At 35.8% G+C, this 72,089-nt stretch overlaps 1 protein-coding gene and 3 pseudogenes across 1 annotated transcript; all 4 read left to right on the forward strand.

Moving 5' to 3' along the window:
- The first annotated feature begins 871 nt into the window (after positions 1-871).
- Positions 872-1,840, forward strand: LOC113178008 (olfactory receptor 12D3-like; annotated as a pseudogene).
- Positions 1,841-16,433: 14,593 nt separating this feature from the next.
- On the forward strand, positions 16,434-17,359 carry LOC144256474 (olfactory receptor 12D3-like; annotated as a pseudogene).
- A 13,970-nt stretch (positions 17,360-31,329) lies between these two features.
- Positions 31,330-31,491, forward strand: LOC113178113 (U2 spliceosomal RNA; annotated as a pseudogene).
- Positions 31,492-40,881: 9,390 nt separating this feature from the next.
- On the forward strand, positions 40,882-41,829 carry LOC113200084 (olfactory receptor 5V1). Its single transcript, XM_026413376.2, has one exon. It carries the CDS (start codon positions 40,882-40,884, stop codon positions 41,827-41,829), a length of 948 nt encoding a protein of 315 aa, XP_026269161.2.
- The last annotated feature ends 30,260 nt before the right edge of the window (positions 41,830-72,089 follow it).

Genomic DNA, 72,089 nt, shown 5'->3' on the forward strand with positions numbered 1-72,089 from the left:
GTTTCCATGGAACATTCTATCCCCAAAAGGGCAAAGGGGTAATATCACAAAGGAACAAATGAGCATAGCTCAACCCATAAGGTGACACGCCTACATCTGAAGAGGTTTCCTCAATCTCCAGGACCAGGACAATGTCCAGGTCACTACAAGATGTAGTGACAGTCAGAACCTCTCTGCTCAAGGAAGGAGGATGCAAATGATTCAGACTGGTTCTCCATAGCTAATGATGCAAATTCTGATGTGTTTTTTTTACCCCCTCTGTTTATACAATATTTGAATTTTGTGGGCTTTTCTATCTCTTAGTTTCACTGAAGGTTTAGGTTGTCAGGAAGGCTGTGTCTATCTCCTGTGAAATTTTTGCACCTTAGAAGTGGAGAAATTCCTACTGAATTACATCTATATTACTGCTAGAATCTGTAATCACAAATTGAATAGCTATTTCCTTTGTATGTTTAAAACTTATCTAAACTCTAATTCTAATACTATACATGAGGTTATGGTCAGGTCCTACATATATAAAAAGTTCCCTTTACCCATATCTGATCTATTCATAATATGCTGCTTTTACTAGTCTAATGTCATTTTATTGATGTACTAGGTATGCTGACCTTCCTTAATTTTGTTGTTTGTAAACCAGCTTTACTATTTTTTTCCAGTGCTGGGAATGAAACTCTAGCATGCTTGGCAAGTGCTCTAGCACTGAGCTATATTCCCATCCCTTTGCTATTCTTAAACATTACTGATACTGTAGTTCACCCCTAGATTAATCCAAATAGTAAACTTGCTTAACTTAAGCCCCACAGTTTAAAATTAAGCATTAGAAAAAATAACTAATTAGTTTTTTATTTGCTACTAAATTACTTCTAGAGTGATGGAGAATGTCACTACAGTGGATGAGTTTCTTTTACTCAGCCTGACCAGTGTTCAGAAGCTGCAGCCAGTCTTCTTTGTGAGGTTCTTAATTATTTACCTGATCAACTTGGTTGGAAATGGAGTGATATTAATGATTGTTATTTTGGATCTCAAACTCCATTTTCCTATGTATTTCTTTTTGGGAAAAGTTTCTTGTCTGGATATTTGTTATTCTTTTGTGACACTGCCCAAGGTGCTTATGAGCCTGCTCTCCACGTGCACAGCCATATTTTTCCTAGGCTGTATCACTCAGCTACACTTCTTCCACTTTCTGGGAAGTACTGAAGTACTGAGGCCATCTTGCTGACTGTTTTGTGGCCATCTGCAACCCACTTCCCTACACTGTCATCATGAACCCCCAGCTGTGTGTTCTGCTGGCAGCTGTGGCCTGGCTCATTAGCTTCTTCAATGCTCTGATGCATTCCGTCATGACTGCACACCTGGACTTTTGCCATTCTCTGAAACTCAACCACTTCTTGTGTGATGTGAAACCCCTCCTGAACTGGCCTGCAGTAACACAGAACTCAACCAGTGGCTTCTTTCTGTTTTCACAGGGAGCACATCCATGGGAGCTTTCTTCCTCACTCTCCTCTCCTACTTCTGCATTATTGGCTTCCTTGTATTGAAGAACAGGTCCTACAGGATACTCCATAAGGCTCTGTCCTCTTGTGCCTCCCATTTTATGGTGGTGTGTCTCTTTTATGGACCTGTGGGTTTTACATATATTCGTCCTGCTTCAGCCACATCCATGAGTGAGGACCAGACAGTGGCTGTCATATACAGTGCAGTCACCCCAGTGCTGAATCCACTGATATACAACCTTGGGAATAAAGGAGTGATGTTGGCTCTGAAGAAAATCTCTGGGAGGAAGCTCTTTAAAGACTGCATTATGAGGGGACTAATGAGACTTATATCTGTTTTACATTAAGACTTTCATGACTTCATTATAATAAATAAATTTTTATTTGATTTCCTACTTTTCTCTCAGGAATGTTGAACATGCATTATATCATGGAGTTTAACAAACATATGAATGAACAAACCAAATTCCACAATCTCATAAAAGTTACCTTTTAATGTAGTGGGGGAATATAATAAACAAACCCATAAGTACCCCTTATCAGGGTAATTAAGACCTATGGAGAACTAAGAGAGTAGGATGAAAAGGGAAGGATGGGAGTAGGTACTTGTTGTATAATAAATAACTTGTCTGGTCTTTGTCCTGGGTTCTTGGTATAGAGCTTTTAAAACCCTAGGAATTTTCCAAGTGGCAGAAGTGTCTTTGTTATTCATGAACCACCTGGATCATACTTGTTTATCCTCATGTCATGTTTTGTGGTAGGCCCCAGGATAGCTTAGGATGTGGGCTGATCATACCCAAATGATTATCCATGTCATTGGAGATTTGGGGCTTTGAATCATGGTGATAGTACCCTGACCTTCACGAGAGGAGGAGGGAGGCTAAATATTGGGTTTAGCTACATGGTCAATAATTCAATCAACTATGCCTATGTAAGAAAGCCTAAGTAGAAACTTGACACTAAAGTTCATGCATGCTTCTTGGATGGCAGTATTGTCCATAGTTTTGAAAACCAGTATGTCAAAAGGGTATACCTTAACAAGACAGGAGGTTTGTGTTTGGGACCCTCACAGAGCTTGCTTGGTGTGTCTCCCCTTTCTGTATTCTTTTCTGTGATAAAACTGTAATCATAAGTATATCACTTTATTCAGTCCTGTGAGTCACTTGAGAGTGTGCTAGAGACCTCCAAATTTGTAGCCAGATGTTCATGGGTGAGGATGTTCATTTCTGATCCCAAAACCTATAGATATACCTGGAATGAGGACAGTCTTTTGGAGGACTGTGCTCATAACCTGTGAAATTTGGTCTAATTTCAAGTAGTTGGTATCAGGAGTCATTACAGTCTTTCACTTTTCTCTCTTACACAGACACATGTACCTATGTGCACATACGTGTACTTCCCCATATCCTTAAACTATCTTAATTCTTCTACACTTTTCAGCCATATGTTATTTTGATAATATGATGATGCTGGTCCACAGGCATGAGCTGGTTGTTGGTGGAGAGAAACACGGTATTCCCTTAGAGATGCGATTAGCAGAATATCTGTCAGACAAAAATGGATGAAATTATTGTAGCAGGCAGCAAAGTTGGAATGGCAATCGGGGAATTTTGACCTACATGGTTTATGCTAATGACAAACTGATCATGGGAAAAGTTCTATTCAAACCAGTATGAATATTGACTGCTTGCTCTGTATCAGGAGTGGATGAGCTGAAAGTTGATATTAAATTTGATTCAATGGAAAAAAAATCACAATTCCTCCCTCACTTAGTTTCCAGTCCTGATACAGTTCTCAGGGGCTGTCAATTGATGGAGATGCAGGGTACTTGTGAAGAAAGACCTGCAGTGTCACAGAAAGAATATATAGTAACAATTTTTTTCCTAGCTTTTGTCCAAAAAAGAGCTTTGTCTGTTTATCTGAATGATTGCACACTTTGGAAAGAGAAATATTCAGATCTTTTAGAAACTTTTGTTACAAAGCTTTAACCAAGACAGCAACAGGTAGCACAGACTCTTTTTATGGTGCTCTGTTAGACTGGAGAGTAGGTGTTGCTGCTTGAAGGACAGGTGATGAAAAGATCACTTTTCTAAGTCCACCTCACAGTGGGTTCACAATTTCCACAGGACACCACTACCCATTTCTAGGTTTCTGACCATACAATTGAGTTGCATATACTTGGTAGTTGTCATGAGTGATTTGGTGAATGTGTTATTTTCATCACTCATTAGTAAGAAGGATCAGAAGTACTTTGTACTTACTTGAGATGAACAACAGTCCACATTCACAGTCATATTAATTCTCTGACTCTATCACTGAACAATCCAATGGGCTATTGATCATCTGAAAATTGAGTCAAAAACATTACTGGCTTACTAAGCATTACTGAACCTATTGAGCTGGAAGGGGTGCACACTTTCATAAGAAATATGTACTCCACATGTAGAGGGATAAACTCTCTTCTAACTGATGAAGTGTTTAAAGGTGTAGAGTCATCTGGAGAATGTTACACATACTCTTTAATGAAAAAAAAGTCATCAAATCTGGCACCTTCTATAACCTAGAGACATTTTTTGAATTCTGAAGACAGCATAAGTCATATTTAGGAGTACTTTGTTGGCCCATTTATTAGATGCTTAGAAGACCAACAGCACTGAGTAGAGCCCAGAATAAAAGAGGGATTTTCAGGCAGTCCAGATTTTATACAAATGACCATATTTCTTAGAGTGATAATTGAGTGATAAGATCTGGGAGATTCCAAAGTACTAGTATTATCTGTATGGATAAAAATTCCATGTCGTATCCCAGGAAAGACAACAGGAAGGTTGGATCTTGGTCAGCTGTTGTCCTTCAACTGCCAAGTGCTTCAACCTTAAGTGACAAATGGAGTATTTGTAGTGACAAAGAAAGAAGCTATATGTGGGCCCATTTGCATAAGCTATATCCCAGCAAGGTTAATCTAGGTACTACTCCCAAGTATGTGACCTGCAGGCAGAGAGAACAAGCTTAGCTTTGGTTTCTTCCTACAGGGTTTGTGTCAGCACCGATTTCTGATGGCTCAGGGAAGGTTTTATGTGTATTATAACACTTCACAGCAAGGAACTCGCCTTTCTATGTAGTCACTGGTGTTATCAATAGATATTATTACTTTCTTCCTGCTACATAGTTGAGAATATAAGAAAGTACGAAAGTACAAGTGGCCCATGACATCATTACTTATTTTCTCTTGGGTGCTTTGTGCCTCTTGCCTTATAACTTTAAGTTCAATGAAAGCAGAGGTTCTATCTAAGAAGGATAATGTTTCCACCAGCAGATACAACATGATTTTCATTAACTCCAAAACTATAGATGTTATCTAGTCACTTTTTACTATTCATATGGTGTATCAGCAGACAAAGAATTACCATAATGATAATTGGTCTTAATCATCAGAGGTTATAGAATTACTGCTGCATAGTAGGGATCACAGCAGTATAGTTGAAACTCAGGGGATCCAGTATTGAATCACTTGAAGTTCTGGTGTGAGGTTTAAAGCAAGAATGACAAAATTAGCATCCATAGACTAATAAGGGAAAAATAAATAGTGGTTCAGGTCCTTTGGATTAAAAAAATAATAAAATAAGATGAAAACTTAGATAAACAGGAGTGCTGGCATGGTTAAGGGAGTTTAAATTAGTGGTAGAAGATGGAAATTATAAATATCAGTAATGACCTAAGGTTCACCTATAGGAGTGAAGGCTGTCTTTCTACCTACATGCTCTTTTCTGTTAGTGATTATTTTCCCCCTAGAAATTGGTGCCTTATCTATATTCAGAAGAATAAGTGAAGTTAAAATGAGGATCTTAATATGTATCTGAGTGATTCAAGTGGAGAATATGGCAAATTCTGTTAATTCTCTGTCTATATTCTTTCAGAAATTATTGTTATTATTAACACTGTTTTGATTTTTTTCTTTTACTCTCAATATCCAATAACTTCATCTTTTGTCAGAGGAATGACCATGGACAGCCAGAACCTGTACTTCTTTTTTTTTTTTTTTTTTTTTTTTTTTTTTTTTTTTAGAAGCATAAAACAGTAGGCATTTAATGACTACAGAAAAGTATCTGTACTTCTTTTACATCAAAAGGGATGGACATGCCTGAGAATTTATCCTCCATAAGTGATAAGCTTTAAATAGTGAGTGACAATTTGGGATGTAAAGGCTTCAGTTCCTGATAGGACAACTTTGGGATATGACTCAAACTGTCACTAGAGGGATTTTGTAGGATTTTGTTTTATACTAGACTCTGTATTGGTCTATTTTTATCTTTGAAATCTTTCTAAGTTTTGCTAATATATAAACATTTGCTAATATATAACTCTCTAAATTTGAACATAGAATGCATCTTGACGAGGCACCAAGTTGATTATGCTTAGAATGAGGCAGGCTGAAGAAGGTCCAGCTTCATCTCAGGACATGTCTCTATGATTTTTAGTCAAGTCTATTGAGGAATAATTTACATATAATAATGTACCCATTTTAAGTGTACAATATGATGAAATTTGACAAATATACACTTTGGTGTAACTACCACCTCAATCAATATTTAAAACATTTTTTTAATACTGAGAAGTTTTCATATGCTTCTTTGCAACTAACCTCCTAACCCACCCCTAACAGAACCTCAGGTGACCTCTAATCTGCTGTCATTATAAATTTATTTTGCTATTTTACAAAAGGAAATTTATATTTGAGTTCTTTCATTCAGCAAGATGCTCTTGAGATTTGTTCATGTTGCTACATTTATTGATCACTTGTCCTTTCTAAATTTTTAACACTTTTATTTTTTTGTTAGAAAAAGATCTAAGGGCAAAAACAGGGAACCCATAGGTAATAATTGTGGGAAGCAGTTGCCATCCCTAGAGCTAGGTCAAAAAAGAAAGGAAAAAGAGACCTGGTATAAAAATGAAGAAACGTGGGGGAGAAGCACTGCAGAGCTAATGTGCACACCTCTGCCAGGGACTGCACCTGGCTTGGGTTGTTTCTAGGAACTTGGAAGAGGTCCCTGTTGTGATGAGGGCAGCAACAGGAAAATGTAATTAAATTATTTTCAATCTACTTTTGCCCTTAGAACTTCACCGGTTATTCCTATTAGAAGTTTATGCAAAATCAAATGGCAAAAAATGAAGTTTTCAGAACTCAGTCCTAAGTATCACACAACAAAGAGAAATGTGGCTCTGGAGCACAGAGCCAATAGTTAATCAATTATCACAGACTCTTATATTTTTACATGTCCAGGTGTTATCTGATACTATTGCACCCTGGGAGAAGAGGCTAGGCTCCATTGCATTTATCCACAAATATTTGTAGTCAAATTGGTAGGAAAACAGGTTTTATTCAAAGCTGTCTTTGAAGGAAAATAGAAGAAACATTTTTATTGTTGTTGTTTCAATTTTCCATTTTGAGGAGTTTCTGGGGGTGAGGAAAGCTTTTGAAAGAGAGGAGGTGGCAAAGTGAGATGAAAGGTAGGAAGTGTACATATGCAGATTTAGTTAGCCTGTATTAGGCAGGATAGGACAGGGAGAAATCTCTTTTCTTAGCTTCCTTCCAGTCCCCCAGGCCAGGAGTCAGCCTGTTTAGCCTTCACTTTCAATATGAGGAAGTGACCCTCAATTTTACAGGAGCCCTTAATTTCATTCTCTTTGACAGGTTAAAGAATAAAGCATACAGAATTGATCTCCAGCTCATAAACACTTCACAGAATCATAACCACTTTGGCTCCTTTATCTTTGGCAAAATTAAGATACATGGACAATATTAATTTTGAGCAGGTTAAAAATTTTTACAATCTTTCTAGGAATGAAAAAAATTGAAATATTGGTGAGTAAGCAGTGTCTACCACAGTCCTCCCTGAGCTGAAGTGTTTCTCTAATTCTGTGTCAATCTAGGAAAGCAACCCATGCTATTCAAACCACTTTGAAAACAGGCTTAATATCTTCTTATGGAAGGGAAACCAATAGAAAAAGGACAACCAAGAAATGATAAGGAAGAGATTAGAGACTTTGATGCTGTTGGAGAATCCAAGGAGCTCTGGATTCTTGGTTTGGATTACACTCTCAGTTATTTTTTCAAAATTATTTTTCTATAGTTATAAGGTGACATTAAATATGAAAAACTGTATAAAACATGTCTAGCTGAGCAAAGCAATATGCTTCTAAAGAGCAAACAGAATAAGATAGAAGAGTGAGCACAGACAGGTTCTGGATGGTCCTTAGTGGGCATGCTTGTCAAGATACTGCATCTATTGTTTAATAGCTAGCTGGAGCTATCCAAGAAGTAGGCATGGCTCGACTCCAGGATGCTATGAAAAGCCACTGAAGACATCTATTGAAGTGAATATTTAGTGAACACAATGAACAGGGGATTACAAATATTCAGGAAACTTATGTCCTACATATTTGATCTCCTTCTATAGCCAGGGGGACATGGTCTTGGATCATACTGGGATTGAAGACTTAGAAATGGCTTCAGTAGAGTAACCATTTTAGTACCATTTTACCATTTTATATGTAACTTATGTTTTTAGGTAGTATTTAGTAATGAATAATGGAATAAAAACTAGTAAAATAGCAGGGTTATGTTTTTTTTAATTCTCTCTAAGACCAATGAATAATCAAGTAAGTTGTAGAAAAACAACAGGTGTATCAATCCTGGAAATAAACAGCTGGAAACAAGGCCAATTAAAAATATGTCAAGAAGAAAAGATCTGTGGGGCTAATTCTATTGGGATCATTGTAAAGGAAGGATTTATAGCTATGAGTTTCTTAAAGTATACCTGAAGGGAAATTTCATTAGTAGCACAGGGGCACTAAGATAAAGTTTGCCTGGTGGTCAATCCCAATACTCACATTAAGTTAGGTTGGATTTGTGGATCAAGTCCCCCTGAATGGGATGGTCATCATAACAGTTACTGTAAGGACAACCCTGCTCAACATGAAGGAGGAGTTAAGTGTCAGGATGGTGGTGATTGCAGAAGGTGGACCCCCATTTTCCTGGCAAACATCAAACAGTAATAAATTTGGAAGAAGCATTATGTTTCCTCTACTTGGATACAATTCACTCTCTCTTGTGTTTTTGTTGTTGCCTGAAACTTGCTTCACTTAAAATAAAATTCTCTTGCTTCACTTTTTGTGTCTGACTTTACATTTTCTTTTGTTGGAACACAAAAGATGAGACTTGAAGCTTCCAGTCCCCATTTACCCATGACAATTTTGTGTACCTTAAATATATAAATATAATATTTTTTTTAAAAAAAACAATTGGGTTTAGAATCTGATTCTACTAATAACTACCTGCATAATCTCAGATAAACTCCTTGTTTTCTGGACTTTATTTTTCTTTTTTAAATAAATGGGGAGAATCCTTTCTCACAAGATTTCTGGAAATACTAAGATAAAAGTATTTTATAAAATATAAAGTGCTCTGCTTTGTTCACATAAATATTTTTGTTAAAATTCTGATAATGTTTTATTAAAATATTATTAAGTTTTATGTGCTGAGTCTCTTTTTTTTTTAAAGAGAGAGTGAGAGAGGAGAGAGAGAGAGAGAATTTTTTTAATATTTATTTTTTAGTTCTCGGCGGACACAACATCTTTGTTGGTATGTGGTGCTGAGGATCGAACCCGGGCCGCACGCATGCCAGGCGAGCGCGCTACCGCTGAGCCACATCCCCAGCCCTGTCTGAGTCTCTTAATTCTGTCTTTCACAAAATACTATGACAAGGACACAATTTAATCAAGCTCTTTGACTTGACTCCAGTTCCCGGTAATATATTTCTCATTTCTGCCTGACACATCATCATGATAGGGTTTACTGTTCATATTTCTATCAACATTCGGTTCATGACCACTTAAGTAGTCTCTGAGAAGAGAGGATTTCCCTACAACTCTTCTCTTCTCAGCCTGAGTCCTCACTGGAATTGCCTTTAATGCTATTACTGTCAATCTCACCTTTTGCTACATGTACCTCAAAACCTTTCCAGCCTTAACCCCCTACCCTGTTTCAAAGCTATTCCACAATTTTAACTGTTTGCTATAGCAATACCTAACTCTTGGCACCAATTTCCTTCTTAGTTCATTTGTGTTTCTATAACAAAATCTTTGAGACTGGGTAAGTGAAAACAAAAGCATTTTTTTTCCCTTCTATTACTGAAGGATGGGAAGTCCAAGATCAAAGCACTGGAAAGTTTGATGTGGATGAGGGCTGCCCTCTGCTTGTAAAATGTCACTCCAGAGGAGACAAATGTGTGTCATCACATGGCAGAAAGATGGAAGGGCAAAAGGTCTTAGGACTCTGGCCACGAAGGTCATTCACGAGGACTCCACCCTCATTACTTTATTAACCCCCCAAAAGAACACATCTCTTAATACTATAACATTGGGTCTTAGATTCTAACGTGAATTTCGGGGAGGGGGGACATATGTTCAATCCATAGCATATGATAATATAAAATAGATACTATTTGCGCTTATTGTATTAGTATCAGTATCTATTGTATTAGTATCTATCTAGACCATTCTCAACTAAATATGATGTTATTTTGTTTAATTTACAGTAGTGAAATATCAGGGTCCACCCTGCACATGAGCTAAGCACCACCCCCATCAGCCTTGAGTGATGAAGGTATTGAACTGGCAACCCATGCCACAAGCTGTGCGAGAAGCAAGTTGGCCTTACCTTTGCTGGGCAAGGAAATGCTTCAGCTCTGGGCTTGAGTGTTACCCAATGACACTGGACAACCCCTCTTTTCTGTAACATTATCCCCTCCCTTATTTGTGTGGAATATTCTATGGAATGTCTTTTCCTTAATACATAGAGGGGTTCTGGGTGCGCTCGCTCTCTTGTTCTCTTGCCTTCCTGCATAGGAAAGGACCCCTGAGGTCGCAAAGCCTTCCCAACTCCACTTAGAGAAAAAGGTACTTCTGTGTCTGTGGTCTTTTCATCTCTGCCCAAACCACGCAGAGTGATCCTGATTCATCGCGCTCAGGATGTGAGTCATAGTGAAAAATGAGAAATTGGAGATATTAAGCAACTATTTGAAAGTTATCTTGTCAATGAGGATGGGCTGGGATTACAAACCTCAACATTCTGATTATAAATGCTGTTCTCTAAGCTTTAATTTTAAATCTGGAGATTCTACAGAAAATTGAGTATGAAATCAAGTAATTTTAAATTTCAGCAGTTTAACCCAGATTATTTAACAGTAGTGAAAAAGACAATCTTAAATTTGTGAGGTTGGAAGTTGTCTTTGGGACAGGAGAAAAAGGAATTTGTTTAAATCTGAAGGCACTTACAAGACCTGTTCTCAGTAGCCACAGACCACAGCAGAGTCGAATTGCATCAAAATCTTTTGTTTCCTGAAACATTAGTGCTCTGTGATGCACTGACAATGGTCATGGATTTTGTGTGGAGAGCCATAGCCTAGCAGTGTCTGTGCAAGTAATTACATTGGAAACTGTCTATCGGGGAGTGGATCATTGTAGTACATTATGGTTCATGGCATGGGACCTCATTAAGAAAGTAAGTAGGCAACTGTGTATTAGACAATTATGTGCTACAAGTTAAATGGGTCCACATTTACATCCACAAGGCTGTAATACTTAATTGTTTTCATTGTTGGGATTATTTTCTTTGAAGAGATCAATAATGCTGCAACCCACACCAAATTTCTTATTAAAATAGTTCCCAGAACTTATAACTTTTCTAAAAATTCCTTGATGTTATTAATGAAACTCTGGCAATTAAAAAACACTTTCTTTGTAAGGCAGTCTAGATAACAAGCAGCTTTTAAAGAATTGTTCATAATAAGATGTCCCAGAGGGAAGCAAGCTCATGACTTGCATATGATTCACATTTTTTACAATTGAGAGAGATAACTGTTGAAAAGGAAAATAGGGTTTTCAAAACCCTCCTAAGGGTATATTATGTCTCAGAACATAAAAGCTCCATATCATGCTGATAATCATTATAGCACACATTGACTTATTCATAATTTATACATTGAGTTTGATCTGTCCTGTCAGATTATTCCCACCCCACCCCCATACTGGGGATTGAGCCCAGAGGCACTTTTCACTAAGCTAAATCCCAGTCCCTTGAACTTTTATTTTTTAAATTTTAATTGGGATCTTGCTTAGTTGAGTAGGATGTTACTAAATTGTTGAGGCTGGCCTTGAACTTGTGATCCTCCTGCCTCAGTTTCCTGAGTTGCTGGGATTACAAGTGGATGCCACTGTGCCTGGCTCAGATTATTCTTGTATTGATAAAAAGTTCCATTAAGAAACAGCCTCGTTGTTGCACTGTTTAATTGGGCTAGAGAATAAATTCTATGGATGGAAGTAAACCTATTCATCTCTAGTCAATTGGTTGTTGATAGAGCTGTTAAGAGCATGTGCTAGAAGGTAGTTTTTCAATAAATGGTTCTGGGAAAACTGTATCTTCAAATGAAGAAAATGAAATTAAATCCCTCTGTCTCACCTGGTACAACAATCAACTCAAAGTAGATTAAAGACTTATAAGACATGAAACTACAAGAAGAAAACATAGGGATGTTGAAAATCTTTTGGGTAAAATCCTAAACCACTGGAAACAAAAGTAAAAATAAGCAAATGGGATTATTAAATCCAAAAAGTTTCTGCATGGCAAAGAAAACAACAGAGTGAAGAGGCAATCTATAGAATAAGAGAAATGTTTGCAAACTATATATCTGACAAAGGGTTGATATGCAGAATATGTAAGGAATTCCAAAAACTCAATAGCAAAATTTAAAAAGATTAAAAAATGAGCAATAGACTTAAATAGACATTTCTCAATATATTCACAAATGTCCAACAGGTATATGAAAATTATTCAACATTGCTAGTAATCAGGGAAAAACAAAACCACAATGAGACATCACCTCACCTCAGTAAGAATAATCATTACTAAAACAACTAAAGATAACAAGCCCAAGTGAGGATGTGGGGAAAAAGGGAATCCATTCACATTGTTGAGGAGAATGTAAATTAGTATATCCATTATGGAAGAGTGTTGAAAGTTCTTCATAAAAGTAAAAATAGAGCAACCATAAAAGCCAGCAATCCCACTCCTGGGATACAGCCAAGGGAAATAAATCTATGTTGAAGAGACTTCTGCACTCCCAAGTTCATTTCAAAACTATTATAGAAGTGGAAATAACCAGTGTCTATCAACTCATGAATGGATGAAGTGGTACCTATAAACATCAGAATACTATTCAACTATACAAAAGGATAAAGACTTGTCATATGCAACATGGATGGAATTAGAAAAGGGAAATGAGCCAGATATAGAAAGACAGGTACCTCCTGATCTTACTCATGTGTGGAATCTAAAAAAATTGAATTTACAGAAGTTGACAATAGAATGGTAACTGCCAGAGTTTGGGAGGGTAGCAGGGAGGTAGAGATGACGAAAGATTGATTAATCAGTACTAAGTTAAACAGGAGCAATATGTTCTGGTGTACTATCACATAGTAGGGTGACTATGGATAATAGTTATATGCTGTGAATTTCAAAAAGCTAGAAGAAAATACTTGGAAAGTTTTCACTAAAGAAATGATAGGGTTTGAGAGAGAGATCCTCTTTAACTTGAGAAAACTATATGCATGTTGTAAATTTATACATTCATAATTACAAAAGTGTCAGACTAACTTTTTGATTTTTTAAGTGCTTAGGTTAATAAAAAAACTATTTTTAGTCTCCACGGAAAATGATGCAGAAAGAGATTAGAAGGTTAGAGTGCTCACTCCAATTACTTTTAAGGTTTGCTAAAGTGATGGACATTAAATCATATTTTAATGTTATTTTAATTTAAATAATTTTGATTTTGGGAAGGTGGGTATACACTAATTTATTAGTCAACTGTTTTCCTTTGTGAATTTTTTCTTTGTCAACTTTTCCATTTCTGTTTTCCTATTTATGCTTTATGAAGTCCTTTATAATTGTTGGTAACCCATTATTATCATGTATTTTGAAAACTACAGTCTGGTAAACTTCATCTTTTAACTGTGGTTTATTCTCTTATTATTATGCCTTTGAATTTATTTATAGCAAATGTTAATCTGTGTGGTCAATTTGTTCTATGTTTATATTCTGTTTCTTTTCATACCTGTAAATTTTAATATGTTTTATCATTCTGTTCTTTTTTCTCCTGTTATTTTGGAAGTTTTCCATTCTGCTTTCTTCTTTTATCCTTTAGCCTGAAATTATGACTTGCACCTTTTATCAGTAGGAAGACTTTAAAACACTTTAACACTGTAGAAACTCAATTTGTTTCATATGCAATACAATATGTATTCCTTTTTAGCAGCAACAAATTTTATACAAATTTTATTTAAATTTTTTAGTCATTGACTATGTTTTTTTGATATTTGTCTATTCTTAAAACTCAGAATTTCCCCCTTTTCTTCCAATTAAACTATATTCTTCAGAATCTCTTTTAAGTGAGGGCTTACTGGTTTCAGGTCTTATGATTTATATTTTGTTTGAAGATATACCAATTCTATTTTTCGTTTATGAAACTTATGGTCTTTGGACATGCTATTCTACATGGATGGACATTTACTCTCCCTGACTTCTGTTTCCTGTTGTTGCCAGTGGTCTCAACTGTCCTACTGTATAACAATCTGTTGCTCCTTTGAAGGGGCTCTATCTTTCATCCTGCTCTTAAAACTCTTTTCTGCTTCTGTTATCTTTCTCTGTTTCATATTTCTCAGGTCAACTCATGCAACTTCTTTATGTCCCAAGTCTTCAGTTTAAATGTATCATTGTTTAGGTTTTCAAAATTTCTCTAGGTGAAGATCCATGTTGCATCCAACAGTTATTAATTTTCCAGGGCTAAGGCTGTGTCCTTTCTTTCAAATTCTTGTTTTATTTTTCTTTTAATGAGCAACACAAAGCTCTGCATGACAATTACTTAAATTTTGCAAAAATTCCCAAAAATAATACAAAAAATAAATAATCAATACTTTTGGAGAAAGAAAAAATAGACAAAACAAAGTCTCCAAGAGGAGATTCTCAAGACATTTATGCCTGGGACACCACTTGTGAGAGTCAGAGGATACTCAGCTTATTTATTTTGTGGTCAGACTATGAACAAAACCAATTCTTGTGTCATTTATTTTTACACTTAATTGTGCGAAGTTCATAACAAGGCTTTGAGCAACCAAAAATCTCTATTAATTCTATTCAAAGAGACAATCAAAGCTTTATAAACTGACTCTTAAAATTACTTAAGTACAAAAATATCTATTTATTGCAAGATACGTAAAGAGAAAAGAGATGGTGAATTGGTCAGGGAGAAAGTAGTTAAATTGGAATGATTTTTTTTCTTTAATAGAAACAAATTGAGACCATTAAATGGGTAAGTCAAAGCACTTGGGAAAACTTCTTGAATTTAGGTTGTGGAAATTACCAGATGGAACAAGTGGGCTTATGGCACAGGATATCAGTTAGAAAATCTTGGAATTTACTCATCTATTTAATCAGTTTTTATTACAAGTAGATATAGCTGTTTACATGAATTTATAAGTGAATTTACGTGTGTTTATAAGTGGTTTTTTTTTTTTTGTGTGTGTGCATGTAAATGGTTAAGGTGAATAAATAGCTACTGTATTTGTTTTAAAATTTTCTGTACACTGGAAATTAAAGTTTTCTATGCACTGGAAATTAAACTATTAAAGTTCCCTGAGGTCATTTAGTTTGAGTTTCAATACTTAATATCATGGTAAATTATGATTTTTGAAATATGCAAACACATCTAAAGAACAAATTCTGGGAAGTTGAATTGCTAGTTCAAAGTATATGAACATTTTCATTTTTTATAGTTATTGCTAAATTGACCCTTAGAGATTGAGTCAATTTATATCCCCACCTGTATTACACCACCCTTAAGCAAATACGGTGCATTGTCAAACACTTTGATCTTTGTTAAAACTGTCTAACATTACATTTTACTTTGCATTTATATGTTGCTTTTTTCTTCACTTTTTTTTTCTGGTGAGATTTCTTCCATTAAGAAATTATGACTTTTGGGGCTGGGATTGTGGCTCAGAAATAGAGTGCTCACCTCGTACTAATGAGGCACTGAGTTTGATTCTCAGCACCACATAAAAATAAAATAAAGAATGTGTCCACCTACAACTAAAAAATAAATATTTTTTAAAAAAGAAATCATGAATTTCTATTTTTTATTTTCTTTCATAAGGTTTAGATTGTAGGGAATTAATTTATTAATTCTTTTAATTAACATAAAGTAATTATACATATTCATGGGATTTAGTGTGATTTTAAAATGCATGCATACTGATCAAATCAAGGCTCCCTCTAGCCACTGGCTCTCACCTGCCCAACCTCTTGTAATCGCTATTTTATATTCAGGTTGTTTTTATTGATTGACTTTTTTTTTTTTTTAAGACGTGAGGAGATTTGAATCTAGGCTATTGCCATGCTCCTACTCAGAAATAATGTGTGCCTATTAAGTTCATTAAAAAGTGTTTTCTAACTTTACCAATATATCTTTGACATGCTTTAATTAGATATACTAATTGTAATGTCATAGATGAAGCTAGAGTTAAATCTTGTTCCTTTTTAATATGTTTTCTCTGAATATCTACCTTAATTCTGATGAGCTGCTTTTTAGGGTTAACTGTACAGTCTGAGTAGCCTTTTTACTTCCATGCATTAGATATCACATTAACTCAGAACTTGTCATGTACTTCCATTTTCCTCAGTTATGCTGCAAATGAATTTACCTCTGGAATGCTGTTCACCACAGTTTATCCTTCTTTTTTTTTCAGGTGATAAACTTGCTTCATTTCACCCTACACAGTGTACCAGATATGTTTGCTAATTGTCACTGTCATCTTTCCTTCCCTAAAGTAATGGAGAACATTGAGTTTCTTTTGCAGGGACTGACCCAAGTTCAGGGGCTACAGCTTGTAATCTTTATCATTTTTCTCATTATATACATGACAAACCTATTTGGAGTTGGGGCCATATTAGTGATCATCATCTCAGAGCCAAGACTCCACTCTCCTATGTATTTTTTCCTGAGAAATCATTCTTGTCTGGATATTTGCTATTCTTAAGAGACAATGCCCAAGCTAATGTGGAACCTCCTCTCCACACACAGGGTCATATCTTTCCTAGGCTGTATCACTCAGCTACACTTCTTCCACTTTCTTGGTTGCACTGAAGGCGTCTTGCTAATCATCATGGGATCTGATCAATTTGTGGCCATCTGCAACCCACTTGGCTACACTGTCATCATGAACCCCCAGCTCTGTGTCCTGTTGGCAGATGTGCTGTGGCTCATTAGCTTCTTCTATGCTCTGATGCATTTTGTCATGACTGTACGCCTGGACTTTTGCCACTTTCATAAACTCAATTACTTCTTCTGTGATATCAAGCCTCTCTTGGAACTGCTTGTGGTGATGTAAGTCTTAATAAGTGGCTCATTTTCATTGTCACTTGCAGCTTAGCCATGGTGGCTTGCTTCCTCACTCTCCTTTCCTATTTCTATATAAGAGGCTTTCTTCTGTTGAAGCACTGGTCCTGCAGTGTATTCCACAAGGCTCTGTCCAATAGTCCCTCCCATTTTATGGTGGTATTTGTCTTTTATACAACTATGGAGCTCACTTATATCCCTCTTCCCTGTGCTGCATGTGTAATACAGGAACAATTTATGGCTATTATACACATGATGGTCACTCCAGTGTTGAACCTACTGATATATATCTTTAAAAATAAGGAAGTGATGTTTGCCCTGAGCAGAATTTTTAGGAAGAAGCTGAAGCTGTTTGCCTGAGGAAAATCAGTCACAATAATAAACAGGAAAACTGTATGCCATTTTTATGACATTTATTTTCTTTCCTATAGTAATTCAATATATTTCTTAAAATTTTATTTTCATTTTAGATATTTGTTTAGTTGGTAACCAGGTTCTTCATTCATATGACTTCAACCACTACTCATATAATCATTTAATCATCATTTGAAATATCTTGTGTAAGTCCTGATCCATTTGTACAACATACCCCAGTGGAAAAAGGTCCAGGAGGCCATTAATGAGGATGTGGATCTTACATTTTTGTTGAAAGGGCAGGTAATACATAACTGAATAAGTAAATGTGCCTCTGTCAGAAGGTAGAACGTATTATGGAAGGTAAGGGAACAACAAAGGCCTTTCCAAGATGTGACCTTCAGGCACAACACTGAAAGAAATGAGGTGGAGGGTCACACAGATAAGTGAGGTTATGTCATTTTATGAAGAGACAAAAGCAAGTGAAATAGCATTGAGACAGTGTGCTTGTTGCTTGTGAGGAAAGCAAGATGGCCAGTGTGCCTGGAGCTTGGTGGGTAATGGGGAGAATGGCCCGACATGAAGTTAGTCAGTTGCTGGACACAGGACACAGGCATCTTAGTCATTTTAAGGATTTGGGTATTTACTGTGCATGATATTGGATGACTCTGAGGCATTTGAGCAAATAACTGACTTGATATAACTTCTACATTTAAACAATAACATTAAATTCATGTGGAGAATAGAGAATCAGTTAGAATGCTCTTAATCCTTTGGGTAAGAATTGAAGGTAATGCAGGCAAGGGTGATGGTGGTGGAGATAGGAGAAGTAGTTAGATTCTGGATGAATTTGAACACAAAACTTTCAGTATCTGCTGAGAGCTTAGGTATATTGTGTGAATTCAACAGGCACTAAAGATCATTGTTCATTTTTATTTATCTTTATTAACTGAAAAAATGACAATGATATCAATAAATTAGGCTATGAATATAGCACAAGGATGATTGATATAGGTTTGAATTAGCTTTGCACATCAGGGGAATAATTTGAATGGAATTATTTCTTCCTATTAATTAATGCTTTTTATGCCTAGAATAATATATTTTAAAACTTATTTTCAGATTAGCATGTAGGTTTTATGGTTTTTAAAGGCTTTACAATATTTCTATCAAATTATCAATCTATTTGTAACAATTTAGATTTTTCTGAGCATAATTATATTCAATTTTTAAGGTCATAAGAATAGTAAAATGTTTTTTGTCTGGGGCAACAGATACTTTACAATGAAGAATTAACTAAGAAGAGAAATAATTAGCAAATAAGTCAGAATATAGCAGGTGGAATATTTTATAGAAGGTAATTAAAGATGAAATCTACAGTGAATACAAATTGTCTAAAGCATAAGCAATATCCTACTTGACAGTTGATACCATAGCTCAAGTATACTGTGCCACATTATAAATGATGTGAAAATAATCATTGATGTTTGGAAGCATGAAATTTTTCAATTATTTTCTATTAATCTTTGGATATTTCTTAGACACACTTGTTGCATCATCTTTACATACATAGACAACCAATCCATACACAATTAAATGTTTTACAGTTCTGTCTTTCTACCTCTTTCTCTTTGTCTCATTAACCATATTTATTTTTACAAAAGTTGTAGTCTAAATTTCTGTTAATAACCTGATGTGGAAGTTTCTAGTTAATTTTTGAAGTTGAAGGACTTTGTAAAGACATAGAAATGTGATTTCTATGAATCTGTTTACTAAGTATATCTGTGTGTATCTGAACTAGAATGACAAGAAAATGTTTATGTATAATAAAATATCCATTTCTGCCTAACTCTGGTTTCTTTGCACATCAATGAAAGGCCTGAGAGAAAAAAATATACATATATTTTGAGTGATTTTAAACAAATTACTGCTAATTTTTGTCACATTTTAATGACATATAATATATAATGCATTTATATATTTTTATATTACATAACATATTATACTACATAACACATTACATATAGATATATAAAGTATATTTTCATTTGAAATTTACGCTTTGAAAATGGAGTCATCAGGATTGCACCAAGATGGTACAATAGTTGGTTCCCTGACATGTATCTCCCCTCACCAATATTAATTTGAAGTAATTCATGGATAAAAGTGCCTTTGTGGGAGCTTTGGGACCAAGATGGTTTTGAGCTCAAGACAAAAAAATAAAGGGGTTATTTTGAGACCTCTGGCCTAAGCCCAAATGACCACAGGATTACTGACTATAGGACTCACTACAGACCTGGAGAAAGCCCTATATCATAGCCCTATTTATTCTTGGTTTTGCCACTAGCATCATCTGCCAAGGAATCCAGCAAGAGATCATGCAAGACTATGATCCAGGAAACAGTCCCACTGACCTTGGTACTGGCTGTGGACCTAGGAGCTACCCATCATGACCTGGCTCCAGCATCTCTCAGCTGCCAGGAATTGGATGAGATGCACATACATACATCCTGCAATACAGGTATTATGACCTCAATTTGACTGTAGATCCTGAAAATACTCTGTAACTAGGCTGTAGCCACTTTCAACTACATACCTGGAACATTCCTACTTGCTTAGGACCCACCAGGGAACACTTATTCATACTCCTAAGGAAGGCTCTAGACCTTTGTCCTACTGCAGGTCTAGAAATAATTTTGTAGCCTGGAACCAGTACCCTGACACTCAACACATGCTGAGCAGCATATGTACTGCTTCTCAGCAAGATGGACAAGACAGAATTCACAGAAATTCAATATTGGATAGTCAGAGACTAAGAGATCCAGAAAATTGAGTATTTTTAATAGAGAAAAATAAAGAGTACATTCGAGTCATGTCAGTAGTGACAATGTCTGCAGGTCACTGCAGAGGAGAGGGGTAGCACAGATAGAGAAGCATAGCAGACAAATTTGGTGTAGGAAAATTTGTAGAAGAGAAAAACAGTATGAACTCAGTCAAATCAAAGGCTATAAGTGAGCTGGTGTTTGAAAACTACTTCATGTTTCTCAGCTGGTCAACAGAAAGCCAAGGTAGGGGGCCATCTTGAGGAGGTCACACTGGAGATTTTCGATGCAGAAACCCAGGAGATCATGGCCAATGTTGCCACATTATCTCAACCAGTTTTTACTGTGTGGCCTAGAATGTATGTACCTGGCAGCATGTAATTGAAACAGGCACAGAGATGATTGCACCCACAGGGAATTCACATTGGAGACATGGAGGAGAATTCAACTTGCCTTCCCTTTTAGTCTGGGAGATCACACTACCAGCTGATGAAGGGTAGGAAACTGAACAGGTGAGTGTGATTACACTTGGGAGTTGAGCCTGGAAAGGCCATAATTAGGGCAGAGGGTGAAAGAACCTGTGAGAAGAATTCTTGGGTGAGAAGAATTCTTGGGTGGACCCTGAGATTCACACTTCCACCAGAGAATGGCCTCTGCATAGTCATAGGGTTGGGTGGATCTAAATTTCGTTTGAATAGATACCACTTGACAAAGTTCCTAAGTTTTGATTAGAGTTAAACCTCTCTGGAACTTATCATTTTGAACTTTGAATCAACTTCAAGCTGATAGACTATCTGGGCAAAACTCCAATTGACAGTACTTCCTATCTGTCCTACTTTACACCAGTGAGAAGGGAAGCCAAGACCGTTCAGCCAGTTTCTGTTCAGGCCACTCCAGCGTGCAGGTTGGTGAGGAACAGAAAAGGAGAAAGAGTTTGACAATCCCCAGTCCTTTGTCTTTCTAAGGGATACATAGCCCAGAAAGAATGGAAAGCAGACAGCCTGGCACAGGCAGTGAACATCCATCCTGGTCAACAGTTTTGACAATTAACAACAGTTTTTTTTGTTAATTGCTGAACTCACCATTCCTGTTTCTGTGGTAATTAGTGTATTTGATTTCATAGTAGGCACCTAGTATTTATTTGAATGTTGTATATTGTTTTTTTCCTTCTTTTTTACTGTTGTTGCTTCTGTTTTTCCTTCTTTTTACTGTTGTTGCTTCTGTTTATTTCCCCTTTTCTGTGTGGTGCTGGGAATCTACTGTTAACACTGAGTTCATAGAGTACTGAGCTACACTCACAACCAGATATATCCACACCACAGCCAAGAGACAGCACACCTTGTTCTACACAAAACCAGCCCCACTCAAATTTTAGCAATATTTCATCATGAACAATAAGGGAGAGAAAAACTCCAAACTGATGACCAGTTCTCAAGTAGGAATGGCTAGGGAGCCCTCAGGTCCCACTCATGGACACCCGTACTCCTAGAACAAATAGAAATAACATGAAGTCTGAGGACACCACACTGATGAAGGGGACCCAGTCTAGATTGTTCCTATACCCTTTTGGAGTACACAGAGTTGTGCAGTCTAGAACAATTGCAGAGTGTGCATCTCATATACCCTGCTGTATAGAACACAATTGCCTGATCTATAGGAAGGCCCCCACACTTTTGAGACATTAAAAAAAAGGATCCTCAAGCTCTGACACAATACATACTGTATCAAGGTAAACTAATCATAAACTAGACTAAATTTGGGGCCCCTCTAAATGAAGAGAAACTTGTTCCTGTTGAGAGTGAAAGCAAGAATCTTCTCTAAGCCCCAAAGACCTGATGTATGTCAAGAAGCTGGGAGTGGAGATTGCACTCTGCCCCCACCCATCTAGCACATGCTAATCATATCTACATATGCACATTGCCTACCTTTGTCTCACTTTGTTGTAACTACTGCCTCTTCTCCTTTAAAACGTTCTGCACACCTTCAGGGATTTTGAAGATGAAACCTTTAAAGTAATAGTTTTATTTTGTCTTCTTTCAAAACTGGCTTTGAATAAAATCATTTTCCTACCAATTTGATTTCAAATATTTCTGGAGCAGTGAACATTATATATAGGACACTCACAAAGTCCATGCAAAGTTCAAGGACCACACCACTCACCAGAATCCCATGCAAGAGATTTATTGTCAGCAGCATGGAGCAAACCAACAACGCTGTCCTTCTGAGGTGGTCCCTTTGAGGGGAGTAGCAGCCTGTGGGCAGAGCAGCTCGATAGCCCTCAAGAGTAATTTCACGACGGGCGGGCAGGTCAGGACCAGCAACCAGCCAAGTGACAGCAGCTACACGCGCCGGCGGGGAACGCAGACCGGACCCACAAGGACAGGTCCGGCGGACGGCTGAGGGCTAGGCCCGTCCCCTACCCCAGTGTCTGCAGGTAGGCGGGGGACTGTGAACACCAGCAGAGCGGGCCCAAAGCCTGCTGAGGGGCGGAACCGGCCCCTCCCCCAGTGCCTGCAAGCGAGGCCAACCTGCAACCCATCGGGAGGTTAGGCCCAGCAACCTATGGAGTGACACAGGTGCCCCTGGCGCCTGCTGGGTAGGTGGACCTTTGACCGACCAGCAAAGCAGACCTAGGGCCTGCCAGCATGGTAGACGGATCACACTAATTGGAGGAGGATCACAGCCACTACCTGCCCTGCAAGGGTGATTTTTCAACTATACAAGAGCAATATAAATAAATAGAGGGGGAAAATATCAAAGACACAACAATTTCACCAAGCAGAAAGAAACGCCAGCAGTATGAAACGACAAGGAAAGAAAGGACCACAGGCAATGCAGGTCAACTCAACTTTAGAAGAGGTAATAGCTGCAACAGATGGAATGTCAGATAGAGAGCTCAGGACATACATGCTTCAGATGATCTGGAGTCTCAAGGAAGACATGAGACAGCAAAATCAGCCAATGAAAGATCACATTGACAAACAAATCCAGGAAGTAAAAGATCAATTTCACAGGGAGATAGAGGTAATAAAAAACAAACAAATAGAAATACTAGAAATGCAGGAAACAATAAACCAACTTAAAAACTCAATTGAGAATACTACAGCAGAGTGGATCACTTAGAAGATAGAACATCAGACAATGAAGACAGAGTATTTCAACTTGAAAAGAACATAGATAGCTCAGCAAGTCTACTAAGAAACCATGAGCAGAACATTCAAGAGCTATGGGATAATATCAAAAGACCAAACTTAAGAGTCATTGGGATACAGGAAGGCACAGAGCTCCAAACCAAAGGATTAAGCAATCTATTAAGTGAAATAATAGAAGAAAACTTCCCAGACTTGAAGAATGAGACAGAATCCCAAATCCTAGAAGCCTACAGGACGCCGAATGTGCAAAATCATAAGAGATCCACACCTAGACACATTATAATGAAGATGTCCAACATACAGAATAAGGAGAGAATTTTAAAAGCTACAAGGGAAAGGAAGCAGATTACATTTAGGGGTAAACCAATCAGAATAACAGCTGATCTCTCAACACAGACTCTAAAAGCTAGAAGATCCTGGAATAACATATTTCAAACACTGAAAGAAAATGGATTCCAACCAAGAATCTTGTATCCGGCGAAATTAAGCTTCAGGTTAGAATATGAAATTAAAACCTTCCACGATAAACAAAAGTTAAAAGAATTCGCAGCTAGAAAACCATCTCTTCAAAAAATCCTTGGCAAAACATTACAGGAAGAGGAAATGGAAAATAACATTGAAAACCAACAATGGGAGGTAGGACAGTAAAGGGGGGAAAGTAGTCAAAGAGGATAACAAATCAGGTTTAGTAACATCAATAAACAAACATGGATAGAAGAACAAACCATATCTCAATAATAACCCTAAATGTTAATGGCTTAAACTCACCAATTAAGAGACACAGGCTAGTAGAATGGATCAAAAAACAAGACCCAACAATATGCTGTCTACAGGAGACGCATTTGATAGGAAAAGATATACATAGACTGAAGGTGAAAGGTTGGGAAAAATCATATCACTCATATGGACCGCGGAAACAAGCAGGAGTGTCCATACTCATATCTAATAAAATAGATTTCAAGCCAAAGCTAATCAAAAGGGATAAAGAAGGACACTTCATACTGCTCAAGGGAACCATACACCAACAAGACATAATAATCATAAATATATATGCCCCAAATAATGGTGCAGCTGTGTTCATCAAGCAAACTCTTCTCAAGTTCAAGAGTCTAATAGACCACCATACAATAATCATGGGAGACTTCAACACACCTCTCTCACCACTGGACAGATCTTCCAAACAAAAGTTAAATAAGGAAACTATAGAACTCAATAACACAATTAACAACCTAGACTTAATTGACATATATAGACTATACCACCCAACATCAAGTAGCTACACTTTTTTCTCAGCAGCACATGGAACCTTCTCAAAAATAGACCATATACTATGTCACAGGGCAACTCTTAGACAATACAAAGAGGTAGAGATAATACCATGCATCTTGTCTGATCATAATGGAATGAAACTGAAAATCAATGATAAAAGAAGAAAGGAAAAATCAAACATCACCTGGAGAATGAACAATAGGTTGCTGAGTGATCAATGGGTTTTAGAAGACATCAAGGAGGAAATTAAAAAATTCCTAGAGTTAAATGAAAACACAGACACAACATATCGGAATCTATGGGACACATTGAAAGCAGTTCTAAGAGGAAAATTCATTGCTTGGAGTACATTCCTCAAAAAAAGAAAAAAACAACAAATAAATGATCTCATACTTCATCTCAAAATCCTAGAAAAAGAAGAGCAAAACAACAGCAAAAGAAGTAGAAGGCAAGAAATAATTAAAATCAGAGCTGAAATTAATGAAATTGAAACAAAAGAAACAATTGAAAAAATTGACAAAACTAAAAGTTGGTTCTTTGAAAAAATAAATAAAATTGACAGACCCTTAGCCATGCTAACGAAGAGAAGAAGAGAGAGAACCCAAATCACTAGCATACGGGATGAAAAAGGCCATATCACAACAGACACTTCAGAAATACAGAAGATAATCAGAAATTACTTTGAATCCTTATACTCCAATAAAATAGAAGATAGTGAAGGCATAGATAAATTCCTTGAGTCTTATGATCTGCCCAGATTGAGCCAGGAGGATATAGACAACCTAAACAGACCAATAACAATAGAGGAAATAGAAGAAACCATCAAAAGACTACCAACTAAGAAAAGCCCAGGACCGGATGGGTATACAGCAGAGTTTTACAAAACCTTTAAAGAGGAACTAACACCAATACTTTTCAAGCTATTTCAGGAAATAGAAAAAGAGGGAGAACTTCCAAATTCGTTCTACGAGGCCAACATCACCCTGATTCCGAAACCAGACAAAGACACTTCAAAGAAAGAAAACTACAGACCAATATCTCTAATGAACCTTGATGCAAAAATCCTCAATAAAATTCTCGCAAATCGGATTCAAATACATATCAAAAAAATTATACACCATGATCAAGTAGGATTCATCCCTGGTAGGCAAGGTTGGTTCAATATACGGAAATCAATAAATGTTATCCACCACATCAATAGACTTAAAAATAAGAACCATATGATCATCTCGATAGATGCAGAAAAAGCTTTCGACAAAGTACAGCATCCCTTTATGTTCAAAACTCTAGAAAAATTAGGGATAACTGGATCATACCTCAACATTGTAAAAGCAATCTATGATAAGCCACAGGCCAGCATCATTCTGAATGGAGAAAAATTGAAGGCATTCCCTCTAAGATCTGGTACAAGACAGGGATGCCCTCTCTCACCACTTCTGTTCAACATAGTCCTCAAAACACTGGCCAGAGCAATTAGGCAGACGAAAGAAATTAAAGGCATAAAAATAGGAAAAGAAGAACTTAAATTATCACTATTTGCAGATGATATGATTCTATACCTAGCAGACCCAAAAGGGTCTACAAAGAAGCTATTAGAGCTAATAAATGAATTCAGCAAAGTGGCAGGATATAAGATCAACATGCATAAATCAAAGGCATTCCTGTATATCAGCGACAAATCCTCTGAAACGGAAATGAGGACAACTACTCCATTCACAATATCCCCCCAAAAAATAAAATACTTGGGAATCAACCTAACAAAAGAGGTGAAAGATTTATACAATGAAAATTACAGAACTCTAAAGAAAGACATAGAAGAAGACCTTAGAAGATGGAAAAATATACCCTGCTCATGGATAGGCAGAACTAACATCATCAAAATGGCGATATTACCAAAAGTCCTATATAAGTTCAATGCAATGCCAATCAAAATCCCAACAGCATATCTTGTAGAAATCGATAAAAGAATCATGAAATTCATATGGAATAATAAAAGACCCAGAATAGCAAAAACAATACTAAGCAGGAAGTGTGAATCAGGCGGTATAGCGATACCAGACTTCAAACTATACTACAGAGCAATAGTAACAAAAACAGCATGGTACTGGTACCAAAACAGGCGGGTGGACCAATGATACAGAATAGAGGACACAGTAACCAATCCACAAAACTACAACTATCTTATTTTTGATAAAGGGGCTAAAAGCATGCAATGGAGGAAGGATAGCATCTTCAACAAATGGTGCTGGGAAAACTGGAAATCCATTTGCACCAAAATGAATCTGAATCCCTATCTCTCGCCGTGCACAAAAGTTAACTCAAAATGGATCAAGGAGCTTGATATTAAATCAGAGACATGGCATCTGATAGAAGAAAAAGTTGGTTATGATCTACACGCTGTGGGATCGGGCTCCAAATTCCTCAATAGGACACCCATAGCGCTAGAGTTAACAAATAGAATCAACAAATGGGACTTACTCAAACTAAAAAGTTTTTTCTCAGCAAAAGAAACAATAAGAGAGATAAACAGGGAGCCTACATCCTGGGAACAAATCTTTACTCCACACACTTCAGATAGAGCCCTAATAACCAGAATATACAAAGAACTCAAAAAATTAGACAATAAGATAACAAATAACCCAATCAATAAATGGGCCAAGGACCTGAACAGACACTTCTCAGAGGAGGACATACAATCAATCAACAAGTACATGAAAAAATGCTCACCATCGCTAGCAGTCAGAGAAATGCAAATCAAAACTACCCTAAGATACCATCTCACTCCAGTAAGACTGGCAGCCATTAGGAAGTCAAACAACAATAAGTGCTGGAGAGGATGCGGGGAAAAGGGCACTCTTGTTCATTGCTGGTGGGACTGCAAATTGGTGCAGCCAATTTGGAAAGCAGTATGTAGATTTCTCGGAAAGCTGGGAATGGAACCACCATTTGACCCAGCTATTCCCCTTCTCGGTCTATTCCCTAAAGCCCTAACAAGAGCATGCTACAGGGACACTGCTACATCGATGTTCATAGCAGCTCAATTCATGATAGCAAGACTGTGGAACCAGCCTAGATGCCCTTCAATAGATGAATGGATAAAAAAAATGTGGCATTTATACACTATGGAGTATTACTCTGCATTAAAAAGTGACAAAATCATAGAATTTGGAGGGAAATGGATGGCATTAGAGCAGATTATGCTAAGTGAAGCTAGTCAATCTTTAAAAAACAAATACCAAATGACTCCTTTGATATAAGGGGAGTAAACAAGGACAGGGTAGGGACGAAGAGCTTGAGAAGAAGATTTACATTAAACAGGGATGAGAGGTGGGAGGGAAAGGGAGTGAGAAGGGAAATTGCATGGAAATGGAAGGCGATCCTCAGGGTTATACAAAATGTCATATAAGAGGAAAGGAGGGGCAAGACAAGATAATACAAATGGAAGTAATGATTTACAGTAGAAGGGGTAGAGAGAGAAAAGGGGAGGGGAGGGGAGGGGAGGGGAGGGGAGGGGAGGGGGGATAGTAGAGAATAGGACAGACAGCAGAATACATCAGACACTAGAAAGGCAATATGTCAATCAATGGAAGGGAAACTGATGTGATACAGCAATTTGTATACGGGGTAAAAGCGGGAGTTCATAATCCACGTGAATCAACCGTGTAATATGATGTATTAAGAACTATGTAATGTTATGAACGACCAATAAAAAAAAATAAAAAAAAGAGTAATTTCACAAGCATTCCTAGGGGTTGTGTCATGAGCTGGGTGGGATTAACCTTTTAGCTGGCACATTCAGAAAAGTAAACAGAAAGAAATAGCCTGAAGGCCGAGGACACCACAGCTTGGGATCCCTGAATAAAATGTCTCTTAAATCAAAACTGCCATTGTTAGGTTGGAAGCCATTTTATCCAGAGACTACTAATGCCAATATTGATCTGATGCCAATAATTATAATCTAGACTTTTCCTCCCTAGGCTGGTACTGATACCACTCAGTAACAACCATTACCTCATAAAGAAGTAGAAATAAACTAAGGAGGCGAAAGACTTCTCCAATAAAAATTTTAGAACATGAAAGAAAGAAATGGAAAGACTTTTTATGTTCATGGAAAGGCACAACTAATAATGCTAAAATGACCCAAATTCCAAAAATCATCTACAGATTTAATGCAATCTCCATCAAGATACCAATGACATTCTTCACAGAACTAGTAAAAACAGTCCTAAAATTCATGCTCAAGAATAAAAGACCAGAATACCTAAGGCGATTCTAAGCAAAAAAGGCAATGCTAGAGGCATCACAACAGTTGATTTCAAATTATGCTACAGTGCAATAGTAAAAACAATTGCATGGAATAAAAAACAAACACAGATCAATGGAATAGAACAGAAGTCACAGAGACAAACCCACACAAATACAGTCATCTGGCCCACAAAGCCACCAAATATACACTGGAGAAAAGGCAGGCTTTCTAACAAGTGGTGCTGGAAAAATTGGTTATCCATAGTCGAATAAAGAGTCTTCTCTCTCAACCTATATAAAAGTTAACTCAAGATGGATCAAAGACTTAAAAACTATGCAACTTGTTGAAGAAAACACAGGGTCAACACTCTATAGGCCCAAGCCTACATTTAAGGAAATAATGTCAAGAGTAAATAAATGGAATGACATCAAGTTAACAAGTTTCTGAAGAGCAACAGAAAAAAATTTTTTACTAAGTACTGTTCCAATGCAAATTAATATCCTTTATATAAATAAAACAGCACAAAACCTCCAAATAACCTAAACAATAAATGTAAAAGGAACTAAATAGACACTTTTTAAAAGAAGAAATACAAATGGTCAACAAATATATGAAGAATGTTTAACATCTTTAGCAATCACAGAAGTATAAATCAAAACTACACTGATTTTATCTCACTCCAGTTAGAATGGCAACCATCAAGAATATAAATGATGATAAATGCTGGAAAGGATGTGGAGAAAAAGATACACTTACACATTGTTAGTGGAGTTGTAAATTAGTACAATCATATTGGAAATCAGTAGTGTGACTCCTTGGAATAGAAACACAGTATTCAGTTAAAACTCTCCTCAGTATTTATTCTAAAGAATTAAAGTCAGCATCTGAACACAATTCTCAATAGCTAGGCATGCTTGTGTGTTTTATTCAGTCCTAAAGAACAATGAAATTATGCCATTTGCAGGAAAATGAATGCAACTTGAGAGCATTGTATTAAGCAAAGTAATCCACACCCAGAAAGTCATGGATCATATGCTTGCTTTCTCTCATAAGTGGAAGCCAGAGAGAAAAAAGAAAAAAGGAAAAAAATAAAGGGTCAAGGGGGGAGTTCATAAAAATAGAAATGACACAATTAGAGTAAAAAAAGAGGAGCAAGGGGAGCAAAGGGAAAGGGGAGGCACTGGGAAATGGAATTGACAAGATTATATTGTTCTACTGTGTGCACATTTGAATATATAACAACAAATCTCACTATTGTATATATTTATATCAATAAAATAATATGTATAAATTGATAAAAAGGGTATATGAGGGCTGGGAATGTGGCTCAAGCTGTAGCGCACTCGCCTGGCATGCATGCAGCCCGGGTTCGATCCTCAGCACCACATACAAAGATGTGTCTGCCGAAAACTAAAAAATATATATTAAAAAGTTCTCTCTCTCTCTCTCTCTCTCTCTTTTTAAAAAAGGGTATATTATTCCAGTCTCACATCTCATACAAAAATCAATTCTGGAATATTGTATGCCTTAATGTGTGAAAGCATTATAAAGGTCTTTTAAAAGTGACACAGGGAAATATCCTCATCATATTCATTTAGGAAAATATTTCTTACTGAGGTCACAGAAAATACTGATAGCCACTTTTCATTTATGAATTTCTCTTCACCAAGAGTTGTCACTAAGGAAGTGAAGAAACAAGCCAAATGGTGGGAGAAAGTATTTGCAGCACATATTATCAACAAAGAATAATGAAAATAAAGTCTAAAGAAATCCATATTACTCATCTATAGAAGATCTGGAATCATAAATTCTGACAAAATTCAAGTGTTGACAAAGAGGTGGCGCACCAGCTAGTCTTACATAGTGCTATGGAAATTTAAATGTAGCAAAGCAGTTTGTAAAACAGTTCTTACTGAACTCACACCTTTATTATAAACTATTCTCTAAACACTCAGTTTGTACTATAAGCACAACATATATTGTAGAACATATATATTACCTCTTTTTTGTTCATTACTATGACTTCCCTGAATTATAGATTTTCAGGTTAAATATTTTTAAAGACCTTATATTTATATTAGTTAACTATTGCTGTGTAACAAATTCTCCCCAAGTTTTATAGTTTAAAACAATAAATGTTTATTATCTCAAAATATCTAGGGATCAGAAATCTGAGTGCAACTTAGCTGTAAGCTTCTGACTCACAAGCCTCAAAGGTTTTGGCTGTGTCTACATCATGTCAAAACTCAGTGGTGGAATACATTGATGTCACTGGGCCTCAGACTCTCTGGTTGTTGATCAGAGACTCAGTGCCTTGTCACTTGGACCTCTCCAGAGGGAGGCCCACAACATAACAGCTGAGTTCCTTCAGAATGATTGAGCAGGAAAATGTGCCCAACATTGAAACTATAGCCTTTGTAACTAACCTTTGAAATGACATTTAACTACTTCTGTAATATTCTGTTTGTTAGAAGTTAAATGATAATAGTATCTTCTTGGCCTTTTGGCTAAGATAAAGTGTAGCATTTATTCTTATCAATTTAAAATATGATATGATAGTAATTGGAGTTTTAGAGAAGTAGGCACTTGCTTTGTGCACTCCATGCATAGACCTGATATTGCAGTACCACCAGGAATGGTGCAACACACTCCACAAAAGAAGTTAAATTATAAATCCAGTACATACTCAAAAGTTTAGACATTATAAAAAGTGATGAATGCTAGGAGGTGGGGATCATTGGAGAACAACTTAAAGTCTGTGTACCATACTACTTTTATGAGGAAAAGAAATAGTATTGAGCTGAAATTATTTTTAAAAAAATAAATTCATTTGATCAAATTATGATAAATGTATCTACCACAGTAAAACCCACTATTCTGAATAATTAATGTGTACCTATATAAAATGAAAAAAAAACTTCTGTAAAGGAGTCAGTTACATTTATTTGCCATATATAATAATTTATGATACATTTACTTAGTTTTTCCTAAACATATCAATTTATAAAAGGATATTTGATATTACTGATGTAGTATCAGAAGTAATTTATATGATGAATTATAATAGGAAAGTGTTCTAGTTCACTAAAAATAATTTTACTGGATATCAACTCCATGGAAAATCAAATTTTCTTTTTATCTCTAATATCCATAGTTAGTTTTCAAATGTATGTAAACAAATCTATGCAGAGATCCCTAAATTTGTAAACTATTTTTTTTGTATCTAGCTATTTAACTTGTATACAATTACACAGTGTCTCATAAATTCTTTTCCTGGACAAGTTACTCTCTGCCTTTGTATTGTGTCATCTCATAACTGTTCAAAATTTTCGAGCACAGGGGCTATGACTTCTTTTGTTTTGGATCCTCTGTTGCCCACCCAGTGATAAGATTAGGCTTTGCCCAAGGAGGAGTGTTATTTTAATATCATTAGCATATGGTTATACCACATGCCAAGAAGGAAAAAGTGGGATTATAAACCTGGAAACGAGGATCAAATGTGTTTATGTTGAGAGGCTTAGGGGAGATTTTGTACTGCTAATTCTCAACCTAGGGTAAGAATAAATTTGAGGCTTCTGAAATTTATTCTTAGCCTTATATAAAAGACTACTACTACTTTCAGTCAGTTTGCATTAAGAGGATCTTAAGGGCAATTTTTGGAAAATGTTGTATTTGGGCAGCATTCTTGGCAGAAGTGGAACAAGGAAGGGAGGACAGTGAAGAAGAAATGATGTTGAGCAAGAATGGAGACTAACTTTGGTCTCACCCTATGGGAGTCCTGGAGCATACTGCATCTCAGAATTGGTTTCACCTTGAGGTACAGGAACTAGCCTTTGTCACCCTGTCAGTCAGTCAGTCAGTCAGTCATTGGTCTCTCATTGATTGTCCTGGAGAAAGGGAAAAGCTCATTTTTTGAAAGTCCAGAGGAGGAGCAGCTATGATCAACATTAAAAAAAAAAAATCTATCAACATACTAGTAGACTGCAAGGAAGAAGTCATATTGTCATAAAAAAGAATTGATAAAAATCAACACATGTTTAGTATGACAAAAATTTTAGTAGAATACAAATAAAAGGGAATTTAACTTTTATAACCAAAGAAACTGAGCAACCATATGTAATGAGAAACCACAGAGACTTGTCTTTGGGCCAGTGAGAGTAAGAGGGTAAGAATGCCCACCACCATCGTTACCACTTCACGTACTTTGCAAGTATTACTCTGTTCTATCAGAAAGGACACAGAAATATGCAATGTGTGAGTTAAAAAGAAATAGATAAAATTCCTTTGTACATGTCATGAGGCTTTATATAGAAAAAACAAAAAAGAATTGGCAACACACTATTCAAGTAAAAGGTCTTCATCAAAGTTGTTAGGTAGTGATATAGTAAATAAGATCAAATTTATAATAGCAACAAAAGTTATATAGTATTCAGAATAAATTTAACAAAGATACATAGACCTCTATGTGAAAGTATTAAATATTTTTAAAGGCATAAAGGAAGATTTAAATAAATTAAGAGTCATATCACGATTTTGGTCAGAAAGACATTTAAATGTGTCAAATTCTCTTCCAAATAATATATAAATTCTATGAAATGAGCTTTTAAAGATTTTATGAAAGCAGTAGTTTTCACAATTTTTTGGGTTAATTTTGAAAAAAAATTTTAAAAGAATAAAATTTTTAATATGACGTTAACATTTTAAAAGCTATTAATATAAAGTCATGTTCATGCAAAATAGATTTTAGAAAAGTGTAGAAATCATTGTTTAATAAGAGGGATATCACAATGAATGTTTAGGAGTAGCTAGATTCTTGAGGGTTAAGAATTAATCTCACTCACTTAAAATGAACTCTAAATGGATGAAGAAAAAACATCTTGAAATTTAAAACTATAAAGTTAAAATAAGATCATAAAAGTATTTATTTTAAACCTATCATTAGGGATAATATTTTTGACAGACTTCTAAGTATCACTCATAACCTGAGAAATTATGGATTTTATTATGACAAAATTAAGATTTTCTTTTTTATGAAAGACATTCTAGATAATGTATAGAGGACTGATTACTGGAAGGTATTTAGAAACACAAACTTATCAGTAGTCAAAAGGTATTCCTGCAAAAGAACAAGAAAAAAACAGGGAATCCAAATAACTAAAAAAAAAATCTTCTGGATATATTCAACATTGCTGGTAATCTGAATAAAGCCATAATGAGTCACTACTGCATTAGATTGACAAAAATTAGAAAATTGGATAATGCCAAGTAACTTTAGTAAACTTGTACATTACTGGGGAGGGTATAGATACAATTGAAGAAGATGATTAGATTTTGAAGATTAAATTTATATAATTCATCATTTGCTGAAAGCCAAATTTGATTTTTCCTGACTTTGTATCTGCTTTTGAAGAAGTGTCCTCTGATTCTGAGGTACTTCCAGGCTGGAAGATAGTTATAAAAATCCTAATATTATTTTTAGCTTCTATGTCATCTTTGGAGAAAAAGAGGACAATAAAATACCATATCCTGGGCTGGGGTTGTGGCTCAGAGGAAAAGCGCTCGCCCAGCATGAGTGAGGCACTGCGTTTGATCCTCAGCCCACATAAAAATTTAAAGGTATTGTATCTACCTACAACTAAAGGATAAATGTTTTTAAAAAATACCATATCCATGAAATGCTCTTTTCTGGTTTCAAGAACCTAGCCAAATTAAGAAAGCCATAAGAATGAGCCTAGGCCACAATGTCTGGATAAATATTATCTTGAAGGACACTGGCTAGAAATGGTTTCTTCACCAACTTCTTAGTTATTGATATAGCCAGCTCCTTTGAACCCAGCTCATCCTGCCAGCCTGGCCAGCTGGGGACAACCTATAATGGCAGCAAAAAGTCTAGAGATAAAACAAATTCTCAGGACTTAGCAGGAATCAGAGTTACCAGTTTCAGGACTTTTGGCTCAGAGGTCCCAGAAGTGTGTCTTCAGGGTCCTTTAAAGTTTCCCACAAGATATGGAGATATTTCACATATATACGGCCTTGTCCTTACTCAGTTCTCGTCCCACCCACTGGCATGCAGGGGTTGAGAAGACTCTCTGTACTCAGCTGGAAGTCAGCAGACAGAGATTCTCCAGAGACAGTTATTATGTGCCACTCCTTGTGTTCATAAAAGCAGTTCCACATCAGGCTCTAGGTTACTGAATGGTAATCTTTGTTATGTAGTTTTGATCACAGGTAAGTAGTTTTTAATTGCTTAGTTATAGTTCATTGCTTTCAGAAATAATGTTTTGCCTTGCTTTTTGGATGACATACTAAGTGTGTGTGTGGAGGGGAGATGGAAGTGTAATGACCCAAGGGCTTCCCAGGAAGCAAAAATTCAAACTTTCTGTCCCATGCTTTGAATGACAGGAGTAGATTGAGAGTGTGTGAACCAGGGAAATTCCTTCCTTTTGAGCAATTTCTGTATCTCAGAGTGGACATGTGCTAACTTACTGATTCTTTATTGGATAAAGGACGATATATATATATATATATATATATATATATATATATATATATATATATATATCTCGTATTATCGTATTATATATATATATATATATATATTTTATATATATATATAAAACAAAGAGATAAAATACCACTGGATTTCAGAAAATAGTGTTAGGAAAACACTGTCTGGTTTTCTCACAAGAAACAATCTTTCATAGGGATCTAACATCAATGCATGCTTGCTATGCCTATTTTACATGCTTACTATGTGATTTCAGATGTAAGTAAGCGATTGGACAATAAACTTTTAGAAAATCCTTGCAATTTAAAGATTTTACATTTCTTAGTTTCCTTTTATTATTATTTTTTTCAATAAAGGGCACTGAGCTTTGATATCCAAGTACCTGTTATCCCAGGTACTTGGGAGGGTAAAGCAGGGGGATCACAAGTTCATTGTCAGTCTTAGCTACTTAGTGAGATCTTCAGCAATTTATTATCCCCCTGTCTCATTGTAAAAAAGGAGTGGGTATATAGCTCAGTGGTAAAGTACCCCTGGGTAAACATACTGCAAACAGTCAATAAAACAAACAAACAAACAAAAGATGCATTGAGTCTCTTAGAAGAGAAAACATCAAGACTGAGGCACTTCATGAATTTTCAGGGAATCTGTTCCTGTCGGTCCTGAGAAGCCATCCTTGAGATCTTACTATGATGTAAACCCCTGAAAATATTCCTCCCTTCATCCCTTTGGCCTCAAATCCTAAAGAAATCTTAAATGATTTGTGGCCAAATAAGTAATATAAGTTACAAAAAATCAATATGTTTTGTTTAAGTGCCATAGTTGAGATCTAAACAAAAGCCTGAGTTCCCCAAAGGAGAGACATCATTTTCAACTGATGAGAAAGGTAGATTTTAAGGTGAACTTTGAAAAAAATACATGAAGATTGGAAGATAGAAATGGGGGCAGGATGAAAAACTCTCAGGTTGAATTTAAAATTAAAAGGAATATTCTGAAAAAATGTATTTTGTCTCAAGGCAAATAACCTTAGAGAATTAACATATTAGTTGTTTTAATTATTCCATCTGGTCACTTTACCATATGACAGCTCTCTAATAGATTAGGACACAGGAAAAAACGTGTTTTGTAGTGAGAAGGAATTATCTCAGGACACAGTAGGCTTGGGAAGTATCCTAAATGGCAAAACAAAAGAATCAGGATATCCCTGGGAGAAAACAGTTCTTTCTCTGAATGTGTAATACATGCAAAGAGGGAGGCAGAACAGCTGGATCAGTGTTTCCTCTATCTCTCACCTGACAGCTCATAATGACTGTGTTGGTGACAGAGGATTGTCATCAGCAGGATGTCTTCTTATGAGTAACAGTTGGGTAAGAAAATTGGTTTTCTTTTTCTTTTTTTTTTTTTTTTGTATTTTGCATCATTGTTGATTCGATGCTTCTTTGGATTTCTTCATATTATTATTTTACTTCTCCATCTTCTTTTTAGGCTTCTCCATATAGCAAAATTAATTTAACAGAACTTAAGAATGTTTGATTTAGTGTTACCTTATTTCTTACTCTATTCACTCCCATCTACATGATAGTTTTGAACACCTTTTATTTAAAGATGTGTTACAAATCTATGTCTCTAGTACATGCCTCTGTCCTGAGGTCCAAATAGCAACTGCTTTTTGAGACATTTTATTGGACATCTCAAAGATGCCTCCAGTTTACTGAGACCACAACTGAACCTCTGATCTACCTCTAGATCTCAACTTCTTCCTGCTTTCCTTATCTCAGTGAGTGACTCTACTAAGCATTTACTCATACAAACTAGGATTAAGATCAGCACAGTGCACCCATTAAGGTTAAAATCTCCTTATTTAGTTTTTTTCTTGTAGCATGCGCATAATATTTCTACTTCATATTTTCTCTCTCTCTCTCTCTCTCTCTGTGTGTGTGTGTGTGTGAGAGAGAGAGAGAGAGAGAGAGAGAGAGAGAGAGAGAGAGAATTGGAAGAAATAAGATTTTTTTTCATATCAAGCATTTAATATACGTCAGTAATAATGATTATCCTTAATTCATCCCTCTTTCTCATTTCATACCAGAACTTTAAAGATTGTATCTCCTAACATCTCCCAATGCCTCCAATTATTTCCAACCCAGGTCTCACCACTCTGGTGTGAAGTTCCATGACCTTTTGTCTGACTGAAATAGAGAACTCAATGAGCTTGTTTTGCTCATTCTTGCTTCCTTCTATTTTATTGCCCACACATTTTCCAGAAAGAAAATGACATCTTACATTCTTGAAATATATTCCAATTGCTCTTAGATTCTAATAGAATATTTCACACTCTTGCAATAGATTCCAGATGCTCCAGATGATTCTTACCTTATTAGAGCAGCCTCCTGCCCTTGCTCCTTTCCTTCCAGGCTTCTTGGATTCCTTTAGGTCTCACATTACTCCAACCTCAGACAGGTGCATATGTTCTTATTTGTGTATGGAAAGTTTTCTACATTCACCTTGTCTTACCTACTTAACTCCTGTTTACTATTGAGATTTCAAGTCATATTTTATCTGGGAAATTTTTGGTAATTAGGTTCCATACTAGTCTATCCTATCTATTTTCTACTTTAAAATAATTATTATAGTTTTTATTAGGTATTTTTAAAATTATGTATAATCTTCAATGTGCACATTCCTAGAGATATGGTTAAATTCTGTTTTCTTTTTAAATTTTGTCTTTAGTACACTTTGTCTTTAGCAATATAATTTACACATTATATGGCTAAAATGTATAATGTATAAATTATATATATCATATACATCATATATAATTTATACATTAATACTTATTTTATCTTTAGTAAATAAATTGTTAACTAAAATGAGCAGAAAGTGTTTCCCAGGAATAGAAGGAAATGTTCAAAAATGAGTAAGGGGAGGAAGATATTAGGAAAAGAAAAAGAGATGGGTTAGAGAACAGGAATTTTGGATTGAGTGAAAGTTGTACTAGAGAATTCATTTAGTTCTAGTAACAGTGTGAGATACTATATTATGGAAATGTAAACCTTCATCTAATTTGTCAGCTACTTCCACAGAAAATATCCTCAGTAGTTCACAAGCAGTGAGGACATTAATTAAAACAAAAGTTCAAAGGTACTACATTCCAAACTTAAAATTAGAATGTATATTTTTTTCTATAGGCCAGGATAATCAATAAAGTATATATTTGAATAAATATACAATATGTACTTTTAGTTTTAAACACAGTATTTTATTTATGATTTTGGTTTCTCTAATTTGTGTAAGAGCTCAAACTACAAAATTAACTTTTTCCTTGAATTTAAAATTGAATATTTTTTTTGTGTATTTTACTGGGTATCAAACCCAGGGTTTTGCACATGCTAGTCAGGTGTTCTACCACTGAGCTATACACCCAGCCAATAACCTGAAAAATTTTTAAAAATTATTTTGCAATTGACAATTTTATACATATTGATAGGATACAGTGTGGCAATTAGGTACATTTACATAATGATTATCCCCACAATTTTACCAAACATTTTAATTGACTGACTTAACCTAAACTGTGGAATAGTATCCTTACTAATACAAACACAAACCTTTAATGTTCATTTGGACAGGCAAATGATAACTGCATTGGATCTTTATTATTTAAATAAATACATTGAAGTGAAAGATCAAATATTTAGTAACAATTAGATTTAACTCTCAAGATGCTGTAGGCACAAATCATTAACATTTGGGAGCACAAGTCATAAAAGTTTGTGACTATATAGTTAAAATAATTTAATTGTATGAACTTAAGTTTTGTTGAAACCAGAAAAGTATTCTTAAAGAACATTCTGTTGTCATTAAAGGGAATCAAATTTTCTACCACTTAATGTAAGTATATTGAGATAAAATGTCTTTTCACCTAAACTCTGCCAGATGTATTTTTTATAGAAACTCTTTCTATAAGAAAATGGCAATGATGATATTACTTATCTCACTGGATATGTTTAGAGTGAATGAGATGACATGTAGAAAGTGCTTAGAGATTATTGGTAAACTTCTCCATTCAGCACTTAAAATGATTTGTCTAACAGCAACAGAATCTTGAATAAACCAAATGCCTCTTGAATTTTCCAGATAGAGGACCTGAGCCAGTGAGTTTCTAATTTACTAGGATGAGTGAGTCTTTTTGAAAATTTATAGAAATACAAGTAACCTGACCCCAAATTCAGAAAACTAAATAACAGAAATAAGTAAATTTAAAAATGCAAATGTTCACTAATAACAGTGGCTTTTTCTTAAACTACTTCTAACGTTGAGAAATGTTGTTCATTAGAATCTGAGATGTTGGTAACATACAGGTAAAAATGATCCGTAGTTGCATGATAACCTTTAATTTAGACTACTGAAGATATTTTCTGTTAACCTAATGTCAGACCAATCTTCATGACTTATTTCAAAGTCAGGATGCTGTCACACTAAAGGTCATTAACTGATTTCTTATCGTTTGTGGATGTTCTACAGAATTAAGATAAATTATTTTCAACTCAAATATCATGTTTCATAGGGTTTATTGCCATGAAAGACTATCACAATGCAGTGCGTAAGGAAAAAGCAGGTTAAAATACATACTTTTCTCATCCTCATTTTGAATATTTACATATGGGAAACTGATCTGAAAGACAGAAACAAAACCATCTCTGTGAACATTAAGGATTATATTTATTAAAAATTTATTTTCAGGCTGAGTTTGTAGCTCAGTGGTAGAGTACTTGCCTAGCACTGGCCCTGGGCTCAATTCCCAGCACAATATAAAGCCAAATAAACAAAATAAAGGTATCATGTTCATCTACAACTAAAATATTTAAAAAAATACTTTTCTATATTTTCAACATATTCTAAAGCAAACACATTAATTTTAATCAGAAAAAAAGACAATTTTTGTTCTGCATTCAAGGATGGCAAGGAGGAGCACAGATAGCTTTGCAGAAGGTAATAAAGACCAGAGAGATTCTTCTGTAACTATTTCTGCAACACATGTCTACACATCACCAAGAAAATGTAAATAGGGTTGACAGAGGTATTATTAACAGAGAGTCTTAGGATGTACATTGCCCTTTTGTGATTTGCTTTTTTTTTTAGTTGTTGATGGACTTTTATTTTATTTATTTATATGTGGTGCTGAAAATTGATCCCAGTACCTGGCATATGCTAGGCAAGTGCTCTACCAATGAGCCACAACCCAACCCTAGTGATTTGCTTTTAGTTAAAAATGTTTAGTGCTTTATTTTATACAGGGAGATGATTTTCAAATGAAACACTGGAAGTTTTTTTTTTTTTTTAACATATGTGTTGGGTGACCGGTATGAGTCATAGTTTATGAGTGTTGCTCTTGTGGTTTACTACCAGATATAGATAGTAATATTTTATTTATAACATTTGCTTTCTTGTTTTTCAGACCATTGCTACTGCAGCATATGATTATTGTAATCTATGCTTCTCTTTTCCCAACTCCCCAGAGGAAAGCAGGCAACATTATGGAAGGAAAGAACCAAACAGCTATATCTGAATTCATCATCTTGGGATTCTCTGACCTGAATGAATTGCAGTTTTTACTATTTACCATCTTTTTTCTGACCTATATATGTACTTTGGGAGGAAACATATTCATCATATTGGTGACTATGGCTGATCCACACCTACATACACCCATGTACTACTTCCTAAGAAACCTGGCCTTTCTTGATGTCTGCTACACCACCACCAATGTCCCCCAGATGATGGTACATCTTGTATCAGAGAAGAAGAGCATTTCCTTTGGGGGATGTGTGGCTCAACTTTTTGCATTCATTTTCTTTGTAGGATCAGAGTGTCTCCTCCTGGCAGCAATGGCATATGATCGCTACACTGCCATCTGCAAACCCTTAAGGTATTCAGTTATTATGAACAAGGCCCTGTATAATCAGTTAGCAGCCTCATGTTGGACTGGTGGTTTCCTCAATTCAGTGGTGCATACAGTACTGACATTCCGTCTGCCATTCTGTGGCAACAACCAGATTAATTACTTCTTTTGTGACATACCCCCTTTGCTGATCTTGTCTTGTGGGGACACTTCTGTCAATGAACTGGTGTTGCTGTCCATTGGAGTCTTCATTGGTTGGACTCCTTTCCTGTGCATTGTCCTTTCCTACCTTTACATAATCTCCACCATCTTGAGGATCCACTCCTCAGAGGGGAGACACAAAGCCTTTTCTACATGTGCCTCCCACCTGGTCATTGTCCTTCTCTATTATGGTAGTGCCATTTTCACATATGTGCGGCCCATTTCATCTTACTCATTGGAGAAAGACAGACTGATCTCAGTATTGTATAGTGTTGTTACTCCCATGCTGAACCCTATAATTTACACATTGAGGAACAAGGACATCAAAGAGGCTATGAAGACAATAGGGAGAAAGTGGCAGCCACCAAGTCTTGATATGTAATGTTTAGGATAAGATTAAGGATAATCATTATTTTGATATATAATCTCAAAATAATAATCTTATATTAGAATTTTTCACCAATCAGATGTTTCTCCTGACACTCAAAAACTGCCTGAAATGCTGGGACAGAGATGAAAGAGTTGGCACACTTCACCTCAAAATTACATGATGCCGAGCTTGCTTTCTTTTTTCCTCCTCTTTTTGTTACTAGGGATTGAACTCCTCTGTCCTTTAAATTTTTTATTTTGAGATGCGATCTCACTAAGTTGTTGAGGTTGGCTTCGAACTTGCCATCCTCATGCCTCAGGCTCCCTAATTGCTGGGATTGCAGGTGTAGGCTACTGTACCTGGCATTCTTGAGCTTTTGCTAGTTCCACATGAGAGACATCAATCTTACTCTTTTTAGATGTTTTCTTCTTATCCATGTTTTCCATTCTTTATCCTCTTTCCAAAGATGGTGGCTCTCTTCCATGTAATATTTGTTTGATGAACTTCATCATTTGGTACTTTATTTCCTATATGTGGAAGAATGTGAAAGAAGCTCCTCTTATCATATTTCTCTTTTCTTGATGGAATAACTTTCAGTCTCAGCTAGCAGCTACTAGCAGCTCGGAAGTGCCTGAAACATCCACCTTCCTTCAGGCCTGACAGGAGCGCCTGCAGAATGAGGTGAAACCACATCCTCAGCACTTGTGGTTATCATTGCCCAACTGCCTGGCCAGGAAACTGAGAGTCAGGGCCTTCAGGGCATGAAACTCGTGACTCAGTAAGAGCCAAAGACCCTTCTAGATTGCTTTCTGCCATGGCAGCAATATTTAGTTTTCACACAGTGCGGTTACATTAGGCAGAAGATGATTGGCTTATGGATATTGTCTTACCTATGTATGATTGACAGGCATGCCCCACTCAAACCCTATAATAGTTGTGTGCATTCCAAAAATAAACAGAGCTACTGGATGATGACCTGAGGTGGGTCTGCAGCCAGTTCTCTCACCAACTCCTGGAGTCTGTGTGTTGATTCTGTGTCTCTACCCACTTTGACAAGGCAGCCGAGTGACCATCGATCCCAAAGGGACTAGGAACACATTCATTTTCTTACCTCTTAACTTATGATTTTGGCCTTTTTTTGTTCTTTTTAATAAAACATCATCACCAATATATAAGTTCACATTATTCTCATTTTGACAAAGAAATATAATCATGATGAAATGGTGTCTTTAGATCTGTTGGTAATTAATTTTAATTTTGTCACCTGCTGCATGGGCTAAAGCCAATTTATCTTCATATTAGAAAGAAGATACAGTTTCTTAATCCCAGTTTATATTTCTTACTCTATTCAAAAGGTGAAATATCCCAAAAAGATTTTTTCTAGGAATAAGTCCACAGGACAGATTATTTAACATAACATTATCTTAACATAACATTAGGAACATTTTTATAAAAATTTAGAAAATATAATCAGATAAAAAATATAGAAAATTTATGTTTTGTTTGAAGGAATAAAAAATTTAGTAATATGGCAATTAGAGTTAGAAAAAACTAGAAATTACATGTTTAAAGTATTAAATTACTGCTTTTATTTTTTATACTGTTTAAAAAACACTTCTGGTATACACACTATGCCTTTAACTATGATTATTTGGTAATTGCTGTATTAAATATTCTGTGTATTACCTGTCTTATAACCTATGTCCTGTAGAAAGCCTAAGTAATCCTTCCCTAGTTAGGGCTTGGTTCCTGGCTATATACCACCACTATGACCATTTCCTTAATTTCAAATTTATATCCTACCAATCATTTAAACAAAAACTTCTCTATTATTTATAATTTCATTCAAAACACACTTTCTCCCAATCACTCCACCTGGAAGCATTTTCTATTCCTTTTTAAGTCACAGGATACTATGCAAGATGGTGGGGGTTGGGGTAGTAGCAAGAGTTCCCTGACTATGCCATTTAAATTGCATTTTTTTACCCTAGTAATCATTGATAGCCCCAATTATCACAATTTATTAATAACAATCATCAATTTATTATTATCTTATTTATGTATTCGATTCACCTCTTGATTGATAGGGCCAAGAGTAATTCCTGGCTTATAGTAGCTTTTAAAGAAATTCTATTGATAAAGATTAAAGTATCAGGCTATCATGACATATACTATAGTCCTTGTGCATGGAAGTCTTTACTGTCTTACTGGAAGCACACTTCTAAGGAGGACACATCTTATAAAAAGTATATATCTTGGTGTTTCTCACAGTCGCTAGTTTGATGGTTTATTCACTCTTGGGTTATATTCCAGGATATTATGCTTTGTTGAGGAGTAGATGAATGAAGCAGTTAGTGATGGATATAATTTAGTTAGTTAGTTTATTGGATTGTTTTCTCACTATTGAGCTAAGTTTTTTAGTATTTTGTTGAGGATTTTTTGCAACTACATTCATCAGGGATATTGACTTACAACTTTCTTTTTCTTGCAGTGTCCTTGTCTGGCTCAAAGCCAATATACCAAGTATCAGGATAACACAAGCTCTTTAAATAACTTAGGAAATATTCATTTTTCTTAAATATTTTGGAGGTGTTTGAGGTTGTTGTCAGTATTTCCTTTTTAAAAAGTTTAATAGAACTCAGTGGTAAACTATCAGGTCCTGGGCTTTTCTTTTATGGAATTCTTTTGATCACCTTATTTGTTATTAATCTTTTCCAATTGTCTATATCTTCACAATTCAGTATTTGTTGTTTGTATACTTTTTAGAAATTTATCTATTTTTTGTTTTATAATTGCAGGTTTAAAATTATTCAGAATATGTCCTTTGTATTTACATACTATTAATTGTAATATTGTCTTTTTCATTTTCATCCTTTTTCTTAGTATATATAAGAGTTCATGGATTCTATTTTCTAAAATACCTATTTTTAGGGTTTTTTTTTGTTTTTGGTATTTTAAACTTTCTAGTCTTTATTTTACTTATGTTTGCTCCTGTCTTTATTATTTACTTCCTTCTGAGAACTTTGAATATCTTTGTTACTGTTCTCTAGTTCTCTGAATGATAATATTGTTTATTTGGATCTGTCTTTGATACATGTGTTCTTTGTTATAAATTTTACTCTTAGAACTGCTTTTCCCCCTTTATCTTATAAGTTTCGTTATGTTGTTTGATTTTCATTTATCCTAATATTTTTTAAAAAATTATTTTTAAAATTTTATTTGTCCATTGTTTTTATGAGAAGCATGCTAATTATTTTCCATGTATTTGTGAATTTTCTGAAATTCCTCTGTTGTAAGTATGTAGTTTTATCCCTCAAGAAATATACTTTTTGTGATTTCAGTTTTCTTAAATTTGTTGACTTGTTCTTAGGCCTAACATATAATGTATCTTGGAGAATGTTCCTTGTACACTTGAAAAGGATGTGTATTTTGCTGATGTTGGATGGAATGTTCTGTATATTTTTGTTAGGTGCATTTTGTCTAAAGTTTACTTTATGTCCTATGTTTCCTTATTCATTTTCTCTCTGTTGATCTGTTCTTATTAATATTTGCTACTGTTAATGTATTACAGCCTCTGTCTTCCTTTTAGTCTAATAATATTTGCTTTACATATATGTAGGTGCTTTTATTTTGGGTGCATATAATTTTATAATTTTTGATTATCTTGATGAATTGACCCTTTATTATTACCTTTTTTTCTCTTTTGGCAATTTTGACTTAGAGTCCATATGATCCAAGTATAGCTACTCCTGCTATCTTTTGATTCTTATTAGTATGAAATATCTTTTTTTTTTTTTTTGCGTTCATGCACCTTCAGTCTATTTGTGCCCATATACATAAATTGAATCTCTTGTAGGCAACACGTAGAAAGGTCTTGTTTTTGTTGTTATCCATTCAACCACTCTTTATCTTTTAACCTATTTATATTCAAGGTTATCATTTGATAGGTATGAACCTATTTCTGCATTTTCAAAATTACTTTTCTGGTTGCTTTGCAGATACTTGGTTTATTTATTTCCCTCTTGCCTTCTGCCTTGTGATTAAGTGATTCACTCTAGAGGTATACTTTTGATTCCTTACTTTTCATATAGTATTATAGATCTGTACATTCTTGATATCATGAGTCTTAAAAGAAATCATCTATAACAGACTGTTTTAACTTGGTAGTGGCTTAAACTTGATTGCATAAAAAAATATGCTTAAGAAAATCCTTTTAAAAAATAAACTGTAGTTTTATTCCACTCTCCCACAAAGTTAATGAAAAACACTATTTTTTTTATAGTTTTGCCTTTTAACATTGATACTTAAAATATATATGATTGAAACACCATGATGACATTATTAGGGTATTCTCAGTTTGTATTTACTTTTATACTTTCCTATATTTTCATATCATTCATTAATTAAAACAAAAAAAATGGGCAAATGAAATTAATTAATTAATTCAAGTTGCAGTACTACCTTTAGCATTTCTCACAAGGAAGGTCTGGTGGTAATGAACTCCACCCACTTTTGTTTTTCTGAAGGACGGCTTTGAAGACACAGTAATCTTGGTTGACAGATTTTTTTATTCTGTTAGCACTTCAAATATATTGTCACATTCTTTTTTGGCCTATAAAGCATTTTATGAAAAATCCATGCTAGAATTACTTGAACTTCCTCATGTGTCATTGGAGTCTCTACTATTGCTTTCAGAATCCTCTCTTTGTGCTTGATTTTTGATGATTTGGTTATTACATGTCTTGGTTAGTTTTGTGTGGATTGAATCTGATTGGAGAACTTTTATCTTTATGTACTTGGATATTCATCTTTCATCCCAAATTAGAACATTTCTATTATTATTATTTTCTTGAGGTTCATAGAGCTTTCTTAAATTATTTCAAATTATTTGTTAGGCTGTTCATATATGTCCATGTTTTGGGGTCAGCTACTGGAAGATTATTGTAAGTTTTTTTTTTTTTTTGGGGGGGGGAGGTGGTATTTTGTCTCTTTGATTTGTGTGTGTGTGTGTGTGTGTGTGTGTGTGTGTGTTTCTTGTTTCCTTACATTGATTTTTGCACATTTGAAGATGAAGTAACTCATTCTAGTCTTTGTAGTCTGGCTTTGTCTGGGAGCACCCTTTAGCAGTCAGCCTGTCCAGAGATATTGACCCAGCCTTCTGGTGTGGTCCCAAGGTTGGAATTGCTTCGGGAGTCCTTGGGCAGGATGGCCTGGTGCCTGGGTTAGCAGGTAGGTGGGCCTATCCCTGGATCCTCTGGGGTGAACCTGATGTATGAGTGTGTAGGGATGGCCCTGGAGCCTGGTTTCAGGGGACCTCAGACTGAAGCCTGGTATTGAGATGGGCATTAAGACTGAATCTTCAGAATATTGCCAGGCTGCTGGGATTGAGTACATTGAGCTGGGTCTGGACTCTGAGTTCATGAGGGCTGAATTGGCATAGGGGTAGACCTGGGTCTTGAGACTATAGGGGTGGATGTGTTTCCTGGGCCCATGGTAGCTGGCCTGGAGAATGATCTGCTAAAACATGCCTGGACTTTGAGTCCTCTGGTGCCCATGACCATAGGACCAACCTGTACCTGTTGGAGGTACAGAACTTAAGATCATCAGGGTTTGACCTGGTCTTGGGATCCTCACACTGCTGAGAATGTTATATAGTGCTAAGAAAAGGCTTGATCCCAAGGCCACTGAGGTTGACTGGTAGTGGACAAGCATGGAGACTGAGTTCACTGCACAATCCAGGAGGCCAGGATCTGGCCTGGCACTGGGGCTTCTCTGGAGGCTCCACAGGAGTCCATAGACACTGGTCTGGAATTTGTGGCCAAATGGGCCTGCCTAGTGGTGGGTCCAGAGCAAAGTCTTGTGCTCACTTTCTTCTCTTTCACCATATATATGGTATCTCTGTCCAGGTCTCAGGGGTGTGGTCAGCCATGTGATGAAAATTTGTTTTTCCTACACTTTTAAAACACATTTTTTTCTTATTTCTGCACTAAACCCAAGTGCTCTATTCTCTCATCCGCTTTCCTTTCATGGAGGTATTTTATATATGCAAAGCTGTTTAAATTGATATTTATATGAGCATTGGAAAATCCTGTTCTGCCCTCTTGCTGACATCTCTTGATGTCCTATTTTTATGTAGCAAAAAACTATTTGTACCTTTTTTTTTTTAACAATCATCCTCAGTTGATCATGTCATCTATTAATGATTTGGTGCCATTAACTACTGGGGATTTAATTAGTACACTATGTCCCTTTTCATCCCACTTTTATAACTCTGCATCATTTCTCTTCTTTAAAAAAAAATCAAGTTCATTATGGTATCATTTGAATACCACAAAATTCAACATTTAAACATATATTAAGCTGGTATTGATGAATATTTATTGGGTATTACTGCTATCATGTTATTGTACCTTTCCCTAACTCAAAATGCTTTTCTCATGCCTTTTTCAAATAACTTCTCTTGGCATCACTCCCAGCCACTGGCAACTGTTACCTTCCTGTCAGCATGAATTATTTTTCCTACAATATTACATGAATGGAATCATGAAGTGTGTGTATTATTTGTTTCTGGATTTTTTCATTCAGTTTGACACTTTTGAAATTTATCCTAATTTTGGAATATATAAGTAATTGTTGCATCTCCACCAGTGAGTAGTATTTCATTGTTTAGATACATCATCATTTGTTTATCAATTCCTCAATCTCTGGACATTTAGATTGTTTGAATTTCAGCTATTCTTAATAAAATTGATTTATTCTTCTGTAAAAATTATCTCTTTATTCCTCTTTAGTAAATATATAAAATTATGTTTCTTGGTTCAAAGCTATTAGAAAAACAAATATGTTTTTGCTCTTGCTAATTTCACTTTAAACAATTGCTGTTTTTTTTTTTTTTTCAGAATTTAATTTAAGACAATAATACCCTACAGGACAAGTGGATATGATGCTGTCTTCCAGGGCTAATACTGATCCTAATTAAATGGAAAGGATAAATGTAAAATTATAGGCATTAAAATTAAAACCCATAATTCACACTTCAAGACTAATGAATCTGGAGACCAAAGTCAAGGAGATAAAAGGGATAAGGAAAAAGCAGCCAGTATTTTAACCCTGCTGTCTAAGATTAGTCATGACCCAAGAAAAGACAGCACCCCTCTAAGTGTCTTATTACTCTTGTGAGTCACCTGATCTCCTCATACCCAGGCTCCTAGAGAACAATAGGAAGAAAACCAGTGCATATTCATTGGCTTGTTTTTTTTTTTTAAATAGGAATTTGATATACTCATTCATCCATGTATTTCTGATTAATTCAGTGATTCTACAGGTTGTCATTTTTATTAACATAATTTATTTATTTATTAATTTGTGCCTTATGATTGTGCCAGGCAGATGGTGTTTGCTTGCTTATACAAAGTGAAAAGTCATTCTGCCTGAGCACTTAAACTCAAAATTGAGTACCTTATGGCAAATGACAGCTTTAGAAAATGGGGTAACTCAGGTTTAGACACAGCCTGAAAACTGCTGTTTTATACATCAAAGAGTAATTCAGAGCAGGGCATAGTCTGCTCTCCACACCTATAGTGAAATTTTGAAATCTGTCTTGAGATGAAGAATAAGTAAAGGAGGATTGCCCTTTACTAACTAGAGATATGACACACATTATACAAAATAAATTTAAATAATATATGAGTTACTATTATTAGAGAGCTTAGAAACTTAGCAAAACAGTTTAGTTACTTCTACAATATTTTAAGACAACAATCATGATTAACAGCATTATATCCAGACTATCAGATGTTTAAAGCTTTAGAGCATATAATCCAGTAAAACATATAATATCATTGCAAAACAATAGTTATTTTAATTAGAGGTGAAAATAAAACAAAAAACAACAACAACAAATCAAACAAACAAAGAACAACAAAAAACAGACCTTAGGACAAATGAAAATTTGAATGAGCCAGGTGGGGTGGTTCATGCCTAAAATCCCAATGGCTCAGGATTCCAAGTATAAAGTTAACTCAGTAACTTAGTGAGACCCTAAGCAACTTAGACAAACCCTGTCTCAAAATAAAAATTAAAAAGATAAAAAGAGTCGGGGATGTGGCTCAGTGGTTAAATACTCCTGGGTTTAAACCCTGGTACCAAAAAAAAAAAAATTTTTTTTTAAATAAATCTAGTTGTTGTAGGATTTTTTTAAACAATGAAAAATATAACCAAATCAGCAAAATGATAAAGCATAAAATCTTCATTCTGTAAACCAGTTCTTTGTAAACTTTACTAAGGGCAGATCAGCCATTGTCACTATTAGATCCTGTAACAAGGATTTACATTCTTCACTTTTGCCTGTAAATGTCCAATGGATGGCTGAAAGCAGGATTAAAAACCTGGCATTTCTTCCTCCATTTTACATCCATACCCTTTGCCCCTGAGTCCTTTGACCCTGGATTTCAGGAAGGTTGTTTTATCTGATCAACATCTTTTGATTGTGGGATTTATCTTCCAGGCAACAGCAACTTTGCTATCAGAGATAAGACCCCACCTGACCAATCCTGAGTTTAGGATGGACAGGGAATACCTGATCAAGATCACCTGCTTTGGCAGTCATGGAATGTCTCCAGCTGTTCTGTAATCAAAAGTTCTCTAAGGATCTTTAAGATGGAATTAGTGCTTTTCATTTACATAACAAATCTCCCAGACAGACATTCTATGTCTCTATGTCAATGGAGAAGAGATGCCTCCAACGAAGAGTTTGAGGATTTCCTGGAGAGAAGGGGAAACTCACCAGCAGGGTTCTTGGCATAAGTAATGGGAACAGAGTTGCAGCTCAAGCCAGTCAAAGGCATAGACAGAGGCTTATTTAGGAAAGCAGATAAAAATTCAAATAAGAATGGAAAAAAGTAAAGATAGATTCCTTTGGGGTAAAGCAAGGGAGAATATGGGCCATATCAAGAGTGAGAGATGCTTTTTGGGGGTTCTAGTGGGTGTGGGAAAATATGTAGGAATGATAACAATCTAGTGGTGATCCCAAGATGGGTTCTGGTCATCTGGTCAATCTCTGGATCCTCAGGCTGTCATAGTCTTTATAATAGGATCAATAGATAGCACTGGAAATGATAACACAGAGAAGCAAATTTCTGAAAGAAGATCCTACTGAAGCCAGAATTAGGCAGATAGGCAAGAGTCAGATCCAGAGAATGGAGGAAATAAAATGTTAATTCTTCAGAGTCTTTCCTCCACTCTTATCAAGATAATCTGCTCCTGCTCCAACCTGTTGCTAAAAGGTAACCAGTCTCAGTGATTGTCCCTCCCTATAGGGAATGGTTAATTATGCCCTCTTCCTGCCCAGATCACTCCAATTTGGCCTCTCCAGTCCATCTACTTCTCACCTTTTGCCATCCCTCCTGAGCATCTTCTGTACCTAGTCACATACAGAGGAAGGAGAGAGATAAAGGAAAGAGAGCAGAAGAACAAAGGAATCCTAGCACATATAAAAAGGCAAAAACACCTTCACTACTTGGGATACCAGGATACAAGCTATTGTCCCCTCCTCTCTCCATAGGGAAGTCTATGTTACCCCTTTTAAATAAGTTCTGCTTTATATGCTTACCTCCACGTGATTCTCTAATGTCATACTTCAACATGTGAGGGAGCAGAACTGGTCATCAATAACTGGCAGTATCACTACCAAAGACTGGGTTGTGTTTTCAGCTCCTGTGTCTTCATATGAGAGGATCAATGTGCACACATGCTAAATAAAAGTATAGCAGAATTTATTAGAAGAGAAAGAAGAAGGGGTAACTCCCTCACGGGAGAGAGTGGATCCTCTCAGAAAGGAAATCAACAACTCACTTCTTTGTGTCCCAGCTTTTACTTAAGTAGAAGGGAGATTGTTAGAAAGTCCATCCAAATACCACCTCTTGACTATAAATTGAAAGACACATTAGCTAAAAACCCAAGGGCAACACTTGGTCATTTGGCTGACAGGTCCTGAGTGGAACTTGTTTTATAGAATTTGTGGTCATTGAGTTCCAATATTAATCATCCTGATTTCTTAGTTCTGGAACTCTCTGGTCCAGGTTGTTTTTACAGAAGCTTATTTAAGATGATTTAGCAATTAGGTCCTTCTGAGAAGGCATAAGCTTATTCTTCCTCCAAATTTATTTATCTTCTTCCTGTTGAAAGAGGAATAGTTTATAGAGCTGACTGAGATCAGGCAAAATAGCTATATTGTTAAATCCTGGGTGTGTCACTGAGGCAGAGCTGTTCATTAATTGATTCACTCTGTACTAAGAATTTTCTTAAACTTCTGACCCACTGCTCATGTCTAACAACTAGCTAACAGAAAGTTCCCTGAATTATGTGTTCCTTAACATATCACATCTTCCTTTACTAAATTGATTTATTGGGGGTTTAATTAACATTATACAGGTAGGTATATGGATTTCTCAGAAATTTGTGAGCAATAGGCCTGGGGGAGAGACTGTTTGGGGGAGTTACAGGAGTAGAATAGTATGAGAAGCTTCTGAATTAAAATCTTTCCCTTCTCCTTTCCTTATGCCTCCTTTTTATCTATTTCTTTTAAAATTTCTTATACCTCATCTGCTTCTCTTAGTGTCTCTTCCAAACAAATTTGCACTAAATAACCCCTGTAAAGGGGAAATTTTCCTGTCAAATAAATAGTTTCAGAACTCTAAATTGATTGCAGAGAAACTCCAAATTGGCTGAAAAGCCCTGGACAACAGCAAACAAACAGAACTTTATATTGTTTTTATAGAAATCCCAAATAGACTAAAAAGTCACATTTGACAGGATAGGAATTACAAGGGTCAACATGTGCTACCAATGAGACTAGGGGACAACTAACCTTTGGGCCCATAGATTTTTAAAATTTAAATTTCCTATGTTATTAAAAGTGGCAAAGGGAAGCGAATTCTGGCTTCAAGGTAAAAGGAGAGTCTTAAAGCTTAAATTCAGTTTCACTGCTGCAGGCACATTCCTCACCAGTTCCCTTCCTACAGTCATTTAGTCACAGGAAGCATCCAAGAATGTGGTTGCTCTTGTGTTATCAGAACCCAGGCAGTGTCCCTGGGCTAGGCTTCTGGTGATGTTACTGAGGGGAATTGAGATAATTAGCAATTATAATTATAATTATGAGATATTGGATGCACCCTCAGACTTGCGATTGGAAGACATGGTTTCAGGTTGGACAATACTTCTAAATATTAGCACAACCTTAGTCGAGTCCATTATATTTCTCTTGATTAATTTTTCTCTTTTAAAATTTTTCCACATTTTTTGTGCATTAAAGTTGTACATAATCAGAGGATTTTTTTGCTAAGTATTTGTACATGTGCGTACTGTAACAGTACAGTTTGGCCAGTACCTCTCCCCAGCACATCGCCTCTCCTTCCCTGCCTCTCATCCTTTGGTCTCTTTCCTCTATTGATCTCCCTTTGATTTTCATGAGATCTGCCATGCCCCCCCCCTTTCTTTTCCTTTTTCTTCTCTAGCTTATGCATCTGAGAAAAATATACAACCTTTGATTTTCTGAGTTTGACTTATTTCTCTTAACATGATGGTTTATAGTTGCATTCATTTTCCTGCAAATGACGTAATCTCACTTTTCTTTATGTCTGAAGAAACATCCTTTGTGTATATATAAAACATTTTTTTATTCATTTATCTATTAATGGACACCTAGACTGGCTTCATAGTTTGACTATTGTTAATTGTGCTTCTATAAACATGGTTATACAAGTATCACTGTAGTATGATGATTTTAACTCTTCAGGATAAATATTGAGGAGCGGCGTAGGTGTGTCACATGGTGGCTCCATGCCTAGTCATTGAGGAACCTCCATACCTATTTCCATAGTGGTTTTTATCATATACAGTTCCATCAACAGTATAAAAATGTTCCTTTTCTCCACATCATCTTTAGCATTTATTATTATTTATATTCTTGATGACTGTCATTCTGATTTATGTGAGATGAAATCTCAATGTAGTTTTGATTTGCATTTTCCACTGATGTTGAACATTTTTTTACATATTTATTGGTCATTTGTATTTATTCTTTTGAGAAGGGTCTGTTTAATTTATTTGTCCATTTATTTACTGTTTTTTAAATTTTTTTGAGTTCTTTATTTATTTTAGATATTAATCCTCTTTCAAAAGAGTAGCTAGCAAAGATTGTCTCCCATTCTGTTTTTTCTTCACATTCATTTTTTTTTTTTTTTGGCTGTACAAAAAACTTTTTAATTTGATGCCATTCCATTTATTAGCGCTTGATATTATTTTCTGTGCCTCAGGGGTTCTGTTAAGAAACTTGTTGCCTGACATATATGCTGGCATGTTTACCATGTGTTTTATTCTAGGAGTTCCATCTTTTCTGGTCTAATTTCTAGGTCTTTGATCCATTTTGAATTGATTTTATATTCAGAGTGAGAGATAAAGCTTTAGTTTCAGTCTTCTGTAAACAAAAAAAACAGTTCTTCCACACTGAATTTCTTTTTATTCTTATGAAATGAATGTAACTGAAAAACGTAAGTGGCTGCGTGCAGTGGCACATACCTGTAATCCCAGCAATGAGGAGGTTGAGGCACTAAGATCTCAAATTCAAGGCCAGCCTGGAGAAATTAGCAAGACACTGCCTCAGAATAAAATATGGAAAAGTCTGGGTAACACTCCCGGATTTCATCCCATTTCCTGCCCCACCCCCCCCCACCCCCGCAAAAAAAAAAAGAGTGTGAAGACGATATTTGAAATTACTATAGGAAAAAATACACATTGTAATTAGGGTGGCTGAATGATCAAAGCTATTTTTTGGATACTTATTACATGTGATGCTATTTGACATGGTTAATATGTATCAAGTTGTCATGAGAGAAGAGGGTCTTTGAAAAGGGTCTAAAGAGAGAAGAAGGAACTTGACTCAGGACCACTGGGGTTCTTAACATATGTAGTGAAAAAGAATTTATAGCACAGGTCATTCAGAGGAATAGACAGAGTTTTTTTTTTTTTTTACCTATACAAGGGAAATTGAGGACAATCTTGAAAAAGACACCATGGGGGTAGAGTAAGGAATACATATTCAAGGGAAAATGTGGGCTATTTTGAGAGTGAGACATGGTTTCAGAGTTCCCAACTCTTCTTTTTAGGTAAACTTGGTGAGCATTGGTTATGAAAAGGTATGTGGTAATGATTTCAAGACAAGTTCTGGTGGTCTGGTAAATCTCTGTATCTTCAGGATGATGTGTTTTTTTAAAATTATTTTACCAGTAGATAGTTTCAGAAAGTCCCCTAAATTATAGTTTATTGAAATTTTACATCTCTCTTACCTGGTCAATTTATTGGGGGTTTAATTAACACTGTGCAGAAAAATTTACAAATTTTCCAGGAATTTGGGAGTAACTGACTTGAAGAAGGGACTCATTTATGGAATGACTGACATGGGAAATTTTGTGGAACTTCTGAATTAAAATTGTATTTCCTTGTGACCTTCAAGAAATGAGGTTTCTGTCGTTTTTTGTTCACCTACAATCCTTGCCTGACTTATTGAAAGTTGAGGGATTTTTTTCCAATTAAAATATGAACTAAATGCAGAAATTTCCAGAAATAAAGCTTCTTTCCCTCTCCTTCCTTTATGTCTCCTTTCTACCAGTTATTTCTTCTATCTTACCTCAAACTTATTTGACATCCACAACAGCCACATGAAAGAGGGGTTGTTGTTAATAAGGTTCTATCTATTTTACAGGTCATCAATTGCACATTAGAATTGTTTCCTCATTCTCCTAAGTCAAACATAATATAATAATTAATGAAACATTATTCAAACTCACAAATCAAATTTTAAATCTATATTCTTTCTTATCTGCCACATATCCATATATATATACTGTATATTGCAAATCAGCAGCAGTATTTACCATTTTCATGGACTATTTAAAAAGAATAAAGGACTGAATCAGTCTCTTTAAAATATTTTGATTATTTTTGTCCATATAAACACAAAAAAAGAAAAATTTGAAATTTTGGACTTAAGAATTTTTTTCTCCCAATCTAAAGAACAAGGAAGTAGAATAACTTTGGAAGCCCCTACAGTATTTATTTTCTCTCCAGAATGAGTGATTTCAGCAATTCCTAATCTTCAGACATGTTGCTTATTGAGACCTTTACCAAAAACGGTTCACTTGTTATAAACAGAGCAAACATGAGCTGATTAAAGCCATCATTTTACATTTTAATGCAATTAAAACTAGTCTCCTGGAAACTGACTTTTGTTAAGAAAGTTCTTTTTCTACAATAAGTCACTTGGGGCTAGTTATAAAGATTACAGATAATTACATTATTAAAATGTTATAAATGTTTTTACCAAGTCAGTAACCACATAATTGTTTAGGGAGTTCAAAACTCTTTTCTCTGAAGAGCAAGATGACTCATCAGAGTGTGCATACTCAATACTTTCAGAGTTGTTTCCAGAGGTGCCAGCTTTGTTAGGGAGTCACTCCTGCTTCCATCTCAATTGTGCCTCCTGACTTTTACAATTGCTTCTGAAAGAGGCCTTTTGGGGCAAGCCATTTATACAGCACACCGAGATAAACTTTCTCCAAGTTTAAGGCATCCCCCAGGGGTGGGAGAAATAAGTGGCTGCACACAAAGCACCATTCAAGTGTCAAGTCATTACTATTGAAAAAGTAAGACACATTAGGAAAATTCAAGGGTGTTTACTTTTTCTCTAATAGTCACTAGCCTCAGAATAAATAAAAATTGGAAACTTATTAACAGCAACTGTAGACACACATATTTCTACACACACATATATACACATACACTTACATATTTAATAATATATATACATATATGCACACATACTACATAGTCAATCATTTATTCATTACCCTTATGGACTTGTTATTCTGATATACTGAAACAATGATATAATTGTGGGGAGCTGCCACATAGGAGCTGAGTGCCCTCTAGCGTTGAAGGATGGAAATGCGGAGACTGGTTTTTGCTGTGCAGGAAGCTCAACAGGGGAGCGGGAGTTACCAACGGAAGTATTGCCTTCTTGCTCCTTTGTAATAGTACTCCTTATCTTTTTTTGGATTGAATGTTCTATGGAACAGCTCCTCTCAATAAATAGGATGGTTTCAGGCATGTGTGCTCTCTTTTTGTCTTCCTCTCTTGCTTTCCTTGTGGGAGCTGGGCCTGAGGAGCCACCTCTGAATCCCCCAAAAGGTATTTTCTCTGTGTGATTATTTAGTGCCAACCCAATTCATCTGGAGTGACCCTGACTGATTTAGTTGCCTGTTGAGGCATATAATAATCTATCATATATAAAGTTTTAATTAAATTAAAAATTGAATAATAATTCAGATAAATATAATTTTTAAAAAAGTTTTTCATTTTATAACATGGAAGATTTTTTCCACTTGATATTTATTTTGTGGCATTTTAAATAATTTTGTTCAGTTTTATAATGTAACATCATGTTTTTCTACCATAAATTATGACATAAATCTGTCATATATGAATAAAATTTATTGGGGCATATAGACTTATGTTTAACATTTGTTACTAGATCACTTTTTTTAATCTATGTTTGAAAAGCTGGATGTACATAATATATATATATATATATATATATATATATATATACATATATATATATATATATAGAGAGAGAGAGAGAGAGAGATAAAGTTATATATATATAGTTATCTATGTACCTGGAAAACTATGTAAAAAATTATAAACTCTTCAACTCCAGGGCTATAATCATGCCAAAATACTGTTTACTGATCCAAAGAAAAGAACTTGGAGGACTCAACAGACATGGTTTTGAACATATTATTACTTACATGTTTTTTGGCAGTGGCAGGCTAGATACAATGAAAGGTCACATCATGCCTATAACCAGTGAGAGTCATAGGACAGTGTGCATGCTCACTGTGTAACTGAATTTCTTCAGATGATTTCATGAGTACACTTTTACTTTATAGTCAAATTCACTCTGCTTTGATCCTCACCTGAAAATTGGAGTCAAGTAAGTGGCCAATTTACCCTCTCCATTTCCTTTGTATCAAATTCTTATTCTCCTTATCTCACTTAGCCCAGAACAAAAAGTTTTCCTAGACAATCACTAGTGTTTATTCCAATGCAATCAACACAGATATATGTAATAAAATTGTGTATTTGAAATATTTTATTAAGTTATTCTAGCCCATGAAACATGAGTTATCACACTTTAGAACTGACAGAGAGCAAGATTCTCAACAAGAAAAGAAAAAAATTTTAGATGAGAACAGGACAAAGATAATAGTTCCATGAGAAATTATCTTCCTTTTCTATTGCTGCATCTTTTCTTTATAAATTCACAATTAAGTTTCCCTGCTCTACAAATTCTTTTATGATTGTGTTTGGAAGAAGTAAGTTAACTATGGTGATTCTCTTCCTCTGCTTTTTCTGTATCAAAAATGCATAAAAGTATTTACATAGGGGAAATGCATGGATGTGATAAAGTTATGAAAAGAAAATAATTCCATGACATAACTTTCATATATTTTACAAAGTATATTTTTATTTTCTTTCTAAATACTATGAAGTACCGATTCTGTTGACCTAAATTACAAATGTAAATAAATGATTGAGTGGGGTAGAGGCACATTATGGAAGGACATTTTCATGTTACTAATATAGCTCAGGACATATGCTTTAGCACCTTTCAAAATGACAGAGAACACATTTTAAGATGGTGTGAAATGTTATGGCCTGAATGTGCGGTGTCTTCCAAAAGCTCACATGTGAGACAATGCATGAAGAGTCAGAGGAAAAATGACTGGTGTGTGAGAGTCTTAACCCAATCAGTGAATTAATTCCCTGATAGGGATTAACTGATTGGTGGCTGAAGTGTTAGGGTATGGCTGGAGGAGGTGGAAATTGGAGACATGACTTTGGGGTGTATATTTGTCTATTTGGCAAGTGGAGACTTTCTTTCTCTGCCTTCTGATCAACATGTGAGCCTCTTCCCTCTGCTACTCTCTTTTGCCGCTATGTTTTGCCTCTCCTGGAGCCCCAAGGAATTGAGATTGCTCTTTGAGGATTGAGACCCCTGAAACTGTGAGCTCCTAAATAAACTGTTTCTCCCTTAAAATTGTTCTGGTCAGATCTTTTAGTCACAGCCACACAAAACAAAACAAAACAAAACAAAAACTGACTAAAACAGTGCTGAAATGAACTCATTTATAAATAAAATTAACTGCTTTTCAATTTTAATATTGTTTAATTTAGAACTCATAAGTCAAAAAATTAATATTATCTCACTTGTCAGTTTTACTCCTCACAACAGAACACCCTTATAGTTCATATTTAAAGATATAAGCAAATTTGATAGTAGTCTTGTTTTAGTCCATTTTGTTTGTTTGTTTGTTTGTTTAAATCACTGTGACCAAAAGATTTGAAAAGAACAAAATGGAGGATGAAAAGTTTATTTTGGGGCTTGTTTTTTTTTCAGAGATCTCACTCCACAGATGGCCAATTTCATAGCTCTGGGCCCAAGGTGAGGCAGAACATTATAGTGAAAGGACGTGCAGAGGAAAGCAGTTCAGGACACGACAATTAGGAAGCAGAGAGAGAGAGAAAGAGAGAGAGAGACTGTTCTACTCACCTGTGACAGAATATTTACCCAAAAATATATGTCCCAATGTCCTATCACTTCCAGCTACTCTCTACATGTCTATTACCACCAAGTTAATTCTTATCAGGGGATTAATGCACCAATTAGGTTTAATGTTGAGGGCCACAGCCGAGTCGGGATGACGCATGGCATTTTTGCCAGAAGTAGTGTTTGAGAGGTGACGCCAGCGAGCCATTAAGATGATGACTTTTGAGTTCTCATGGAGTTCCCGTTGAGTTCCAGTTGAACTCTGGTGGGGATTCCTGAAGAGTTGGCGTTGGTTGGTGAAGTTCCGGTGGAGGGAGTTCCGGTTGGTGTGGTGTGTTCCTGGAGGAGCGACTTGGGTGGCATTCGGGAGAGTTCCCAGGGAGCGTGTGTGGAATGTGCTGGTGAAGTTCAGAAATAAAGTTTGTTCCTGCTTGAGTAGCTCATGATTTGTGCCCAGCCAGACTGCAGCAGTTTAAGATTTCATAACCTAGTCATTTCACCTCTAAAATTTCTTACATACCATATATAGTATGTGTTTCTTTCCATGTATTATAATATCTCTCTATGTTACCTATGTATGTAATACTTATATGAGTATCTAATATATGCAGAAATTAGAGGCATTTAGGACTTAAAATAGATTGTGGCCAAAATATGACTATATAATATATGATATATATGTGTGTGTGTGTATATATATATATATATATATATATATATATATATATATTACATATACATCTATGCATGTATATATGATATATATGTGTGTACCTATACATATATACACACACACACATACACACACATATACATATACATAGACATATATACTATATAATAGAAGACAATGCAATAGTGGTAACCAGGGTTTGGCATAGAAGGAAATGTGTAGTGGTTGTTTAATAGGTATAAAGATTCAGTGATACTAATAGAATAAGTTCAGTAGGTTAGCTGCACAGCATAGTGCTTGTAGTTAACAATAAAATATTTTCCACTTCAAAATTTGTTAAGAGGGAAGGAGAATCAAGATGGTGGACTAGAAGTAAGCAGAACATTTCAACTCCTCCATTCTTGGAATTGAATGTTGGAGAGCAGTTACTCAGTGAGGTGGGTGACTGAGAAAATATGTTGAAGTTCAATATTTAATGGTCAGAGACTTGGAGAGACTCAGAGATGCTGAACAGAGGACAAGAAACAGTGCATTAGCACTGACATTGTAGTGGCAATGCTTGGCATTGCTTGGGGGAAGGATGACACAAAGGGAAAGAGAGAAACATAGTGGACAAAATTGTCACAGAAAAGCTGTCTAGCAGAAACAGTCCAAGCTTCGCTGGTTCTGGAGATATAGAACTACAGAACAGGCTTGTAAGTATGGTGGCATATTGAGGTTCATCTTATGAGAATCACACCTGAACTTGCTGCTTTGAAAAACATAAATCTCTACATTTCCCTTTCCCCTGAAAATCATAGAAAGTATTGTCATGTTGTTCTGATTACTATTTGCCTTGTGACCCAGTGTGGCCCTATCAGAATGACATTGAAACCAGTCCTTTGAAAAATATATACAATGAGATTGCCACAGCCAAAAGTGGCATCTACTAGCAGGAGCAGAGTGAAAGCTTTCAGAATCAAGTGTCTTTTAATGCCTGGGCATGTGGTGCTTCTCCCCAAGGACCAAGGACTCCCCAGGCACACAGAGAACCTGGGCAGCCTCAGAAGTAACAGAGGTGAAACATTGTGGTTGTCTAGCAAGAGAGTTCCTCTAGTCCCAGGAGCTATGTGCCTGAGATCAAGGTCGAAGCTGATAAAACTCTTGCATAGAGCCTCCTCATGAAGGGCATTACCATAGCAGCTAATCATCCTGTGCCCTTACACAGGAATATTCCCAGGCACCAGGCATGCCATAGCCATGAGGTCATCAGAGACCCCAATGTCAGACACTGCTTTCCCATTCTCTGTCACCACTCCCCACACACTCTATTGATCTTTCTTCAATTTATTTATGGTTGAAAATTAGTTCATTATGGGTATATATACAGGTAATTTCATTGTGGTATATTCATATCAGACATAGGAAAGTTTGGTCAGATTCAGTCCACTGTTTCTCCCTTTTCCCATTCTTTTTTCCACACTCTCAATCCCCTTGCATCGCTCCACTGATCTTTCTTCTATTTCCATGTGATTTCCCCACAGCTTTTTATATATGATCCTTAACTTTTTGGGTATGGCTTATTTCTCTTATTATGTTTTTGGATAGACAGAAACATGTTAATATTCTCCAGTTTCATCTACTTACCAGCAAATGTCATAATTTTTCTTTATGGTTGAGAAAAACTGTATTGTATATATACACCACAGTTTTTAATCCATTCACCTGCAGATGGACACTTAGGTTGGTTCCATAGCTTGGCTGTTGTGAATTGGCTGCTACAAACGGATGTGGCTGCATTCTGATGGTATGCTAATTTTGAGTGTTTTGGAAATATATCAAGGGATGGGATAGTTGGGTTACAGAGAAGTTCATTTCTAGTTTTTTTTTTTTTTTGAGGGCTCTCCACAATTCTTTCCAGAATGGTTGCACTAATTTGCAGCCCTTCCAATGATGTATGAGTGTGCCTTTCCCCCACGTCCTTTCCAACATTTATTATTATGTGTGTTCTTGATACTTGCCATTCTAACTGTATTGAGATAAAATCTCAGTGTAAGGTTTTGATTTGTTAATGATATTGAACATTTTTTTTCACATATTTGTTGGCCATTTTTATTTCCTCTTTGAGAAGTGTCTATTTAGTTTCTTTGCCAATTTATTAACTGGTTTTTAGTGTTCAGTTTTTGTTGTTCTTTCAATATTCTGGATATTAATGCCTTATCTGAGGAGCAGGAAGCAAAGATCTTCCATTGTGTATGCTCTCTCTTCATGCTTTAAATTATTTGCTTTTATGTGAAGAACCTTTTAATTTGAGCCTATCTAACTTACTGATTTTTAGGTTCATTTCTTGCCCTTTAGGAGACTTGTTATGTGATATGTGTACCATGATATGTGTGCCAATGTGTTGGGAGTGTTGAACCTAGTTTTCTTCTAACCGTTGCAGGGCTTATTATTTAATTCCTAAATTTCATCCACTTTGAGTTTTGTTAAGGTGGAGATATAGAGTCTAGTTTTGTTCTTCCACATATGCATACTCAGAACTATTTGTTTAAAAAGCTATGTTTTCTCCAACATAAGTTTTTGACACCTTTGATGAGTATTTGATGACTGTAATCTATGTGGGTTTGTCACTGTGTCTTCTATTCCATTATTCTTCATGTTTGTTTTGGGTGCCAATACTATGCTGATTTTGCTACTATAGTTCTTGTATAGTTTGAAGTTAGGTATTGTTATTTCTCCAGCATTGCTTTTCTTGATCAAGATTGTTTTGTTTACTCTGGGTCTCTTATGCTTACAAATGAATTTTAGAACATGTCCTTTTTAGTTCTGTCATGAAAGTCATTGGTATTTCTATGGGGATTGCATTGAATCTGTATGACATTTTTGGTAGTATAGTAATTTTGACAATATTAATTCTGTCTATCCAAAAACATGGGAGATCTGTTTGTCTTCTAAGATATTCATCAATTTAGTTTGTCCATGTGATATAGTTTTTATTATAGATACCATTTACCCCCTTGGTTAGATTAATTTCCAAGTATTTGTTTTTTGAGGTTATAGTGAATAGAATAGTTTTCCTAATTCCCTTTTTTTGTCAGATACATTATTAGAGTATAGGAAAGTGGTTGATTTACATATGTTGATTTTGTGTCCTGCTACTTTGCTAAATTTATTTAGTGCCTCTAGAATTCTTCAGATGAAATTTGGGTCTTCTAAATATAGTATGAAGTCATCAGCAGAGATAATTTGACCTCTTGTTTTTCCATTTTATCCCTTTAATTCTTCTCCCACCCTCCACCCCACCCCAGCATGCCCTCCCCTTTTATTTCCCGATTGCTCTAGCTAGAGTTTCAGGATCTATGTTGAATAGGAGTGGTAGGAATGAACATCCTTGTCTTGTTCCTGTTTTTAGAGGAAATGCTTTTCATTTTTCTCTATTTAGTATGATATTGGCCTTGTGTTTGTCATATATAGCTTTTACAATATTGAGGTAAGTTTTTAAACCTGAATGGGTACTGGATTTAGTCAAATGCTTTTATTTTATTTTATTATTTTTGCATCTATTGAGATAATCAGGTGATTATTTTTCTTAACCTCATTTATGTAGTAAATTTTATTTATTGGTTTGTGTACAAACCAATAAATAAATCAAGTGGGATAAAACCCACTTGATCATCATGTATTATTATTTAATGTGTTTGTGAATGTAGTTTGCCAATATTTTATTAAATTTTTTTTTTTTGCATTTGTGTTCATTAGGTTTGAAGTTTTATTTCCTTGATGTGTCTTTATCTGGTCTTGGTATTAGGGTGATACTGGCTTCATAGAGTAATTTGGCAATAATTTGAGGAGAATTGATATTAGTTTTTCTTCAAAGGTCTGTTAGAGCTCAGCTCAGCTTTTCTTTGTTCAAGGGCTTTTGTAGCTGCTTTAATTTTATTACTTAATATTGGTCTGTTTAAGTTTTCTATATTCTCATGATTCAATTTGGGAAGGTCATATGTCTCTGGGAATGGGTCAATATCTTTGTGATAACATAGCTTATTGGAGTATAAATCTTAAAAAATAGTTTCTAAAGATATTCTAAATTAAATTAGTGTCTGTGGTTATTTCTCCTTTTGCATTTCTAATGTTGTTAATTTGAGTCTTCTTTCTCTTTTTTTTTGGTGGTTTTGGCTAAGGGTTTATCAACCTTGTTCATCCTTTCAAAGAACAACTGTTTCATTGATTTTTTATTCTCAATTTTATTGATTTCAGCTTTGATTTTAATTTTTTTCCTGTCTTCTGCTGATTTTGGTATTAGTTTGTTCTTATTTTTTTATAGCTTTGAGCTTTAATGTTATATTATTTATTTGGTATATTTTTATTTTTTAATCTAGTAAATCAGTGATATAAACATTCCTCTTATAAATACCTTCATATTGTCCCAGAGATTTTGATATGTTGTATCTCTATTTTCACTTGTTTCTAAGAATTATTTTTTCTTCCCTGATTTATTCTGATTTAGTCCTCATTCAAAATTATATTTAATCTTCAGGTGTTAGAATGGTTTCTTTTTTTTTTAAATCTTGTTGCCAATTTCTAGTTTTATTCCATTATAATCTGATAGTATACAAGGTATTATCTAAATTTTTGTGTTTGCTGAGATTTGCTTTGGGATCTAGACAATGGCCTATTTATAAAATGTTCCATGTGCCACTGAGAGAAAAGTGAATCCAGTTTATGTATAAAATGTTCTATATTCTATATAGATCATATATATTATTCTATATTTCATGTTCTTATGTACAAATATATTATACATTTCTATATTATATATTCTATATTTTTATACTATGTCTATTTGATTAATGGAAATTTTAGTTCTGAATAATCTTTACTTAGTTCGTGTCTGGAGACCTATCTAATGGTGATAGAAGTGTGTTAACATCACCCAGTATTATTGTATTGTGGTCTATTTGATTGCTTATGTTGAGGAAATTTTATTTTATGTTTGTAGATGGACTGTTGTTTGGAACATAAATATTTGTAACCATTACATCTTGCTGTTGGATGATTCCTTAACTAGTATGAAGTGACCTTCCTTGTCTCTTCTAATTAATTTTGGCTTGAAGTCTACTTTGTCTGATGAGAGTTTTGCCCATATATACTTTTGGTTTTTGTTTGCAATAGCATATTTTTTCTTATCCTTTCACCCTTAGTTGGTGTATGTATTTGTGTATAAGTTTAGTCTCTTGTAAACAACATATGGCTATGTCTTCTGTTTAATCAAATCTGCTAATTTATGTCTTCTAATTAATGAGTTTAGACCATTTTCATTCAATTTATTATTAAGAGCTTTTTTTTTTGTTTCCTGCCATTCTGATTTGTTTCTAATGCTTTATTCTCCTTTAATTGATGGTTCTTCCAGTGCTATCCTTCCCTATGCTGGTTTTTGAAGTGGCATATAGCCTAGTAGGCTATTTCAAGCACAGGACCTGTGGTTGTGGTTCTACATGGATGGTCCATGGTGCAGAAGTGTTGGAATAACTTTCATCACAGCTAACAGGTATGAGCAGCTCCCAAATGCTTGAAATATCTACATTAGTTGAGGCCTGACAGGAGTGCCTACAGGGTGGGGTGAAACCACATACTCAGCACTTGTGGTTAGCATTGCCAAACTACAGGGCCAGGAAACTGAGAGTCATGGGCTTCAGGGCATGAAATCCCTGACTCAGTAAGCCCCCTCCCTTAGGGACAAAGACCCTTCCAGATTGCTTTCCACCAGGACAGCAATATTTAGAGTTTACTCACAGTGCAGTTATGTTATGCAGAAGATGATTGGCTTACGGATATTGTCTTGCTTATGTATGATTGATGGGCATGCCCCACTCGAACCCTATAACAGTTGTGTGCATTCCAAAAATAAACTGAGCTACTGGATGACTACTTGAGGCTTGTCTCCAGCCAGTTCTCTCACCAGCTCCCAGAGTCGACGTGTTGATTCCACGTCTCTACCCCTGTGACTGAGGTAACTGAGCAACTAATTGACCACGCCAGTGACAAGAATGTATGCCCAGAAGCATTCCCCTTGATTGACAAAGATCACCAAGCCACAGTCTCTGCTATCCTGAAAGAGATTCAGCTTGTTCATGGGTTCTAGTTCTCATTACTCAAGATTGGAAACTGTGGGTGTTGCTGCCCTCTGCTGACTGGAACAGAGACAGCCACCCCATCCATGTCCCAGCTTCTGCTGGCTGCTGCTGCAGCTGTAAATAACACCAACTCACCACAGTGAATTGCAGGCTTCCCCTAAGTGTTTGCAGGCTGTGTGGAGTGCTGGGTTTGGCTAGCACTTCTTGAAAGTGCACTGATGTTTGGTCTGACCCACACCACTTCCCGTGTTTGTGGAAAGGGGGAGGAGCTTCAGCAACTTTAATTTAGTAGTGATCACTCTACAAGTTCCTTTTAAATGACTTATTGAATACCCACTGCAGGGCTATTCCCTGTTGGATTTATTTCCTGCTATCTGAGTGTGTGAAGATGGCATTTTGATTTAATTTCTTCTAGGGTGACTGGCCACTTGTGGGCCCCAGGGAATGTCTGCCATGCCTAGCACAGCTTTCTGTTCACAGCTTGGGTTCAGTTTTTTATTTTTTCAATGAACCTGTCCCTCCAGTGCATTTTAATTTGTTCCACTTTCCTCAGCTGTTGCTAAGAGTGTGAGCTTATGTCTCCCCCCATACATTTGTGTGTGTGTTCAAGGTCTTCTGCAGGCTGTGTGGAGTGCTGGGTTTGGCTAGTGAAAGAAGCCTCCACACAAGACAATTCGCTTTGGAGAGTTCCACTTTATTGCAAAAGGCTGTGTGCTTATGTAGATCTAAGGAGAGATGGCAGGGCTTAAATAAATGGCAGACCACCCGTTTATTGGCAGGTTCTTCCAGATATCAGTTCTGGAGCCCAGGAATTAGTTCTTATTGGGGCTAAGGTTCCCCGCCAGTGAGATTTGAAATATTGGCGCCAGCGGGAGAGTTCACACCCACGGGAACTTTTCGCGCCAGTGGAAAAGGGGAAAGTAGGAAGAGAAGGTCCTTAGGCGCCATGTTGGGTTTTTTTTTCTGGGGTGCAGCTGCTGTTATACTTTTCCCAACAGCTAGCACTTCCTGTGAGTGCACTTATATTTGTTCTCATCCACACCCCACTTCCTGTGTTTGTGGAAAGGGGGAGGGGCTTCAGCAACTTTAATTTAGTAGACAGTATAGATAGGTAAATTGAGTCAGGTCAGGTCAAGGAGGCCCATTTGAGTGAGTCCAGGAAGTTGGAGACTGCCCCCTTTGGGACTGAATGACTTCAGAGCCTTCCTCCACCCTATCAAGATAACCTGCCCTGCTTCAACCTGTTGCTAAGGTAACCTGTCCAGGGAATTGCTCCTCCGTACACTGAGTTGTAAAAGTTGTTAATTAATAAGTCCTGGGCTGCTCCCTCCTGCCCTTCCCCCTTTAGCCCACCTGTTTCCCACCTTTTGGCCATCCCACTGAGCATTCCTGGACCTAGTGACTTATGCAGGAAGAAGAAAGATAAGAGGAAAAGAGCCAAGAACAGTGGAAACCTAGGACATATAAAAAAGGGGAGAACCCCTTGTTTTTTGGGGATACCAGGATACCAGCTATGGCCCCCTTCTCCCTCCCAGGAGAAGTCTATGTGACCCCTTTTTAAATAAACCCTGCTTTTTATGCTTGCCTCGGTGTGGTTCTCTAATGTTATACGTCAACATGTGAAAAAACAGGACTCATCACTGGTAACCAGCGGTATCACTGGCACAGGTTCAGGGATGAGGAAGTTTGTTTTTATTTTCTACTCTGGTAGCCAAACTTGAAGTCTCTCCAGGTCTCAAACTGTCTTACATTGGTCTCCCTCCTGCCCTTCCCCCTTCAGCCCACCTGACACATTTATTCTATCATCCACCTCTCCAAAAAGCTATTCTTTATTAATTTCTTTCTCTGCTGTGGAGGGGACAGGGGTCACTGCCTGGCTCTGCTTCACCAGCTTCTCAAGTCCTGTATTATCTCTCTAAAATAACCATTGATTGAAATGCTCTTAATTATGCAATTAAAAGGCACATGTTAGAAAATTTAATTAAACAACAAAACTCAAATATATGTTGCTTACAAAAGACAAACATAACTGGCAAAAAAGTCTGATTAAAAGTGAAGAAATAAAAAATGATGTTCTATGGAAGTAGGATTAGTAACACTCCTATCCAACAAAACAGACTTCAGGCCAAAATTAATCAGAAGAGACAAAGAAGGACACTGTAATGCCCCCCCCCTAGAGAAAATCTTAGTTAAGCTTCTCCAGAAATATTCATCATAATTGATTTTAGAACTGTCAGAGTCTCTATAAAAATGTGCAATGTAGCTAAACTTCCTATTTTCCTGGTGCTCTATTTTACTTGGCCGCTGGCCTGGAAGAGATCAGCACTCCAGGTACCAAATGCCCCTTTTCCTAGTTTGTCACAAACATTTATCCAGTATAGTAGTTTGTAAAATATGTGTTTGTGAATGCAAAATATGATTAAAAAAGACATATCCTTTAATAAGGCCTCTGGCCTTTCGCTGGAGCTTCATAGAGATGTCTATATTTCTAAGAGAAGAGAAGTTACCAATTGGGCTCCATGGCAACATCTGACAGGGGGAAGGAAGATAGGGATAAGAAGCTCTCCCCTTCTCAGGCACTGTCCTTGAAGGGTTAACTTGCCCAGAACTGTGAAAGAAAAAGCTACTTTTATGTGACCTTCTGCAGACTGTGAACTTCTGAGCCCCCTCTTTCTCCTCCCACCCCTCTGCCCTATCTAGAGCTCACCTATTCCTCCCATGCTCCCTCTCCCTACCCCACTATGAATCAGCCTGGGTATAAAGTTCTGAAACTACCTGAACTCGGGGTTCAAGGAATTAATTGATTTCAGTGAAAGCTGTAAGCTCTGAACCTGGTTGCAGCCAAATAAAACTGTTTCCTGCTATCATAGTGCCCTGCCTCATTTGTCCCCTACAACAATACTACTTATTGCTAAAAAGAATAATTTACCAAGAATATATAACAAATGTAAATATATGTACTGAACATAAGCACACCCAATTTATTTCTTTTTCTTTTTTAAGGTCATCAGTCATTTTGGACTTGTGCTTATCCTAGTGACTTAACTTTATTACCCTAGTGACTTAACTTTATTGCCTCTTTAAATTTTTTTTATTTGTTCTTTTTAGTTATACATCACAGTAGAATGTATTTTGACGTATTATATATATATATATATATATATATATATATATATATATATGAAGTCAAAGCTTATAGCAGCTCAAACAACAGCTAAGCTCTGAAACCAACCTAAGTGCCCTTCAACAGATGAAGGGATTAAAAACATGTGATATATACACACACACACAATAGAATATTACTCCACCATATAGAAGAATAAAATTATGGCATTTGCCGGTAAATAGATAAAACTGGAGAATATTATGCTAAGTGAAATAAACCAATCCCCCAAAACCAAAGGCTGAATATTCTCTCTGTTGTGTGGCTGCTGACTCACAACAAGGGGCAGGGAGAGAAGAATAGAAGTACTCTAGGTTAGACAAATTGTAACGAAGGAAAGGGAGGGTGGATGGAAATAAGAAGCACACCCAATTTCTTTTTATTTTTTTAAATATTTTTTTATATATGACAGTGGAATGCATTACAATTCATATTCCACATATTGAGCACAATTTTTCATATCTCTGGTTTTATACAAAGTATATTCACACCAATTTGTGTCTTCATATATGTCCTTTGAATAATGATGTCCATCACATTCCACCATCATTTCTAACCCCATGCCCCTTCCCTTCCCCTCCCACCCCTCTGCCCTATCTAGAGTTCATCTATTCCTCTCATGAGTCCCCTCTCCACCTCACTATGAATCAGCCTCCTTGTATCAGATAGAATATTTGGCATTTGTTTTTTGGGGTTTGGCTAATTTCACTTAGCATTATCTTCTCCAACTCTGCCTATTTGCCTACAAAATGCCAAGATTTTATTCTCTTTTGTTGTTGAGAAATATTCCATTGTATATATGCCACATGTTTTTAATAGATTCATCTACTGAAAAGCATCTAAGTTGGTTCTATAGTTTAGCTATTGTGAATTGTGCTGCTATAAACATTGATGGAAGCACACCCAATTTCATTGAACAATTAATACTCAGCATAAAGGGATTAGTGGGCCCCAATACAATAATAGTGGATGAATTCACTACCTCACTCATACTAATAGAAAAATCATCCAGTTAAAATATCAACAAAACATATTAGAGTTAAAATTACACTATAGATCAAATGGACTTAAATATTTTATTTACACAATATTCTATCCAACAAGAGCATAATACACATTATTTTCAGCTACTCATGAAACATTCTCAAAAGTAGATCATATTTTAGGCAATGAAGGAAATCTTAACAAATACAAAAAAACTGATTTTTTTGCATTTATCAGCTCAAAATGGAATTAAATTAGAAACCAATAGCAAGAGATACTATAGGAACTATGCAAACACATAGTACAGATTGGACAATAAACTTTTGAATAAACCATGGGTTATTGAAGAAATCAGGGAAATTTTAAAACTTCATAGAATTAAGTAAAAATAAAAGCACAACATACCAGAATCTGTGGGATACAGTGAAGGGAGTTCTAAGAAGAAATTATGCATCCCAACATCTTAGAAATAACAGTATTAGGTACACTCATACGTAGTTGGTGGGACTGCAAATTAGTATGAACTTCTGGAAACCAGTATGGAGATTCTTCAAAAAATCCAGGATAGAACCACCATATGACCTACTATCATACACACACACACACACACACACACACACACACAAACACACACACACAAGATTTAAAATCAGCATACTATAATGATGCTGTCACATCAATGTTTCATAGTAGCCAATTCACAAAAACCAAGCTATGGAACCAGCCTAGGGGCCCTCCAACAGATGGATGGACAAAGAAAATGTGGTATATATACACAATTAAGTCCTACTCACTCATAAAGAAGAATAAAGTTATGGCATTTGCTGATAAGTGAATGGAACTGGTGACCATCATGCTAAGTGACATAAGCCAGACACAAAAAGTCAAAGCTTGAATATTTTCTCTGATATGCAGATGTTAGCTCAAAATAAAAAAAAAAAGAAAGAAAGAAAGAAAAAAGAAAATGAGGAGAAATCAAATGAAAATAGAAGAGAGATCAGTGGAGTAGAGGAAGGAGATTGAAGGGGAGGGTGGAGGGGGATGGGATAAGGGAAGAAAGAGGAGTGGAATGAACGGACCTATCTTTTCTATGTACATATTTTGATATTTCAAAAAACTATAAGTAAACCATAAGTAAATAGAAAGATCAATAGAGGGAAGGAAACAGAAGAGAGTAAAGGGTAGTACTGGGAACTGAATTAGAGCAAATTGTATTACATGCTTTATAATTATGCCAAAATGAATCCTAATGTTATGTATAAGTAAAATGAACTAAGAAAAAGTGATATACAGATTCAATGCAATCCTCAACAAATTACCAATGACAGTCTTTACAGATAGTAAAAACAATCCTAAATACACAAGAAATACAGAAGAACCAGAATAACCAAAGAAATCCTGAGAAATAAAAGAATAAATCTAAAGATATCACAATATTCAATTTCAAAATATAACACAGAGCCATAACAGCAAAAACTGCATGGTAATGGCATAATAGGAGACAAGTAGACCAGTGGAATAGAATAGAGAAGACAGAAATGAACCCACACAACTAGAGTCATCTGACTCTGAAGGAAAATATTAAATACATATGTTGGAGAAAAGATAGCCTCTTAACCAAATAGTACTGGAAAAACTGGATACCTGTGTGTAGAAACATGAAACTATCCC

Source organism: Urocitellus parryii, chromosome 8 (assembly GCF_045843805.1).
Source record: "Urocitellus parryii isolate mUroPar1 chromosome 8, mUroPar1.hap1, whole genome shotgun sequence".
Lineage (NCBI taxonomy): Eukaryota > Metazoa > Chordata > Mammalia > Rodentia > Sciuridae > Urocitellus > Urocitellus parryii.

Excerpts from the sequence above, each read along its gene's own strand:
- LOC113200084 (XM_026413376.2), top strand. The coding sequence starts at position 40,882 with ATGGAAGGAAAGAACCAAACAGCTATATCTGAATTCATCATCTTGGGA.